At 34.0% G+C, this 72,089-nt stretch overlaps 2 long non-coding RNA genes across 2 annotated transcripts; both read right to left on the bottom strand.

Moving 5' to 3' along the window:
- Window positions 1-3,183: 3,183 nt before the first annotated feature.
- On the bottom strand, window positions 3,184-4,380 carry LOC107963380 (uncharacterized). The gene is made up of 4 exons (XR_001701889.2): window positions 4,241-4,380; window positions 4,068-4,160; window positions 3,890-3,990; window positions 3,184-3,734 (listed from the first exon to the last, which is right to left on the bottom strand). It is a non-coding gene; the product is annotated as an uncharacterized lncRNA (long non-coding RNA).
- Window positions 4,381-4,539: 159 nt separating this feature from the next.
- On the bottom strand, window positions 4,540-12,157 carry LOC107961733 (uncharacterized). The gene is made up of 4 exons (XR_001701397.2): window positions 10,713-12,157; window positions 10,555-10,616; window positions 4,791-4,914; window positions 4,540-4,700 (listed from the first exon to the last, which is right to left on the bottom strand). It is a non-coding gene; the product is annotated as an uncharacterized lncRNA (long non-coding RNA).
- Window positions 12,158-72,089: the final 59,932 nt, after the last annotated feature.

Here is a 72,089-nt window from a genome sequence, read left to right on the forward strand (position 1 = left end):
TCGGTGAATATTTTGAGTTATTCCATTGATGAATATTTCTGTTTTGTGATGTTTGATGATGAAATATTAAAAATATGTTTTAGATTAACATGTTTTATATTGAAGTTTTTGATGATTTTGAGTTATTAGGACTAAATTACAAAAATAATAAATTGAAGGACGGAAATGCAAAATAAATGAAATATATGGACTACTATGAGTATAAGGAAGATTCGGCCTAACTATGATGTGGTGAGATTTTGCGAATTTTGTGTTTTATGCAATTAGGACTAATTTGTAAAATTATGAAATATCAGGGGTAAAATGGTAATTTGCCCATTATTTGTTGTTGGATTAATTTGAATGAAATTGTGTTTAAATGACGTTAATTTGGAATTATATATATCAAGAACAAAAGAAATCGGACTTGGATCGGGGAAAAGCAAAAATAGTCGAATAGCCGATTTATAACGTTTGTTGATATCCGAGGTAAGTCTTTAAGCAATTAAACACCATTTATTTCGAATATAAAATAATTTACGATGATGATTCCAATTTTATAGTTGTATAGTAGGGTAGTCGAATGTGGTTTAACATTGAAGTTATGTGGTTGAGTTTTATTCGATTGAGTTAAAACCTCTGAAAGTTTGTATGAACTGCATGGAATATTTGGATGATTCGATATATGAACTGTTTATTGAATGACTTATAATACAGATATTCGGGCTTTGAGCCTAGCAAGTCTTGTGCTGGTGAATTTGATCAGGCTTTGTGCCTAGCAGGCTTATTGCCGGTGAATAAATAAGAATCAGACCTTGAGTCTAGCAAGCCTTGTGCCGGTGTGTGATTCAGGCTTATGCCTAGTAGGTTTTATGCCGATGATTTATTTTCAAGCCTATGTCTATAAGACTTCACATTGATGTGGAAATTGAACAAGTAAGTTGATCTAAATGACCTTGTATACTTGGCTACATGTGATGTTTTATTGAACTTGTTATTCGGCCATATATGATGATTTAGTGAACTTGTATATTCGGACATATGTGATGATATAATGAACCTTGTGTATTTGGCCATACAAGTAAGTATTTACGAGATGATATGTATTGGATCTTGTATATTCGGTTATATAGGTAAGTATTTATGTGGTGTTATAATTGACCTTGAATATTCGGCCAAATAGGTGCGTATAAATATGTGATATTATATTTGAATGTAAGCATAATTGAAATAGTATTATTTTGGGAATGAAAAGTTGAATAATATTATGCTAAATGAGAAATATCAGCATTCGGCCAAGGTAACTTATTTGTGTTAAAGTATAACATTAATGATACAATTCGACTTATTTGAAAGGTTTTGATTATTCATTTGAGTTGTTTAATTTGCTTAAGGCTTACTAAGCTAAGTTAGCTTACTCTGTGTGTTTTTATTACTCTGTTTTATAGATTTTTGCTGTAAGTTACGAGCTCAGGGATCGTTATCGAAGTCATCTACACTATCGTCAACCTTCAGTACTTTTAAAAGTCTATTTTCGAACTTATGGCATGTATAGGCTAATATGTATGTTGTTCGACCTTGAATATGTAAAACTTAAGCCATATGAAAATGGCTTAATCTATGTATAACTTAAGCCATGAGAAAATAGCTTAATCTCCATGATAATTTCGGTCATACTTTGGTTATGGTTTGAGTTCACTTTTGGTTATGATGTTATATATATTCTGCATGAATGGTCTATGTGATAAATTTTATATGTTTGAAAATGGCTTAATGATATGTTTAGAAAATGCAAATTATAAAATGTTTATACATGTTTCCATGTGCGATTGTATACTTGTTTGTGATGAAATAAAGTTGGGAGGAAAAATGATGATAAGTATGTGCATATTCGTTAATAAGATGAAAATTAACCAAATGAATAGTAACTTTTGTCAATCACTATTATGAACATTATATGTGTTTTATGTGATGTTTAAATGTTTAATTTAATATTAAATGAATACAAAAAATGAAATGATCTTTATCAAATGATTATAAGTATTACATTTCGTGTAATCCATTTGTGTTTGGTTATAGTATGTGACTAAAGTGTAATGAAGTCTGTTTATCTGTATGTATTATGAGTTTAAATTAAAAGTATAATCAGCTATGTGGTAGTAGAGATTAAATTGACCATTGAAATTCATGTACATGTATGTGATCGTTTTAATTTGTGTTCTTGACTGGTAGTACCTCGTAACCCTAATTCAACGACGGATACGGGTTAACTGTGTTACACACTGGACCACTTCATCCGAGACTGTCTCGAAATGGAAGAGAGGGAGAAAAAGTAAGAAGCGAAGGTAAGTAGTGCTCCATTGAGGGGTAGACCACAAAAGAACTCTAGAAGTGGGGCTACTAGCAGAGGTACGCCAAGGGATGTTACAGTGAGGTCGAGGGCAGAGTGCTTGCAAGGACTTACGTTATTTGTGCCAGTGAAGAGGCAGAGTCTCTTGACGTGATCACGGGTACCTTTACTATCCATAATATATCTGGCATTGCTTTAATTATCCCGGGGTCTACCCACTCCTATATTTGTATGGAATTGATACCTCGAATGAGCATGATAGTAGAGTCCACTGAATTTGTGATAAGAGTGTTCAATCCCTTGGGTAGATATGTGTTAGTAGACCAAGTGTGTAGAAATTGTCCATTGACAATTAGAGGTCATTATTTTTCGGCTAACTTGATGTTATTGCCGTTTAATGAATTTGATGTAATCCTTGGGATGGATTGGTTGACTTTTCATAGTGTTGTAGTGGACTGTCACTATAGGAAAACAGACTTAAAAGTGTCACTAAAACTATTTGTGCCGATTTCACAAGCACTGCAAAAAATGCCGCTATAGGAAATGCCGCAAAAATTTACGGCATTTATTTGAAAAAAACGCCATAAAAGATCATGACTTTTAACGGCGTTTGTGGGGGAAGCACCGTTAAAATTCATGGCTTATAGCGGCGTTTGTGGGGGAAGAGCCGCTAAAAGTCATGGATTTTAGCGGCGTTTGTGGTGGAAGCGCCGCTAAAAGTCCTCGTTTTTAGCGGCGTTTGTGGGGGAAGCACCGCTAAAGGCCATGGCTTTTAGCATGAAATCCAACCAAAAACAACAATTGTATCATAAACAATAAAACAAAAAACGTTAAATCTAAATGATACTTCAAATTCAATGAAAGATATGTGATGTAAATTAATAAATGAAGTATAACTCGAAATATTCTTCCAATAATGTTAAATGTGACAATGTTAAAAATATTCTTACAATGAGAAAACAAATGTCTAAGATGGCGGCTTTTGCGACTGCTGAAACATCTTCATCATATGCTGAAGCTGTAGCTGGAGCTCATCGTACTTTCTGCTCTACTCTGCTGCCTCTGCCTCCCTCCCTACTACATCCGCTCTAAGTTGTTGCTGGAGTTCTTCATATTTTCTTTCAACCTCAGCAATTTGCTCAACTGTGCTTGCTTGCATCTGAGCTATCTGGTCTCTTAACCTCTGAACTTCAGCTTGAGCTTGACTCTCGGAAGGCATGTATTACTGGGAGCTAGATCCAAAATATTGGGTCAGGGTAACACCAGATCCTTGAAATCAAACCTGAACATACTTTTCAGGACCCAAAACTTCAGTAATAATTCTGTTATCAATGTTCTCAAGATTAGCAGAACTATCAGTCGAAGCAATCACTTCATACTCTGCCTTCTTCTCCTTTAGTTTCTCCTAATAAATTAATGAAAGAGTTAGAAACGAAATATATAATAAAAATGAATGCAACATAACTTAACATTATTTAAAACTACTAACGACGAATTAAACCATTATAATTAAACATTATAAATATTTATAATAAATTAAATTTTATTAAGTAAATATACCATAATTTCTCCAGCTTCGGATGTCATAGGAGATCCATCTTTCTTCCTATGCGTAATCTTAAAAAGCTGAAGGAGTCCACTTTTTGACCAGACGAGACTTCCTATAATATAATAGTAAAAATATCATTTAATAGTAGAAAGTCATTAATATTTGATAGAATTAATAAATTCATAATACCTCAGCCTCAGCTACAGAAGCAAAACTTCTCGACCCTGCCATGTGCGTGAATTTTTGTTTTTGCCTGCTACTTGTTCCAACTCGTTCACGGTCCTACATAATGAAATTATTATTACGTATATAGTAAACACTATATAATGAAAAATTTATAAGAATTTGGAAGTACGTAATACCTATCTTTTCTTTGAATTCTAGAATCTAACCGCATCTCCCCATTGGTATCTCAGCATTCTCGGTGGGACATTTTGCAATTTTTTACCCAATGCCTTCTTGATATAGTCATCTGAGACCTCTAAATCAAATCTCTCCTAAAAAAATACAAGTTTAGAATGTAAATATAAATGAAACTTAAACCAAAGTATTATAAATTACATTCACGTTTTGTTACCTTAATATTATCGAGAGCTTGATTTTTGTCGCTATCAGGCATGTGATGCCATGATTCGTAGTTGATGGGAAACATATTGGAATTTTGTGCTATAATGCCCAAATAGCCTGCTAAAAGTCGTGCTTTAGATCCAACAGGCTGACCATGACTGTTTCTACTTACTTTGACACGCTCGACAGGATTTAAGTAGTATAAATCTTTAAGTAGCATATGTCCCTGACCTCTGCGTGTCCCACCACTTTCAGCTGAAAAATTATATATTATTATTTATATTAAAATTGAAAAATAAATCAATAATAAAAGTCAACACACATGTAAAATAAACCTAACATTACTCGTTAAGTGTCTCCGGCACATTCGAAGATCCAATAACTGTTTGTTGTTCACTATTTGCTTTTTCCTAATTTGGAGTATTCTAGACAATACTTAAATCTTGTAATCTTCTTCTACGCATTTTTCCTACAATACACATAAAATAGTTGAAATTTTAGTAACAAATTACAACAATAATAGTACATATAAAATAGTTAAATTATATAACATGAGCAAGATTAAAATTATAATATTACATATAACTAAAAAATCGTAAAATCTTACTACATCATAATTTGTAAATATCTTCATTCACATCCTGACGAACCCATTGAAATTGTGTACTAGTACTAGGGATATTTTCATTTAAGTTTTGTTCTGGAAAAGGCAAAGTTTCTGATCTTTCGACGATGTCATCTCTACTTCCATTACCCATGTCAAACAAGTCTCTAGGGGTGTTTCAGAGTACAACGTACCAACCCTCACTAGTTGGATCTTTCAAGTAAAAAACCTGTTTCACATGAGAAGAAAATACATACGGCTCATCTATCAATTGTTCTCCAGTGTGAATCAATCGAGAGAAATTCACCATTGTAAAACCAAATTGATCGTTTTTAATTCCGCGAGCAGTATTAACATCAACCTAATCACATCGAAATAAGACAACTTTCCATTTTCCATAGTAATCTAACTCAATAATATCAGTAAGAAGTCTGTAATACTCCACATTTCCCTCAACGGGATTACTGTCACTAGCACTAGCATAACTTGTAATTGAAGAATTAACAACTATTCCACAATTTTGAGTTCTCCTCAATTTCTCGCGATATTTTGTATGAAATCTGAATTCATTGATGATGAGGGCATTATATCTTTTTACTACTCTATTCAGGCCTTGGGAAAGCCATTTAACTTCGTCATTAACGTCCTTCCCACTCCTAACCTATTGAATCGAAAGTAAATTGAGTAATTATAAATGTTATGAGAAAACATTATTATTTGTCAATAAAAGGTTGAGTTGCATACCGTTTGGCTTAACCATTCATGGAAAGATTCTGTGAATAACTTATTAATCTCTCGTTGTTCTAATCTTCGGGAGCGTGAACGAGATCTCAAGATTTGTTTGTACTCACTATGTTAAAAAGAGGTTTAGTTGGTTAGAAAATAAACAAATCAAAAAGATGAATATTTATCATATTCTAGAACTTACTTGCGTAATGGTTCAATTGAATCGTGGTGAAAAAGAACATATCTATGTGCTTGTACCCAAGATCTTTCATCTAATTCTGCAATTTCAACTTTACCGATTGGTTCTCCATAACTTTGAAATAAATAAGTTTTGGCAAAGCTGGGATCATTGAGCCCAGCATTTCTACTTGGTCTATTCAATCTTGTTTCAACATCTTCTAAATATCTAGAACAGAAGGTCATACACTCCTCCGCCAAGTAGCCTTCAGCAATTGATCCTTCTGGATAACGATTATTTTGACAATAAGACTTCAATTTTCTTAGGAACCTAAACACGATAGACAACATTATCAAAAGTTGTGACTAAATGTATAGAGGTGAATGAATGAATACTTTACAAATAAATTAACACATTTCTATAGGATACATCCATCGATAGAAAGCCGGTCCACCAATTATTGCTTCACGAGGGAGATGGATTACCAAGTGCACCATAATAGTGAAGAATGAAGGTGGAAAGATCTTCTCCAAATTGCATAAAGTCAAAGCAGCTCGATCCTGTACTTTCTTAAGTTCTTCAACATCCAAAACTTTGCCACAAATAGCTTTCATTATATTGGAAAGTTCAATTATACAGGACGTAACCTTTTTTGACATACAGCATCACAAAGCAAGTGGGAGTAAATCTTACATCAAGATGTGATAATCATGTGATTTTAAAGAATATAGTCTTCAATCTTTAAGACTCACACATCGAGATATATTTGATGTATATGCATCTGGGACCTTTATATCCTTCAACACCGTGCAGAATACTTCTTTCTCTTCCTTCGACATTGCAAAAATTGGAGGCGGCAATCGATAGTTCCCATTCGAAAGTACTTTGGGATAAAGATCACACCGAATTCCCATGTCAACTAAATCAAGTTGACTCTGAAGATTGTCTTTTTATTTTCCATCAACATTCAAAATTGTCCCGATGATGTTCTTGCAAACATTCTTCTCAATATGCATGACATCAAGATTGTATCGTAAAATGTGATGCTCCTAATAAGGCAACTAAAAAAAATACTTCTTTTTTTTTCCACAAGTTCACCTCATTAGGATCATCCTCTTCATCAAATTCATCATCAGATTCGTCCCTCGATCTTCTCTTTGTTTGTATGTTGGATGGTTGATTCATATTCCCATAACTGAAATCCATATCTTTTAACATAAACAAGATTTCAAATCTAATGTTCTGCTCAGGAGCTTCTCTAAACTCTTTAATACCGTCAAATAAAGTCCTCTGAAATCTAAATCTATGATTTCCATCCGGCCACCAACGATGCCCCATATAAGAGAACTTTTCCAATTATATAACCATTTTGAACATGTTTGCGCAGCACAACAATGACAAGCATAACGTCTTTTGGTGCTCCAACCAGATAAATAGGCATAAGCTGGGAAATTATTAATTGTCCATAACAAAGCTACACGTAAATTGAAGTTCTCCTTTCTCAATACATTATATGTCTCAACCCTCGACCATAATTGTTTTAACTCTTTAATAAGTGGCTGCAAATAAATGCTAATATCATTTCCGAGACCTTTCTCTCCAGGGATATCATAGATAATATAAAAGAAGATTGCTTCATGCAAATCCATGGAGGCAAATTGTAAGGAACAAGCACTATAGGTCAAGTACTGTACGAAGTACTCATGATTTTAAAAGGATTAAAGTTGTCAGCTGCTAGCCCAAGTCTCACAATCTGAGGATCGCTTGCAAAGCTTAGAAATTTACAGTCAAACAATTTCCAAGCTAAAGAATCAGCAGGATGCCTTAATAATCCATCATCGGTTCGTTCATCATTATGCCACCTCATAGAATCAGCTGTCTTTGACGACATGAAAAGCCTTTGAAGTCTTAGTATTAGAGGAAAATATCGCAAAACCTTGACTGACTTCTTTCTTAACTGTGCCCCACCTTCGTCCGTATTCATATATTCTGTATTCCTATTCATCCAATGAGACTTACCGCAAACATGACAAGACTGTTGGTTTTTCTGATCAACCCAGTACAACATGCAGTCATTTGGGCAACTATGAATTTTATCGTACCCAAGGCCTAAATCTTTTATTAGTTTCTTCATATCTTAACAGGACTGAGGGATTTTTGCAAATGGAAACATCTCTCCCAGAAACTCTAGCAGCATTGTAAAAGAGTTTCTGATCCACCCTCCCAAACATTTTAAATGAAATAGACGAATGCAGAAAGACAATTTTGAATATTTTGATCCCTCGTAAAGTTATTCATTCATTTCATTAAGTAAATTGTAGAACTTCGCCGCTTCTTCATTTGGCTCCTCATCAGGTGCAATTGTTCCCGTTTCGATAAAAACATTTCCACCAATATTACAATCATCGGATGCAATAAAGTCAGGTGGAAACGGTTGCTCACCATGACTGTGCATATTAAATGCATCCCGCAACATACCTTCCATGTTATCTTGTCTAACATACTGATGGTAAGCAGTATCAGGATAAGTCAGATTAATTGTTGAAGAAGTTCCACTAGATGTACACTCTCCATGGAAAATCCATTTTTTATACCCCTGAATAAAGCCATCAACAATTAAATGTTCATAGACAACTTCACGAAAATGCCAATTGATGTTGCCACACCTCTTACACGAGAAAAAAATCAAATTCTCTTGGCTTGCATTTTGAAATGCAAAATTTAGGAAAGTTTGTACTCCATTTCGATAGTCGTTGCTTACCCTTGACAAATTCATCCAACTCCTATCCATTTTGTTGTTCTTGAAGTCTAAAGTTGACAATAAATTGCGTTTACTAAAATAGATAATATATATCAAGTATAAATTATCTAATGGGTGTAAACTAATTCAGCCAAGTTGCGGGATTTTCAAGTGTATATTTATGTATTACGTAAGTTAAGTAAGTTTTGTAAGTTATATAAGTTATGTTATGATATACATTTATGTAAGGTATGTAAGTTATGATATGATATATATTTATGTATTATGTAAGTTATGATATGATATATATTTATGTATTATGTAAGGTATATAAGTTATTATATGATATATATTTATGTATTTTGTAAGGTATATAAGTTATGTAAGTTATGATATGATATATATTTATGTAAGTTATTATATGATATATATTTAACATTAAGATAAATATTATTTCCCTTTAAAAAATTACTTTAATTAAATAAAATTTAAATAAATTAATCCAAAATATGTAATTTAAGAGAAATTGTGTATAAAAAGTTGAAAACCGTATAAGATGAAATGTCAACTTTGTTCCATAAAAAATAAATAATAAAAATAAAATTTGACAATGTGGAAAATCACATGGAAAATAAAATTTATTTTAATTAAATAATATTTAAATAAATTAATCCAAAATATGTAATTTAAAAAATTGTGATTAAAAAGTTGAAAACCGTATAAGATGAAATGTCAACTTTATTCCATAAAAAATAAATAATAAAAATAAAATTTGACGATGTGGAAAATCACATATGGAAAATAAAATTTATTTTAATTAAATAATATTTAAATAAATTAATCCAAAATATGTAATTTAAAAAATTGTGTATAAAAAGTTGAAAATCGTATAAGATGAAATGTTAACTTTGTTCCATAAAAAATAAATAATAAAAATAAAATTTGATGATGTGGAAAATCATATGGAAAAAAATTATTTTAATTAAATAATATTTAAATAAATTATTTTAATTAAATAATATTTAAATAAATTAATCCAAATTATTATAAGATTGAACCTTGTTTTAATATGGTAATGGCATTATCGACTAACACTATCATTCATGACATGTACTATAGTCTTTATATAGACATGTTTCGCTTTTATTTGACAAATCACATGTGCAGTTAAAATATAGATGTATAATAGTCCACACTTAATTTAATTTATATTTTTCAAGTCATCTTTTCTTAAGTACATGTTAAAACATTGTGTGAACATCCGTATTTAACTTAAAGGCTATGATATATTTTGAATAAAAAATTTAACTTAAATGATAAAACGAAAGATAATATTTGTGATAAAACGGACGAGAATATTTCAATAATAATTTTAACTTAATTATAAAAATATATAAAGTATTTTATTAAATAAATGTATAGGAGATGGGACATATTATACTAATAATTAAATTTATTAAAAATCGTCATAGAAATATAGAAATATTAAATCACAAATTACAAAAATAGGGTAGAAAAAATTCATATGGCAAGCATACATGTAGATAGGTATAATATTATTAAAAGGTTGCAAATTGAGCAGAAATGATTCCTTTTATAGTATTAATGTAATTAAGAACATAGGCATTTGAACCAGTAGCAAAGATCCCTAAGCAAAGCGAGGCAAATGAAGTGGAAGTTGGTGTACATGTGCAAACATGTGTGTGATTTCTAGAAAGTGTCGATTTTAATCTCAAGGCTGAGAAAGGTATATATGATAAATTTTGATGAACCAAAGTTTTGTACTTGATGACCTCTAAATTTGGGTATTATTATATCTATGTATTGTAGAGGAAAACAATGACAAATTAAATATACATACCTCTTAGAAATTGTAAACTGGAAGGTAGAGTCGATTAAATTGGATGGCAAATTAAATTACACCTGCAAACAATGAACAACCATGAAATTAAAAAATAATGTAAGGATAAATAAGAATAGTAATTTAAAAAATGAAAAAAAAATAAAAGATTAACTAACCTTTTGGCTATCTAGGCTTTCTGTGTATTGCTTTAGTGTATGAAAGCTACCAAATTTGCCAAATTTTGCCAGCTGAGCAGGAATCCCTCCAGCCAAATTCGAATCTCAATAACTTTATGATTTGTCACAATTTCATCCAAAAATTGCTTCAAACTTCTCAGCTTCCATGATTTTAAAAGAATTTTTGCACTTATATTTTATATAGCCCTTTGTTCTAATATATTCAAAACAAAATTAGAGAATGCAATAGCTTATCATTGTTCTCCTATCTCAATGGGGAACTCCATATCCTTACAAATTAGTGCTACTTTTTCATGTAGGTTGATATCACTGCTATAGCTACATCTCATAGGTGAAACAATGTCAACTTACAGGAGTTGAAGTTTGATTACATTATCATTGAGAGTTTATACTTATCTATGCTTCCAAGAAAATTTTGTATTCAAAGATACAATATAATTATAAATGATCAACATGATGATTTGCAGTCGCTAACATCTAGAACCTTGAAAATTTATAATTTCTCATTCTCATTGAGTACATTTACTTGTCATAGAGAATTACTTGTCATTGAAAGTGTGTTCAAATCAAACCCCAAAGCTTGTCTTGTCGTTGTATCCACTTCATTAGATTCCTCAAAAGGAAATGATGTTTTAAAACCATTTTTAAACATGGGGTTTAATTTAATTACTGTAAGTCCTGATTTTGATTCTATATTCAAGCACACATATGCAGAAACATGGTTTAATCAATTAAAGACAGGTAATATCAATCCAGGTCAGGTTTCTTTAGGACAAAACCTGTCTAATCTACTCATTCGATTGGTCTTGTTATACAAATATGGCGGCGTTTGTATCGACACAGATGTTATTGTTTTAAAAAGTTTCAACAATTTGAGAAATGTGATTGGTGCACAGTCCATGAACATTGAGACCAAAACGTGGAGTAGATTAAACAGTGTTGTGTTGGTTTTTGATAAACATCATCCATTGTTGTACAAATGTAAAAAAACGCAAAAAATGCACATAAACCCAATTCATATTTTTAACAAATTCATCATATTTATTCATTACCTATAGGAAACCAAAACGCACATAAACCCAAACCCAAAACTCACAAAATAAGAGGTTGTGACAGAAATACCTATAGCACTCAAAATTCCAGGGCAGCGGCAGAGAAAAGAGGCTATGACAGAGAGAAAAGTATTTGCCGGAGAGAAAACGAATTTCAGAAATTAGGGATTTCAATCAGTTGGGGTTTGGGAAATTGTGGAAACTAATTTGGGGAAGACACTGTTGGGGAAAATGGGAGAAAATAAATTGGGAAATTGGGAAACTAGAGCTACATGAAATCGAGGTAAAATGATTTTGGGGGAAAATGGTAGAAAATAAATTGGGAAATTGGGAATGAATCAGGGTTATCTGATTTAGGGGAAAATTAAGGAAATTCAGGGCTAAACAAACAACGCCGTTTAAGTGAAATTTAATTGAGCCTTGCGGCATTTATCAAAAGTGCCACCAACACAGATAAAACGACAACGTTTTGGCTACTCATAATCGATATTTGTGGCATTTTATAAAAAATGCCACTAAAAAGTAGACAAAAATGGCAGTGTTTTGAACAGGCTTAAAATATCTTTGCGGCATTTTAGTAAAAATGCTAGTAATTGGCAAACAAAAACAACAGCATTTGCACTCTCTTCAAACATATTAGCGGTGTTTTTTGTAAAAACGCTGCTAAGGACGTCTTTTTTGTGGATTTTTAGTAAGAGTGCCACTAAAAAGAAGAAAAAAATGACAGCGTTTTAAAGACTCTTAAAACATATTTGCGGTGTTTTTTTGTAAAAACGCCACTAAAAGCTATCCTTTTGCGGCGTCTTACCCAAAACGCCACTAAAACAAAGCTTTAAAATGGCAACGTTTTGCAATCATTTTGCCATTTCACTTTTTTATTCATTTTTTATTGTTTGTGTTTTGTTTTTTGCTCTTACATTAATATCTATATATATACTTAATATCCATATGAAATTTATTTTTTAGAATTTAGGGTTTATGGTTTAAGACTTTATGATTTATGGTTTATAATTTAGAGTTTAGAATTTAGGGTCTATAGTTTATGTGTTTAGAGGTTATGATAGGGTTTGGGGTTTAAGGGTTAGGGTTTAGTGTTTGGATTTTTAAGGGTTTATGATTTAAGATTTAGGGTTTACGGTGTAGGGGTTAGGGTTTATTGTTTAGAGTTTTAAGGGTTTATGATTTGAGATTTAGGGTCTGATGTTGAATGGGTTATTAGTTAGTGTTTATAATTTTATGGGTTTATGATTGGGATTTAGGGTTTGGGGTTTAAAGGGTTATTAATTTAAGTGGTTAGGGGTTAGGGACTAAAGAAAGCCATAACATTGATTTTAACAGCCTCGTAACTTAATTAAATGAAAACTTCTAAATAGTTTAGTTATCAAAGTGTAACTTTTCATAATTAAGTAACTAAAATGAAATTAACTTTCCTATAGCTAAGTGAATGGTGTAGTTAATTTATATTGTTTATAAAGTTGGTTTCAGATATGATCAAAATAAAATCGAATTCAAAATAAAAATAAGACCTTATTTAATTTGTTATAATTTGGTCCTATCCAAAATAGATAGTTACCTATCCATATCAATCTGTTACTTTATTTAATTATTTTTCAATAAATAATTTTTTATAATTTTAATAAATTAAAATGAATATTATCTCTTTTACAATTATATAACAGATTATTTAATATATAAATTAAAAAACACTAATTAATCTAAACCCTAAACTCTTAATTACAATCCCCAAAACCCTAAATCATACAACATAACCCATCAACCCTAAACCCCAACCTTTAAACCTATAATCCCTAAACCCATAATCCATAAACCTTAAAATAGTTTATATCTATAGCGACACTTTTTTAAAAAGCGCCACTAATGCCACTGAAGCTCAAAATAAAATGACGTCGTTCTGTTTAATCTTTTAACGGCGTTTATATATCGACCTATAGCGGCACTTTCTTGAAAACGCCGCTAATACTCGACCTATTGCGGCGTTTTTAAGAAAGTGCCGCTAATGCCACTGTAGCTCAAAATAAACCACGTGGCTTAATCTTTTAGCGGCGTTTTTTATAGGTCGACCTATAGCGGCGCTTTTCTAGAAACGCCGCTAATGCTCGATCTTTTGTGGCATTTTTAGGGAAGCACTGCTAATGCCACGGAAGCTCAACTTAAACGACGTCGTTCAGCTTAATCTTTTGGCAGCGCTCTCCTAAAAACCCCGCTAATTCTCGATATATTGTGGCATTTTTAGGAAAGTGCTGCTAATGCCACGGAAGCTCAATATAAATGACGACGTTCGGCTGTATCTTTTAGCTGCATTTTTAAGGAATCGCCGCTATAGGTTGACCTATAGCGGTGCTTTCTTAAAAACGCTATTAATGCTCGATCTATTGCGGCGTTTTGTGGGAAGCACTGCTAATGCGCAATCTTTAGTGGCGTTTTCTATTCAAACGCCGCTAAAAGGGCCGCTAAAAGCCTGTTTTGCTGTAATGTGTGGGAGAAAAGTTATTGAGTTGAAATGTGAAGACGAGAATATTCTTTGAGTTGGACCAGATGAGTCAGACAATTTGCCTGTAATAGTATCATATTTGACGGCTGAGAAATATTTGAGAAAATGATATGAGGCTTATCTCGCTTTTGTGCTGAATACTTAAGTGTTTGAATTGAAGATTGAATCAGTAACAGTGGTTTGTGAGTTTGTAGATGTGTTCCCGGAGGAATTACCCGGATTACCTCCAGTGAGGGAAGTTGAGTTTGGAATCGAGTTGGCCATCGTACGACACCTATCTCGATTGCTCCGTATAGGATGGCTCCTACGGAGTTAAAGGAGTTGAAAGTTCAACTACAAGATTTAACTGACAAGGGTTTTGTGAGACCGAGTTTTTCCTCGTGAGGTACTCCGTTGCTCTTTGTGAAAAAGAAAGATGGGTCGATGAGGTTATGTATCGACTATAGATAGCTCAATAAGGTAATAGTGAAGAACAAGTATCCTTTTCCAATGATCGATGACTATTTAATCAGTTAAAGGGAGCCACTGTATTTTCCAAGATTGACCTAAGGTAAGGATACTACCAGTTAAGGGTAAAAGAACAAGATGTATCAAAGACTGCGTTTCGAACAAGATACGGGCATTATGAGTTCCTGTCATGCCCTTTGGTTTAACTAATGCCCCGATGATGTTTATGGATTTGATGAACCTCATTTTTCAGTTGTATTTGGATAAATTCGTGGTGGTCTTTATTGATGACATACTGATTTACTCGCATGATGAGAGTGAGCACGCTAAGCATTTGAGGAGTGTATTACAGACCCTGAGAGACAAACAATTGTACGCCAAGTTCAGTAAGAGCAAATTCTGGCTTAAGGAGGTTGGATTTCTAGGACATATTTTTTCGGGTGATGGGATTAGAGTTGACTCAAGCAAAATCTCGGCTATTGTTGACTGGAAACTGCCGAAGAATGTGACAGAGGTCCGAAGCTTTTTGGGTTTGGCTAGATACTATAGGCGGTTTGTAAACGGATTCTCTATGATAGCTACCCCGATGACACGAATGTTGCAAAAAGATGTCAAGTTCGAATGGGTAGAAAAGTGCCAACAGAGTTTTGAGCAATTAAAGACTTTATTGACTGAAGCCCTAGTGTTAGTGCAACCAGAGTTGGGCAATGCAATGCTAATGATGAAATGAATGCAAAAAAGAGGCGTTGATTTTGATTCAATTATATTAGAACAACTTTTCCAGAAAACAAATTTCTTTACATAGAATGGATACATATACGACCTTTCCCTCATACTCCAGGCGAAGACATTGATCCTTTCCTTCATATCCAAATGTTAAGATCAAATCTCGCGAACTTTCCAATGGGTGCCTCTACTAGCTTCTTTTTTCTTGATCTAGGCTGTGACCCATTACTCACTCATCCCCGTGAGGCTCGTTAGCTTCTTTAAGAAGTCAGGATGTTGACATCTCTTGAATAATCTTTGTAAGCTTGAATTTTTGGGCAACGAACCAAAGTCATGTACTCCTCGGACTATCACCTTTCTCTCGTGTTTTCTCGGACCATATTCGGACGGCCGTATTGTCTTCTACTTTATCAAAAAATCTAATTTCCATAACAAGCTCTCTATTTAGCAACTGAATGTGAATCAACACCTCTTTTCTTTGATGAAAATGCAATGCAATCATACCCAAAATAAAATGAAATAGGTTAGTACAAAGCAAAAGCAAGTAAGAAAGAAATAAATAGAGCACCTATTCGGGTGACCACTAGGGTTTGGTATGGTTTTACCTAGGGTAGCCTCTTAAGGCTCAATATACGCGGTTTGGTTCTAAAGTAAAGGGTACCTAAACCAGCAGCTTCCTCAATCCTCACCCATTATAGGCTCATACATACCAAATTCAGTTCAGGGGAATACATTTCCCTATGGCTATACGGAGATGAAAATCTCATGAAGACATAGGTGCAGATGTATTCCGAAAGCAATCCACTATCCCATACGGAGGTGAAGGCCTCACGAAGGAATAGTTTCTCACTCCCACTGTAACACCCTATACCCGTAACCTACGCCAGGTCGGAGCATGAGGCATTACCTAACTTTATCTCATGCATACAAATAGTCTCAAGTCACCGAGACTTGGTCCAAATTAAAAAATTTTCAATTTCTACTTTAAACTTCTTATTATGGGCCTACGAGCCTCAAATCGACTGTTGAAAACTATTCGGACCATTTCGGGTCCTTAAACTAACCTTAAGAAATTTGCCTTAAAAATAGGGCACACGCCCGTGTGATCATTTCGACATGGTTGTGCTGATGGTCCTTGTGACTCACACGACCTAAGCACCCTGGGACACGCCTGTGTCCCACACCCATGTGGAATTAAATTTAAATTCACACCTACAAGAGTTTTCACACGACCAGACACACGATCGTGTCAATGGTCTGTGTCCCTCACATGGCCAGGACATGCCCATGTCTTAGCCCATGTGCAAAAACCTGGGTATTCTATTTTTGATGTCAGCATCCCTAAAATGTCACACGGCCATGGCACATGCCCGTGTACTAGGCCGTGTCCTCCACACGGCTGAGACACACGGTCATGTCTCTGCCCGTGTTTTTATTATCATGCATACTGACTTAAAATATTTAGGTGCAGAGGACACACGTCGGGACCATATGCCTATGGGGCTGACCGTGTGTCACACACGGCCTAGACACATGCCCATTCATCTACCCGTATGGACAATATAAGACTATTTACCAAGCCTTATTGCTACCCTTGCATACCTATTTTTATATCAATGCCAAAACAGGCATAATTTTCAAAATCAAATCAACCATAATAGACATTCACTCAACCATGAAGATGCATCTTTTATAAACTCAAAATGAATGTTAGCCATCATTCAAGGCTTAATGCAAAATGTGGGACCTATCCCAAGCCAACACATTTGGCTAATTCTTAAAGACACAAAATAATAAGGTCTAGCCCTATATATACCATCTTCAAAAATATAAATCCACCTATACCGAATGTTTCGGTGGATAGTGTGATCGATATCTCTGACTTCCGGTGATCCTTGAGCTACTTAGGCAGCACTAAAAGGAAATGGAAAGGAAAGGGAGTAAGCATAGAGCTCAGTAAGTCGTATATAAATAAGTATACCACAACATCTATTCATAATCAACATGCTCATAACACCGAAGTAGGCATAAGTGTAACTTACTCATTACCATCCATACAAGTCACATATTATATATATTGAGCTCATATCTCATACATACCAATTAGGTACCTATTCACAACACGGTTATACTTTCCTCATTAGCTCAAGAACATAACATTCACCGTTGAGCCATTTGGAATATCACCGGGTATTCATTAAGCCTCAAACATGGGTAAGGTGCCAATGCCGTGTCCCAGACATGGTCTTACACTGGCTCATATCTCAAGTCGATTCCATGTCCTAGACATGGTCTTACATTGACTATCATCTTGTAGCCCATGCATGTCCCAGACATGTCTTACACTGGCTTATGCCTCGAGGCCGATGCATGTCCCAGACATGTCTTACACTAGCCCTCGTCTCAATATAGATGCCATGTCTCAGACATGGTCTTACACTGGCTCTCATAATGTGGCCGATGCATGTCTCAGACATGTCTTACACTAGCTCACACAAGTAACCCCAATGTCACAACATGAATTTCCAGTTTATTTCCTATGTTCAACGAGAACTCTACTATTTCTATTATCATCATGCTTTCTCAATTCCACAATCAAGAAATTCATGCTATATTAAATTTAAATGCAATTCAACACCTACATTAGCAATTTTGTTGTATTATTTATATACAACTTGCATCGGATTACAAAATACACACAACTAGTCGGTTTAGTCGATTTGCTTGGCTTTCCCCCGATCTAGGTTCAGATTTGGAAAATCTTGATCTATATTAGAAAAATACACTCATTTAGTCACTAAATGAAATCAGGCAATCCAAAAATTCACGTATTAGGTAAAATGACCATTCTGCCTCTAAACCTTGAAAAAATGACCATTTTGCCCCTATGATCAAAAATTGATTTTATCGAATTTATTCGTATTTCAAGCCTAGCCGAACTCTTTTTACTCTTATAGCAACCCCAAATTCTCACTATTTCACACACTTATCACTTATTTTGCAACTAATGCAAAATAGTCCCTTTAGGTGTTTTCAAGCTAACACCTTTCACAAAAGTTGTTTATGACACAACTAGGACTCATTTTCTTCCATAAAAACTTAGAAAACACTACAAATCTATTCATGGGAAAACCCTAAACTCTTAATCATTTTGCAAAATAGACCCCTCATTTGAAAGCTTATGCTTCAAGGAGTCCAAAAATGTAAAAATCATTAAAAGAAACTATCAAAATCACTTACTTGCAAGTGCTTCAAGTTGTTGAAAAATTTAAGCTTTCAAGCCCCCTTTCATAGCTGATATTTTTGGTGGAAAGAGATGAGAAGAAAAGAAATTGACAACTTTTTCTATTTTATTTCTTTTTGGTCAAAAAAGCTACAAAATTTCCATCTAATTTTGAAAATTGTCTCCCCTATGTATCATGGCTGGCTATACTATCAATTAAGGGTCTATTTTCCCATTAAAGACCCCAATTTTGGTTCTCTAACAAAATAACACCTTTAGCTATCAATTTAGGATTTCTATACTTTATGCGATTTAGTCCTTTTTCGTAATTGGGCTAAAAAACGTCAAAATTAACTTACCAAATTTTTCATGTACTAATAGATTAATGCTATAACATCAAAATAATAATAAAATAATATTTTTAACTTTAGATTTGTGGTCTCAAGACCACTGTTCTGACTAGGCCCTAAGTCGGGCTATTACATTTCTACGTTTTAGGGATTTTCGTCCTCGAAAATCTTACCGCGAATAAGTTTGGGTACTGCTCTCTCATAGACTCATCGGGTTACCATGTGGCTTCCTTGACTCCATGTCTATGCCACAAAACTTTCACAAGTGGTATACTCTTACTTCTCAATTGTTTGACTTCCTGGGCTAAAATCTTGACTGGCTCTTCGCCATACGTCATGTCCGGAAGAATCTCAACCTCTGTCGACTCAATCACATGTGAAGGGTCTAATCTATATCGACGTAGCATGGACACATGAAACACATTGTGAATCTTTTCCAATTCCAGTTGTAAATCCAATTAGTAGGCAACTGGCCCCACTCTCTCAGTAACCATATAAGGTCTTATGAAACAAGGACTCAACTTGCCTTTTCTACCAAATCTGAGAACTTTTATCCATGGAGATACTTTCAAAAATACCTTATCACCAACTTGAAATTCAATTTTCTTTTGTTTCAAATCTGCATATGATTTCTATCTATCTGAGGCAACCTTCAAGCAGTTATGAATCACTTTAACTATCTCTTCAATCTCTTTGACTAAATCAACCCCGTGAATCTGACTCTCTCTAAGCTCAGTCCAATATAAGGGCGTTTGACACTTTCGTCCATACAAAGCCTCATAAGGTGCCATTTTCAGACTTGTCTGATAATTGTTATTATAGACGAATTCAACCAACGGTAGATATTTTTCCCAACTACTTTGGAACTCAAGGACGCAACACCGTAACATGTCCTCTAAATCTGTATTACCCTCTCTGACTGTCCGTCGGTTTACGGATGGAAAGCTGTGCTAAAACAGAACTTTGTTCCCAATGCCTCTAGTAACTTTTTCCTAAACCTCGAGGTAAATCTCGGGTCTTTGTCTAAAATAATCGATATGGGCACCCCGTGTAGTCTCACAATCTCAGAGATATACAAGTCAACCAGTCTCTTAAGGGAGTAATCGGTACGCATAAGTATGAAGTGTGCCGACTTTGTTAGCCTATCCACAATAACCCATACTGCATCTGTCTTTTTCGAGGTTACTGGCCCATCACAAAGTCCATAGTAATCCGATCCCACTTCCACTCGAGGACCAAGATAGGCTGAAGTAGACCCGAAGGTACTTGATGTTCAACCTTTACTTGCTGACATACTAGGCACTTGGAGACGAACTCAGAAATGTCTCTTTTCATACCCAACCACCAATACATTTTCTTTAGGTCGTTGTACATTTTCACATTACCTAGGTGAACGGATAAACAACCATTATGCGCCTCTCTCAGAATCTTCTGAATAAGCTCATTCTTCTTGGGTACTCAAACTCTGTCTTTGAACATTATGCATCCATCGGTACTAATACGAAAATCTGATTCAATTCCTGACTCACACTGAATTCTCTTGGCTTGCAATTTCTTATCACCTTTCTAAGCTTTTCGGATCTCTTAAAGAAACATCGGTCTAGCTCTCAACTCTGTTAGAACTGAACCATCATCAGACAAAGCCATATTGGCATTCATTGCTTTCAGCGCAAATAATGATTTTCTACTCAATGCATTGGTGATGACGTTCGCCTTCCCCGGATGGTAGTCAATAATCAACTCGTAATCCTTTAACAGCTCTAACCATCGGCGTTGCTGCAAATTCAACTCCTTTTGAGTTATCAAGTACTTTAAGCTCTTATGGTCGGTAAATACTCGACAGTTCTCTCCATACAAATGGTGTCTCCAAATCTTCAACGCGAACACTACAGCCGCTAGTTCCAAGTCATGGGTCAGGTAATTTCTCTCGTGTGGCTTTAGTTGTCTCGAGGCATAGGCTATAACCTTACCTTCTTGCATGAGTACACACCCCAAACCATTCTAAGAGGCATTGCTATATATCACAAATTCCTTTCCTAACTCCGTTTGCACTAACACTGGTGCTTCAATCAATAAAGCCTTTAGTTTCTCAAAACTTTTTGGCACTTTTCTGTCTATTCAAACTTAACATCTTTTTGCAGTAATCTTGTCATTGGCATAGCTATCATAGAGAATCCGTTTACAAACCATCTGTAGTATCTGGCCAAACCCAAAAAGCTTCGAACTTTAGTTACATTCCTTGGCAATTTCCATTTCACAATAGTCGAGATCTTGCTTGGGTCAACTCGGATCCCGTCACCCGACACAACATGTCCTAGGAACCCGACCTCTTTAAGCTAAAATTCACTCTTGCTAAACTTGGCGTATAACTGCTTGTCTCTCAAGGTTTGTAACACAACCCTCAGATGCTTCGCGTGATCGCTCTCATCACGCAAATAAATCAATATGTCATCGATAAAGACAATGTCAAAGTTATCTAGATACGGTCGAAAAATGCGGTTAATCAAATCCATAAACACTACTGGGACATTAGTCAAACCAAATGGCATGATGATGAACTCATAATGCCCGTATCTTGTCTGAAATGCAGTCTTCAGCACATCTTGCTCTTTCACTCTTAATTGGTAGTAGCCAGACCTCAAATCAATCTTGGAAAATACAGTGGCTCCCTTTAATTGATCGAACAAATCATCTATTCTTGGCAAAGGATATTTGTTCTTCACGGTCACGTTATTGAGCTGTCCATAGTCGATACATAATCTCATCGACCCGTCTTTCTTTTTCATGAAAAGTACCAGAGCACCCCTTGGTGAAATACTCGGTCTTGCAAAGCCCTTATCCATTAGCTCTTGCAACTATGCTTTCAACTCTTTCAACTCTGTTAGAGCCATTCTATATGGAGCAATCGAGATGGGCATTGTACCGGGGACCAATTCAATTCTAAACTCGATTTCCCTCACTGAAGGTAGTCTGGGTAACTCTTCCGGGAACACGTTTGTAAACTCATAGACTACCGGCACTGATTCAATCTTCAACTCAGACACTTGAGTATTCAGCACAGAAGCTAAGTAAGCCTCACATCCTCTTCTCAAATATTTCTCAGCAGTCAAAGACGATACTATTATGGGCAATTTATCCGATTCATCTGGTCCAACCCAAAAAAATTCTTGTCTTCACATTTCAACTCAATAACTTTTCTCCCACAGTCCACTACAACATTATGAGAAGTCAACCAGTCCATCCCAAGGATTACATCAAATTCATTAAATGGAAATAAAATCAAGTTAGCCGAAAAACAATGTCCTTTAACTCTCAAAGGACAATTTTTACACACTTGGTCCACTAGTACATATTTGCCTAAAGGATTAGACACTTTGATCACAAACTCAATGGACTCTACTAGTATGCCTGTACGAGGTATCAATTCTATACAAATGTAAGAGTGGGTAGATCCTGGGTTAATTAAAGTAGCAACAGTTATATCATGGATAGAAAAAGTACCCATAATCACATCGGTAGACTCTGCCTCTTCCTGGGCACATATAGCATAAGTCCTTACAGGTGCTCTGCCCTCAAACCTTACTGCGGTATCTCTTGCCGCATCCCTATTGCTAGCCCCACTTTCGGGGTTCTTTTGTGGTCTACCCTCAATGGTGCACTACTTGCCTTCACTTCTTGCTACCTTTCTCTCTCTTTCATTTTAGGACAATCACGGATAAAATGGTATAGTGACCCACACTTGAAGCAGCCCCTTTCGTTTCTTCTGCACTCACCAAAGTGACGTCTTCCACAATGCGAACACTCCGACTTATTTGGTCGAGCACTGTCGACACTCGTGATCGAAGTGGTCTGGGCTCTAGCTGTTGTGTTTTGCTGATTTCCCCATCTGTCTTTTTTTGAATCCTGCGACTTAAATGCTGCTTTCCTCCTTTCTTTAATCAGCTCTTCGGCCTTACAGGCTCTTTCAACGAGGGCTACAAATTCCCGTAGCTTTAAAATGCCCATAAACACTCGGATGTCTTCATTGAGGCCATTCTCAAACCTCTTACACATGGTGGCTTCTGTAGATACGCACTTTCGTGCATACTTGCTGAGCCTCACAAATTCCTGCTCATATTCCATCACTGACATACGACCTTGCTTTAACTCTAGAAACTCCTTCCTTTTTTATCTATGAATCTTTGAATAATATACTTTTTCTAGAACTCTTCTTGGAAGAATTTCCAAGTGATCCCCTCTCTCAATATGACTGACACGAGAGTATTCACCACTGATAAGCCAAGTCTCATAGGAGCGACACGACACACTTTACGCACTCTTCAGGTGTGCATGACAGTTCATCGAATACCCTTATGGTATTTTCAAGCCAAAACTCTGCCCTCTTCGGGTCATCGTCTATATTAGCCCAAAATTCCTTGGCGCCTTGCTTTCGAATCTTGTCCATTGGAGGTTTCTCCCTCTAGCCATATTTGCACATTGCGGAGCTACCGGGGCATACTGAGGAATCGAAGGAGGTGCGGGAGGTGGAGTGTTTGGGTTTGCACGAATGAATTTTGTGTACCAAGCATCCATCATCCGAAGGTAGGCTTCTTTAGCTCCTACGCCTTGGCCCATAGTCACGGGCTCACTCTCAACCAGTGTGGTCCCTTCGACGGGAGCTGGTGCATTACTTTCCACGTCATCCGCCGTAGCTCTATCAGGATTTAGTTACTATATAAAAACATAATTTATAATCGTTAGAATTTGTCATACTATCAAAATATAGTTATGGCATGTATAACTAGACTCGTACTCTCACTAGGTTAGTCCCAAAACCGACTAAACCATAGTTCTGATACCACTAAATGTAACACCCTATACTTGTAACCTACGCCCGGTCAGAGTATGAGGCATTACCTAACTTTATCTCATGCATACAAACAGTCTCAAGTCACCGAAACTTGGTCTAAATTAAAACTTTTTCAATTTCTACTTTAAACTTCTTATTATGGGCCTACGAGCCCCAAATCGACCGTTGAAAACTATTTAGAACCATTCCGGGTCCTTAAACTACCTTAAGAAATTTGCCTCTAAAATAGGGCACATGCCCATATGGAAGGGCAACACGCCCGTGTGATCATTTCGACATGGTCGTGCTGATGGGCCGTATGAGCACCTTGGGACACGCCTGTGTCCCACACCCGTGTGGAATTAAATTCTAATTCACACCTACAGGGGTTTTCAAACGGCCTGACACACGCCCGTGTCAATGGCCCGTGTCCCTCACATGGCCACCATACGCCCATGTCTTAGCCCGTGTGCAAAAACCTGGGTATTCTGTTTCTAACATCAGCATCCCTAAAATGTCACACGGCCATGGCACATGCCCGTGTACTAGGTCGTGTCCTTTACACAGCTGAGACACACGGTCGTGTCTCTGCCTGTGTGTTTATTATCATGCATACTGACTTGAAATTTTTACGTGCAGGGGACACACAACCAGAACATACTCCCATGGGGCTGACCGTGTGTCACACACAGCCTAGACACATGCCCATGTGTCTACCCATGGACAATATAAGGCTATTTACCAAGCCTTATTTCTACCCTTGCATACCTATTTTTATATCAATACCAAAACAAGCATAATTTCCAAAATCAAATCAACCACAATGGACATTCACTCAACCATGAAGATGCATCTTTTATAAACACAAAATGAATATTAGCCATCATTCAAGGCTTAATGCAAATTGTGGGATCTATCCCAAGCCAACAGATTTGGCCAATTCTCAAAGACACAAAATAATAAGGTCTAGTCCTATACATGCCATATTCAAAAATATAAATCCAACTATACTGAATGTTTCGACTGATAGTGTGATCGATATCTCTGACTTTCAGTGATCCTTGAACTAGTTAGGTGGCATTGAAAGGAAATGGAAAGGAAAGGGAGTAAGCATAGAGCTTAGTAAGTCGCATATAAATAAGTATACCACAACATCAATTCATAATAAACAGGCTCATAACACTAAAGTAGGCATAGGTGTAACTTACTCATTACCATCCATACAAGTCACATATTATATATATTGAGCTCATATCTCATACATACCAAATAGGTACCTATACCATTCAAAACAGGATTATACTTTCTTCATTTGCTCAAGAACATAACATTCAATGTTGAACCATTTGGAATATCACTGGCTATTTAGTAAGCCTAAAACATGGGTAAGGTGCCAATACCATGTCCTAGACATGGTCTTACACTGGCTCATATCTCAAGTCGATGCCATGTCCCAGACATGTCTTACACTGGCTTACGCTTCGAGGCCGATACATGTCCCAGACATGTCTTACACTAGCCCTCGTCTCAATACCGATGCCATGTCCCGAACATGGTCTTACACTGGCTCTCATAATGTGGCCGATGCATGTCCCAAACATGTCTTACCCTAGCTCACACAAATGACCCTAATGTCAAGGCATGACTTTCCAGTTTATTTCCTATGTTCAACGAGAACTCTACTATTTCTATTATCATCACGCTTTCTCAATTCCACAATCAAGCAATTCATGCTATATTAAATTTAAATGCAATTTGACACATACATTTGCAATGTTGTTGTATTATTTATATACAACTTACCTCGGATTACAAAATACACACGACTAGTCGGTTTAGTCGATTTGCTTGGCTTTCTCCTGATCCAGGTTCAGATTTGGAAAATCTTGATCTATATTAGTAAAATACACTCATTTAGTCACTAAATAAAATCAGGCAATCCAAAAATTCACATATTAGGTAAAATGACCATTTTGCCCCTATGCTCAAAAATCAATTTTTATCTAATTTCTTCATATTTCAAGCCTAGTCGGACTCTTTTTTACTCTTATAGAAACCCAAAATTCTCACTATTTCACACACTTATCACTTATTTTGCAACTTATGCAAAATAGTCCCTTTAGGTGTTTTAATGCTAACACCTTTCACAAAAGTTGTTTATGACACAACTACTCATTTTCTTCCATAAAAACTCAGCAAAAACTACAAATCCATTCATTTCAAAACCCTAAAATCTTAATTATTTTGCAAACTAGACCCCTCATTTGAAAGCTTATGCTTCAAGGAGTCCAAAAATGTAAAAATCATTAAGAGAAACTATCAAAATCACTTACTTGAAAGTGCTTCAAGTTACTGAAAAATTTAAGCTTTCAAACCCCCTTTCATAGCTGATATTTATGGTGGAAAGAGATGAGAAGAAAAGAAATTGACAACTTTTTCTATTTTATTTCTTTTTTATCAAAAAAGCTACCAAATTTCCGCCTAATTTTGAAAATTGTCTCCCCTATGTCTCATGGCCGGCTATACTATCAATTAAGGGTCTATTTTCCCATTAAAGACCCACAATTTTGGTTCTCTAACAAAATAACACCTTTAACTATTAATTTAGGACTTTTACACTTTATGCGATTTAGTCCTTTTTCGCAATTGGGCTCACAAACGTTAAAATTAACTTACCAAATTTTTCATATACTAATATATTAATGCTAGAACATTAAAATAATAATAAAATAATCTTTTTAACTTCATATTTGTGGTCCCGAGACCACTGTTCCGACTAGGCCCTAAGTTAGGCTATTACACCCACTTAAAAGGATAAGATCAAACGGTCAAGCAATGCAATATACAGAAATAAACCAAATCACACAGACCAATTAAAGCAAATATGAACAAAGTGATGAAAATTATAACAAATTCAGATGAAATACAATAAAAGGATCGTAAATTTAAAATCGAATCATCAATTTTCGATCAATAAGACAAGAATTAATCAAATCAAGGTTTGACTCTCTTGGTCGTTCCCAGTGGAGTCGCCAAGCTATCGAAACCATTTTCTTTTTTAAATCGACTTTTGTTTTGAAAGCAAAAATGGAAAATGAGAGTCGCCACCAATCCCTTTTTATGATGTGTGATCGGGTCACCTCGTAAAATGGTTATTTTCAATAAACCGTTTTGATTTATTAAAACAATGCTTTTGATCTACAAAATTCAGAAAGACGGGTTCGGGAGTCAGTTACACACAAGGAAAGATTAGCACCCTCGTAACGCCAAAATTGTACCTAGTTGATTAATTAATGTCTTAGTGTCGAGAATTGAAGATTTGAAAAGATTTTACAAATACGATCCTTTGTTAAAATATTATTTAATTTAAAGATTTAGAGAAAAGGGCATATTTCACGTTAATCGAGAAAAAAGAACTATATCCCATAAGTTAGGACACAATGTCTTAAATTTCCGATACGCGAATAAACGCCAAAAAATTTACTTTGGAAGATGTTTGATTATCTCGGTTTTAGAAAGAAATCATATTCCGTAAGTTAGAATACGATCTTTTTGTAATTCCAGAGATTATTTAAAAATTAAAATATTAGTTTGTTTGGATTTATTGAGAAAATCGAAACCCTGTAAGTTAGGGAACGACTTTTCAAATTCCAAAATACGAAAGATTGTTTATTTAAACAATGTTTTATATGTATTGTGTAAAATGTTGCACGACTTTGTAGTAAAATAAATTGCAGTACAATTATACATAATAGAATAATAATAATGAAAAAGATAATAATAACAATAATAATAGTAATGAATAATATGATTTGAAAGTATATATATAAAAAATGAAATAACAATAATAGGAAAAAATAAAGAAAATAAAGCAAGCCGATTAAAAAAAGTAACAATAATAAATAAATAAACAAATAAGAACTGATAAAAATTTAATTAAAAATTGAAATTTAGCAAATAAACAAACAAATAAAGCTATATTAAATAAAATAGTTTTAAAAAAATAATGATATTAATAATAAAATAATAATAAAAATAAATAAAAAAACTAAAGTTTTAAAATCATATAAGAAGACATAAATAAATAAATAAATAACAAAGCGATATAAATAAATAAATGTATTATATTAAAAAAATATGTAAATAAATATAAATATAAATATAGTAATAAAATATTAAATTAATTAATTTAATAATGAAATAGCGAAAATAACAAAAAAGGACTAAATTGAACCTTAAAACAAAATTTTGAGGCAATATTAGAAATAAATAAAAGGAAATGGACCAATTTGAATGCGCGAGTAACAAGGAGGGGCCAAAAGGGAAATAATCCCCGCCCTCCAAAACGCACAGCTTTAGGGAGGACCAAAATGCAATCAAAATAAATCATGAGGTATAAATTATAAATAAGAAAAAATTTAATTGCAAAACTATAAAAAAGCGGAAGGGCTAAAAGTGCAATTAGACCCTTTCGTAAAAACACGCGAATCCTAATGCTGGAGCGGGTCAGTTCTCGAGTCCAATGGCCAAAACGACGTCGTTTTGGTGCCTAAAAGGCCTGTCTAAAACGACGTTGTTTTGGAGGCCTATTTAATGCCAATTTTTTTTAAAAAAAAATCATTTTTACCTCTTCACTAAAAAAATAGAAAAATGTTGTCTTCCCTCCCTCTATCTCAGCCCTCTCTCTAACTAGGGGTCTGGCTATCGGCCGCTGAGCCGGCCACCGGTCACCGATGACACAGCCGCCGTCCACGTGGTCGAAAAAACCCCAAAACCCTGTTTTTACTATTTTGACCCTTCTAAACCTAGATTCGAGCCCAAAATTTTTGAAATCTTCACAAAAATGACCCAAAAGTAGAAAGAGCATTCGATTTCGGCCACTTTTCATCAGAAGTGACTACCTCGGGCGTTCCCGATGACGAAGCACGAAGGTTTGTTTTCTCTAACCCTTTTTTTTCCTTTTTTTTCTATTTACAAAAATGAAACCATACGAAAATAAAAGAAAGAAAAACAATCACCTTTGAAAAACTCTAATCTGATTTCTATTTGATATTTTGTGTCCTCCCAAAAAAATTACATCGATGCTCTTTGGCCTTTATAGCCGAAAGAAAAATAGAGAAAAATATAAAATTTTTGCTATCGTTCTTTTTTTCTCTGTGCTGTTATCCTTTTTGTCTTATTTGCAGGTACGGAGGTCGTAGGTGGCGTGTGGACATAGAGACACGAAGGGGGGAGCAACAGCGGCTAGCAGCTAGGACTCCTGGTTTGCTAAAGATAGGTTTAGGTTTTAGGCCATAAGATTGGGCTTAGGGTTTTTATATTTGGGGCTGTTTGGGCCATTGTAAATGGACTTTGGACTTTTTTTTTTGCATTTGCATTTGGGTTTGGCTTGTTAATTGGGCCAGGGCAGATTTGGGTCTGTAAAAGGTGTATTACATTTAGTGGTATCAGAGCCAGGTTTAGTCAATTCAGCGTGTGAAATGTATAGAATTACATGCCATATAAATCTATGATAGTGTGATGTGTTTGATCCTATCTAACATTTGTTTTTTCTTATAGATTGTAAAGATGTCGTATAGATCTGATCCTCCTGACAATGATGAGGTTAATAGTAATGTACTAACCTCTGGTCATGGGACGAGTAGTAATATTCCGATTCCTCAATTAAAAGAGCATGAACTTAAAAACATGCTATTTGGGTTTATGAACCAGTGGTTCAATGAGTTTATGCAAATGAATACTCAGGCTCAATGACCTCCACCCTCTGTTATACCTCCTGTTGCACCTCCACTTCCTCTTGTGATTGAGTCCAATCGACGTATTCCTATTGGGAAGCTTAGAATGTGTGGTGACGAAGAATTTCGAGGTAAATCAGAAGACAATTTAATTAAAGCTGAGTATTGGCTTCAGAATGTCTTGCGAGATTTTGAAGAAATGACATGCCCTCCTGATGATTTTCTTAGATATGTCATTTCATTATTAAAAGAGAAGTCGTACAGTTGGAAGCGTACTGAGAGAGAAAATTTCTTGGGATTTCTTTCAGATCGAGTTTAAAAATAAGTATGTTAGAAAACAGTGTCTGGACAAGAAAAAGAGAGAATTTCTTGAGTTACAACAAGGAAATAAATTGGTGGCTGAGTACGAGAGAGAGTTTGTGTATCTCAATAAATATGCTCAGGAGATTGTGCCTACTGAAGAAGAGATGTGTATCCAATTTGAAGATGGCCTGAATGATGAAATTAGAATGATGATCGGAGGTAATGAAATCTGAGATTTTGTTGTCTTATCTTATCGTGCACAGAAAATGGAAGAAGTGTATAATCGCAAGATGCAAAGGGACAGATGGATTCAAGAGTTTAAAAAGAGAAGTTCTTCCAATTCATTTTCCGTAGTATCGGCAAAGAAGGCTAGAGAAGACTTTAGTCTAGCTACTTCAGTGTATGAGTATATGAACAAAAATAAATCGATTCAGCATGATTTTAAAGCTCCTACTAAACCAGTTGATAGTGTGGGAAGTGTACAAAATGCTCTGAAGCCCAGTTGTAGGCATTGTGGAAAATATCATCTTGGCGAGTGTAGAGCTAAGTCGGGAGCCTAATATAGATGTGGGTGGACTGACCACTTTTTTCGTCATTGTCCTAAATAGTTAAAAGAAAATGAAGAATAGAATGAAAAACAAATGTCTACATCTTAGAAAAGTAAATGTTCGGGCTAGAACAGTACTACTGGGACTACTCTACGAGAGCTAAAGACACCATTGTTCAGTTTGAGGCTAAAGCACTTGCTTGAGCATATGCCATTCGAGCCAAAGAGGAAGCCACTACACCCGATGTGATTGCTGGTACATTTTATCTCTTCGATGTTACTACGTATGCACTTATTGACCCTCGATCAACTTATTCTTATATTTGCACTGCATTAGCAACAGAAAAGAAATTACCTATTGAATCAACTAAATATGATATTCAAGTTAGTAATCCACTAGGTCAGAGTGTGATAGTTAACTTAGTTTGTTGTAAATGTTCGCTGAAAGTTAGAGGTTATGAATTCCCTACTAATTTGATGTTACTAGCCTTTCGAGAATTTGATGTTATTCTGGGTATGGATTGACTATCGTTACATGATACTACAGTAATTTTTTTATAGAAAAGATTTGATTTGAAATGCGAGACAGGAGAGATGATTTTAATTGAATCTGACGAACCAAATAGTTTTGTTAGAATCATTTCAGCTATTTATGCACAGAGATTGATTCGTAAAGGTAGTGAAGCTTGTCTAGCATACATTCTTGATACTAGAAATCTAGAATAAAAGTTAGATCAATTACAAATTGTTAGTGAATTTACTAATGTATTTCCTGAAGAGTTGGCAGTTTTTCCTCCTAATCTTGAAGTTGAGTTTGTAATTGATATGGTTCCTGGAATTGCATCGATATCGATATCATTGTATCGCATGGCACCAGCTGAATTAAAAGAGTTGAAAGCATAGTTGCAAGAGTTGTTAGACAGAGGGTTTATTCGACCGAGTGTATCTCTCTAGGTGTAACACTCCTTACCCGTGCTTGACACCGGGACAGGATATGAGGCATTACCGAGCTTAATCACAAGCAAACAGACAAAACTAGGCCATAAAATTTTGTTCAAATAAAATTCATTTATACATATGAAAATTGTCCCTTATATGGGCCTACAAAGCCCAAAACATACACCAGGAGTAGTTCAGGACTAAACCGAGAACTTTAGAAAACTTTGGGAAAACTTAGAAAAATTTTCATGAAATAGGGTCACGCGCCCGTGTGGTCACACGTGCCCGTATGGCTTGGAACACGCCCGTGTCCTCAACCTGTGTAACTCTCTGTTTATGACGTCATCGCATAATTAGGGTCACACTGCCAAGTCACACGCCTGTGTGCTTAGGCCGTGTGGCGAATTAAATTCCAAAAATTAAGTGTAGACTTCATACGGCTTGGTCACACGCCCATATCCTGAGGCTATGTCCTTCACACGACTGAGACACACGACCGTGTCTCTGCCCGTGTGTTTACTACAAAGCATTCAGTTTTACCTAATTAGGGTGCAGGGGACACACGATCGGATCACACGGCTATGGGCAGACCGTGTGTCACACACGGCCTAGACACACCCTTGTGTGTCTATTTGTGTGGGAAACTTTGAGGCTATTTTTCAAGGCAATTGCCACCCTTATTTACACAAACACATACATGACTTCGAAGGCAATTAACATGGCATAATTATGCACTTAAACTTGCATAAACAAGACATGATCATGATCATTTCATCTTTACTAAAACATACATAAGACTTCACACTTGGTCAAGCCAAATTTTATAAATTGGTATGCATTAAGAGATGTAGATTACTATTATTTAACATACTCGTGGCTTAGTTTTTATCATGTCATTCACTCACAATTCCATCAAGAAACAATCATAGCTACAACACATCTCATCCTATTCTTACAACAACCAACCACATCACAATTGCATAGACACATGCATGCATATATGAATAGGTTTACAACCCAATAATCAAAATGAGCCACATGTCATGGCCTTATACAAAATGAATCAATATCATTATAAGCCAACACGTTTGGCTAAACCAATATGACATATAAGAAAAAGACCAAGTCTCTATACATGCCATACTCAAAATACTTAAAGTCACTATACCCAAAAGATTAGTTTGATAATGTGAATCAAACTCTGACGTCCTTTGATCCCCGAGCTAGCTTCGCAACACTATAAGGAAATGAAAAAGGAAAGGGAGTAAGCATAAAGCTTAGTAAGTTTGCATGTAAATAATTAACAACATTAGCCATACATTATTATACACATAACATGATAATATTTATCATAATGTCATCAAGTATCATAGCTACATTTTAAGTTATGTCATTTGCATAATGTACAATAAGCCTTATGATCATAATCCATTCATTCACATCTTACCGAGGTCTCATCGATTCATAATCTCAATATTTATGAGCCTTGTGTATGTACCTATACCATTTCAATATGATCATACCTTGTCATCTCATTGACATAGTTTTTGGATTACCCGTTGAACCACACGAAATTACTAAAGGATACTTAGGATTTCTCATACACATGGTAGGATGCCAATGCCATATCCCGGATAAGGTCTTACATGGGATCACTTATCGATGCCAATGCCATGTCCTAGACATGGTCTTGCATGGGATCGTAGATCGATGGCAATGTCATGTCTCAGACATAGTCTTACATGGGATCACATATCGATGCCGATAGCCCAACTATGGTCTTACACGAAATTACATATTGATGCCAAAGCCATGTCCCAGACAGGGTCTTACATGGGACCGTACATAACCCTGATGTCATGACATTTGTATTCTAATTATTCCTAAGGTTCAACCGAGGTTTCGAGATATCAAACTTCATCGAATTGTCACTGAGTCATCATTAATCAAATCCACAAAGAAAATTCCACAATTCATGCAATATTAAAGCATTAAAAACATAATAATGTAATGTTGCATTATTTACATAGGAACTTACCTCAGTGCCCAAAATATGGCTACTATTTGATTTAGTCCACAACCTTATTCTTTCCTCAGTTTAGGTTTGGACTCCATTTTTCTTGATCTATAATAACAAATTTCACTTATTTAATTATCACATTGTTCAAAATAGTATATAAATCATACTTCGAAAAAATTACAATTTTCCCCTTAAACTTTCACATAATTACAAATTAGCCCTTAGGATCGTAAAATGTAATGTGTTCATTTTCTTTGATACCCAAGCCTAGTCGAACTTATATCATACTTATATCAGCCCACATTTTCTTTCAAATCAGATTTTTAACCACCTATTTTACAACTTTTACAAAAAGGTCATTTTTAGGTGTTTTCATGAAAAACCACTTAGTAAAAGATGTTTATCATGCATCAAACTTTCATATTCCTCGATTAAACACAAAAATCCATGCATGTCACACATGGGTAAGTTTTTGAACATGAACCCTAGCTCAAAATAATGGTAGAAATAGCTAGATCATGCTTCAAAGATCTCAAAAACATAAAGAACATTAAAAACGAGGCTAGGACATACTTACAATCGGGCTTGAAAGTTGAAGAAAAACCTTAGCTATGGCTTCTCAATTTTTTGGCACTTAATGGAGAAGATGGACAAGATTTTTACTTCATTTTCCCTTTTAATTCTTTTGTTAACTAAATGAGAAAATTGCCCTTAAGGCATTTCTTTCAAATTTTTCCTATTCATGCCCATTTTTGTCCATAAAATAGAAATTGGGAAAATTTCTATTTAAGGACTTCTAATTAACAATCCATGGCAATTTCATGCTTAAAGCTTCTAGAACTCACATTTTGCAACTTTTGCAATTTAGTCTTAAACGTCAAATTAGACACTTTTCCATAAAATTTCTTCATGAAATTTTCACATAAGCATGCAATTATATCATAGACCTAGTAACAATCATAAATTAATTATTTCTACTTCGAATTTGTAGTCTCAAAACCACTATTCTGACTAGACCCTAATTCGATATGTTACACTAGGGTGCACTTGTATTGTTTGTGAAAAAGAAAGATAGTTATTTGCATGTATTGACACTTTTAACTAGATGTTACACTAGTGCACGTATTTGACTAAGTGCACTAGAATAAAGAATAACTAGATTATTTATTGACTACAGACAGTTGAATAAATTCAAAATAAAGAATAAGTATCCTTTACCACGTATTGATGATTTGTTTGAGCAATTAAAAGGTGCCACAATGTTCTCAAAGAGAGATATCAGATTCAGGTATTATTAGTTGTGGGTTAAAGACTGTGATGTGTCAAAGAATGGCTTTCAGAACTCGTTACAATCATTATGAGTTTCTAGTAATGCCCTTTGGTTTGACTAATGCCCCTACTGCTTTTATGGATTTAATGAATTGGGTCTTTCAGCCTCATTTGGATAGATTTGTGGTTGCGTTTATCGATGATATATTGATCTAGTCCAAGACCAAACCGGAGCATGCTCAACACTTGAGAATTGTCTTATAGACTTTGAGAGAAAAACAGTTGCATGCAAAGTTCAGTAAATGTGAATTCTAGCTTTATAAGGTTGGATTTGTGGGTCACATAGTATCATCTGACGGGATTCAAGTTGATCCGAGTAAAGTTTTTGTTATGATGAATTGGAAAACTCTAAAGAATGTTTCTGAGGTGCAAAGTTTCCTGAGTTTAGTAGATTACTACCGTCATTTTGTTAAAAACTTTTCTATCATTGCTTCACTGATGACCAGATTACTACAAAAAAATGTCGAGTTTGTTTGGTCTGATAAGTGTCAACAGAGTTTTGATTAGTTGAAAAACATGCTGACAGAGGCTCTAGTGTTGACGCAGCCTGAGTCCTAGGTAGCATATGTTGTTTATAGTGATGCGTCTCTCAACGGTTTGGTATGTGTGCTGATGTAGGCAGGGAAAGTAGTAGCTTATGCTTCTCGATAGTTAAAGCCACATGAAAAGAAATATCCTACTCATGTTCTCGAACTAACTGCGATTGTATTCACTTTGAAGATTTGAAAACATTATTTATACGACAAGAAATGTCATATGTTTATGGATCACAAGAGTTTAAAGTATTTAATGACTCTGAAAGAACTGAGTTTAAGATAACAACATTGGTTAGAGCTATTGAAAGATTATGATCTAGTTATTGATTATCATTTAGGAAAGGCTAATGTGGTTACGGATGCATTTAGTCAAAAGTCGTCATTTTTTGCACTTAGAGCGTTGAACACTCATTTAGCTCTAAATGAAGATGGTTCTGTACTGGCAGAGTTGAGAACTAAACCCCTGTTTCTACATTGAATTTTGGACTAACAAAACAACGATTCAAAATTGATGTGTTTAGAATAATTTGAGTACCAAGTACAGTGTTGATAATAATGGTACATTACATTATCGTGATAGGATTTACGTTCCGAATGATTTAGATTTGAAATGTGACATTTTTTCTGAAGCTCATAGTAGTACACACTCCATTTATCCTGGCAGCACGAAGATGTATTGTGATTTGAAACAGATGTACTAGTGGCCGGGTATGAAACATGAAATTTGTAAGTTTGTAGCTACATGTTTGATTTGTCAACAGGTAAAAGTAGAACATCAGGTACCATCAAGTTTACTACAACTTGTTATGATTCTAGAGTGGAAGTGGGAGCGAGTCACGATGGATTTCGTATCTAGTTTACCTATAACTCTAAAAAAGAAAGATTCGATTTGGGTAATTGTTGACAGATTGACTAAATCGGCTCACTTTATTCCAGTCAGAACATATTTCTCACTTAAGAGATTGGTGAAATTATATGTGTATGAGATTGTGAGATTACACGGGGTCCCGATATCTATCATTTCTGATCGTGATCTCTATCATTTCTGATCGTGATCCAAGGTTTACATCGAGATTTTGGAGTGAAATTCATGACGCTTTAGGCAGTCAGAATAGGTGATATGAATTCTAGAAGATATGCTGAGATGTTGTATACTTAAGTTCGAAGGTAGCTGATAAAAGTATCTGTCGTTAGCTAAATTTGCTTTTAATAATAGTTATCAATCCAGTATAAAAATAACACCATTTGATGCTGTAACACCCTTAACCCGTATCTGTCGCCAGATTAGGGTTACAAGGTATTACCAGACATAACACAGTTCTGCATAGTCAATTATCATTTTTTTCATGCACATATGAAACACATGACTGGATATAATCATTCATACTTAATTACCTATAATTCATAAGCAATTTATGCTTTTGTGATTCAATCACATAAATATCCTAGTCTCATCTAAATATTTCAAACCAATTTGCATACATCAAAGCTATATTCACACACTATATAATTTCAATATTCAAAAACATAATCAAGCATATACCATTCAATACATATAACAAATATAAATATCAAGCTGAATATCTAACATATCATTTCCTAGCTTCTGTACAAATGCATAATTAAAACACTCGAGGATATTATATTAATTAATACGCAATCACATGTGCGATCTTAATAATAATACTACATGACCGAACCAAATATTTTATGAACTTTACACATGTTCCTGACACAGTAAAACAAAGCCATTTTTGAATACCATTACCAACATATGGCTATCAAAATTCATTGACAAATTTGCATGTTATCAACTTGCATAATTTAGCTCAGTTTGTACTCTTTCATACAGCATAAAAGACAAAATTATAAACACAAACAAGTATTTCCAAAAGACCAAATTTCATTAATAAAAGTAAATAACCAATTTAATCACTTCTCATTTGATAAAAAAAATAGTCATCTCACAAATACAAATGCCAAAACAAAACATGCCAATTTCACAAAATATACCTCATACCAAAAATGTCAAACACAGACAAGGCCAAATTTGTTTCTTATTAATTTGGGTAGCAAAATTTCCCACAAGAATCATACCAATTTTATATGCTTTGTATTATGCCAAAACATCACTTATAAAGCCAATATATAAAAAACCATATTTAGCATTTCTCATTGCTGAAACATATGATCAAACACCACAAACATATATTCCATGTATTAAGCTTATCAACATGAACTAATTTTATAAGTCATTCGCATCATTACTCAACTAAAACATATATCCAAAACACAATTCATACATGTCATGGAACATACTTAACAAAATGTACTTATCCCATGCCAAATTACTAAACCATCAACTAACTTATAAATCAAGTCGAACCATATAGCCAAATACCACACATATATACACCATGAAATATACTTTCATAATAAGTCTATACCATAACCGAATGCATATAAGCATTAACATCAAGATTAAGCCATTTTCGCATGGCTAAATATATACACATTTCAAGACCAACCGAAACAAATACTAGCCTATACATGCCATTGGTTCAAAGTTCAAACTTTTAAAATAGCGAAACAACGATTGATAGTGTGACGGATTTCCTTGACGATTCTCGAGCTCGTAACTGGCTTCCAAAATCTAGAAAAACAAAGAACATACACACACAGAGTAAGCTTGAATAGCTTAGTAAGTCATAAGCAAATAAATCATTTCAATGAAATTCATAATTCAATTTAATTAAACCAAATCATACTAACCATAACCACATATACAATTATCAAGCTTGAAACTTCATATATTAATACATATACTTTAGCATTATTTTCCACTTGGCCTAATACACATATATTCATTAGCATATTTAACTCTTACTTTCATAATGCATATTTCATATATTCATATAAAGTATATACTTACCTTACTATTCAATCATTTAACTTAGTACATACTTGACCTTTTAACTCGATTTCACATTCGATCTTAACTTGATGTTGCCCATTAAACCATTTGGAATTAATAAGGATACTTGGATACTCGAAAAGCTCGTACAACGCCAACGTCCCAGACGTGGCCTTACATGTAATCACATGTCGATGCCACTGTCCCAGACATGGTCTTATACGTAAATCACAAATCGATGCCAACGTCCCAGATGTGGTCTTACACGAAATCACATATTAGAATCCTATGTCATGACATATGTATCCTAACTATTCTTAAGGTTCGTACGACGCTTTTAGACGTCGTAACTCGATCGATTCAAGCTCGTAAATATTGCTCCCATGCTTAATTCAATTCAGCATATACATATACACAAATAATAATTCAATTCAGCACTATTAATATATATAAAATTGAATTTAACGACATTTATTTACTTATGAACTTACCTCAGACAAAGACGAATGAACCGGGACGACTATTCGACAACTTTAAATTTCCCCCAATCCAAATCCTATTTCCTCTTTTCTTGATCTAATTAATATAAATTAACTTATTTAATCACACATATACTCAAATTCACCCAAAAACACATAAAAGGGAAAATTTCACTTAAGCCCATAACATTTCATATTTTTCACAATTTAGTCCCTATTTCACAAACACAAAATACACAATTTCACTAAACTCTAGTATAGCCGAATTTTACTAAGGTTCATATCTGCACATTTCTTTCATTTATTTCACATTTTGACCCCTCAATTTACAAAATTTACAATTTAATCCCAAATAAGCATTTTTACAAAAAATCACTTAATTAAACATGAAAATCTATTAAAACATACTTATTTTTCATCATCAAACACAAAAATCATCAAGCTATCAATAATGAAAAATCTAAAATTCATCATTAAATTCAAAAATTCAAGCATGGGCTAGCTAGTACTCAAAGTAACGATCTCAAAAACGTAAAAATTATAAAAAATCGAGCTAAACACATACCTTAATCAAGCTTGGACAAGGCTGAACCTAGCTTGTTCTTTTTCTTTCTTTTTCCTTTGTATTTTCAGCCAAAGATGAACTAAAATGCATGGCCATTTCATGTTTATTATATTTAATTACATTATAATATATTAATTACCATTTTAATCTTATAAATTTAATTAGTAAATCATATAATTCAAGCCAAAAACTGTCCATGCTTCCCTTTGATGGCCTAATTTCCTTTTAAGGACCCCACATTATAAAAACAATTGCAATTTGACATTTACAGAATTAGCTAGCCACTTTTACATTTTACGCAATTAAGTCCTTTTAATTAAATCGAACACTCAAACAATAAAATTAAATGAAAAAAATTTCACACATATAAATTAACATGCTTAGACACCAAAAATATTATTAAAATATTTTTTTGACTCGGATTTGTGGTCCCAAAATCACTATTCCAATTAGGGTATAAACCGGGCTGTTACAGAAGCTCTTTATGAAAAAAGTGTAAAACACCATTGTATTGGTCTGAATTGAGTGAATTCAAAATGGTGGGAATTGATTTGATATGAGACACTGAAGATAAAGTTTGAATAATTCGATATTGTTTGAAAGCTGCACTTGATCATCAAAAATCATACGTGGATCTGAAAAGAAAGGATATAGAATTTGCTGTTGGCGATCGTGTATTTCTAAAATTTTATACGTGGAAGAAAGTACTACGTTTTGGCAGAAAAAGAAAGTTTAGTCTGAGATTTATCGGACTATACAAAATTATTGAAAGAATTGGCCTTGTAGCTCACAGTTAGCTTTGCCCTCTGAACTCGAGAAAATTCATAATGTGTTTCATGTTTCAGTTCTGAGACAGTACATATCTAATTCTTCACACGTGATTCCTTATGGTGAGATTGAATTATAGCCAGATTTGATGCATTCTAAGGAACTAGTGAAAATTTTGGCTCAGGAAATTAAAGAGCTGTGGAATAAACTAGTACCGTTTATAAAAGCCTTATGGCATCGCCATGGAATAGAAGAAGCTACTTGGGAAACCGAGGAATCAATGAAACTACAATATTCGAATATATTCTCAGGTAACAATTCTGATGACGAAATTTCCTAAGGGGGGAGAGTTGTAACAGCCCGATTTTCAGTGGTGAAAGAACAGTAGTTTTGGGACCATAAATTTTCATTGTGTCAACTTGTAAACATTATTTACAGAATATTTATGGAGTCATTAGAGTCGTATTAAAATTTGGTTAAGAAATTTTAACGTTTAGATAGTTAATTAAAAAAAGACTAAATTGTAAAAGGTGAAAAAATACTAATTAAAACATTTGGATGATTTAAATGGCCTAATTAATAACGTGGGAGGACCAATAAGGAAATTAATCCTTATTTTAGATAGTGGACGGTAATGGGGCTTGATTTATAGAAAAAAATTGAAAGAAATAATGATAATGGTAATTTTGTAAATTTTACAAAATTAAAACAAAATTAAGTGAAAAATCAAACAGTTTCTTCTCCATTTCTTCATTTTAATGCCGAACAACCATAGCTAGGGTGAAGGAGCTTCGATTTTCTGATTTTCATTGCATGTAAGTGAATTTGATGCTCGTTTCTTGTAATTTTTATATTTTTGAGATTGTTGCAAGTAGGTCTTGAATCTGTTAAAATTTTTAGAAGTTTCTATTGCTAAATCTTGAATTTTTTTTTATGAATACCATGTATTTGAAGCTTTGGTTGTGTTGTTTTATGATTTTGTAAAGTGATTTTTGTTATAATTTGATTTTAGGATTAAATTATGAAAATGTTAAAATTTTAGAGTTTGATAGTGAATTAAATGTTCATTAGGGACTTTTTAAATACCTAGTATATTTGGATGGAATATTGACTTCAGAAAAATGGTTAATTGATGAATTTCAGGTTAAGGGACTAAATTGTAAAAGTTGTAAAAGTTAGGGATAATTGTGTAATTTTTAAAGATAAAAGGGTATAAAATGTAAAGCAAATTGGAAGGGGAAAAGTAAGCTAATAATTGAGAAATTTTACATTTTAGATCAAGATCCAATTGATACTCATGGAAAAGAAAAAAATAGCAGAATAGTCCCTGAACTTCTGCAACTACTATAATTTAGTCCAAGTAAGTTCGTACGGTATAAAATTTAACATTTATATGAACTTTTGGATGATATAAAATGGCAGAATAGATATATTTAATTATTATTGACCAAAGGTTATTTGGAAGATGTTATTGAATTTGATTTTTGGATAGGATTGAACGCGGGGTAGAGTACAATTGATATATGGTGTGTTACGGGGGAATAGAATCGAGATTGTTGTGGAGAATATTTCCTGAGTGGACCGAGGTTCAGCATTTGTAGCAAACTCTTGTGTTTTACTCTCTGTTTTGGTGTGTTTCATATGGATTAGATCTTATGAGCATTGGTGTGTTTTGGATGGTTTAGCTCGTATGAGAATTGGCGTGTTTCGGATGGTTTCATTTATATGAGCATTGGTGTGTTTCGGATGGATTAACTCTTATGAGCATTTGGTGTTTTTTGTTTGGATCGTCGATGTACTCTTATCCATAAGCCGTTCATCAGACTGTAAATCTCGGTAAGGTAACTTGTTTAGTGATTTTGATAGATTTGTCATATGTTTGAGTATTGAATTGAACTTTTATGATTTACTGGTTGAGACCGTGGATGATAGGGAACATTCATGGTTGTAATATTGTACTTACTTTTGTAAGATTTATTATTTTAATACGTCGAACTTACTAAGCTTCTTTGAGCTTACTTGTGTTATTTATTATTCTTGTAGATAGTTGGAAGGTTGGAGGATTAGGTAGGTACTAAATTCACACTATCCATAAATTTTGGAAGTTTTTGGAACATTCATTTCAGATTATATGGCATGCAATAGGATTGTATGATATTACTAATGTTTTGAATATGTAAATTGTTAAGTATGAACATATGTGCAAATTGATAACTTACATGATATATGAGAATGTGGTAAGATGTTTTAATGCAAAATATGTATGGTATGTGTTAATGTGATATTGTGGTTGAGGTGCCTATGATAGGCACATTGGTTAGGGTTAGAAACTTGTGAATTATTAAATTATGGTTGATGATTCAATTTGCTGAATAATTGTATGTTCTTATGGTATCAATGAGGATACATTGGTTAGGTACTTAGGATGGTTGTTTTAACATGGTTTTAGCTTGTTTAATGTCACTTTGAACACATATTTTTGTTGGTAAATGGATTTCTTAGAGTCTACATAAGTTTGAAATGGTAAACTTGTTGTTTAAGGTGACTGGAGTCTTCATCATATATCGATACTGAGCTACTGAGAAATACAATTATTTTATTACCCAGACCCCTATTCGTAATAGAAAAGGATAGTGAGAAGATGATGGTAAATCAGCTTAAGGAGCAGTCTCCACGGAATGAATCAAAGCACATGGAATTTCTTGTCGCTGAAGTGCAAAGGCTAATGGGTCCATACGGCCTAAGACATGGGCGTGTGACTCAGCCGTATGAGACAAATGGCCTGGCGACACGGGTGTTTGTCATGTGTTGAGTGCTTAGGGTGCAAGTCAGTGGGTTACACGGCCTAGCACACAGCATGGCACACGGGCGTGTGGGCCAATTTTGAGTGTTCCACGGCCTGTCATACGGGCGTGTGATATGTGTAACAGCCCATTTTTAGTCAAATCGAAACAGTGGTTTTGGGACCACAAATTTGAGGTCAAAATGTTTATTTTATAATTATTTTTTAATGTGTATAGTATGATATTATGTTAGTGTGAAAATTTTGTTAAGAAATTTTATTATTTGATTAGTCAATTTGATAAAAAGGACTAAATTGCATAAAGTGTAAAACTTGAGTTCTAATAGCTAAAGGTGTCTAATAGCTATAAAACCTTAAAGTTAAGGTGCTTATGTTGTATTTATACCATTTTAATTGTAAGTGGACAATGATGGGCATGTATTATATGGTTTTAATAAATTATAACTAAGGTTAATTTAGTAATTTGGTTAATTAATAAGTTAAAAATAAAATAGCATAATATCATCATCTTCCTTAAGTGATTAGCACCGAAAATTAGGGCTAGAGAAAGCCATTGTCATTCCTTTCATTCGGCCAAGTTAAATCCAAACAATTAGGTGTGTGTTTTGCTCGGTTTTTAATGATTTCTATGTTTTTGTGATCGTTGCAACTAGTACTAGCTAGCCTAGGGACTATTTTGCAAAAATGTTAAAGATTTTGAAAGTTTCCATTGATGATAATATGTGTTCTTTGATGTTTATGATGAAATATGAAATCTTGTGGTTAGATTTACATATTTTGAAAGTGATTTTTGAGTAAAAATGAAAAATAGGGATTTATTTGTGAAAATGTGAAAATGTGTTGTTAAATGTGTGAAAAGTTGATAAATATGGGCTGCTAGGGGCATTATGGTAATTCGGCTGTCATGGGTATTGAAGAAATTTCATGAATTTGTGATTTTGTGTAATAAGGACTAAATTGTAAAAAATGTGAAAGTTTAGGGACAAATGTGTAAAATATCCCTAATACGTGTTTTGTATTAAATTGATTAGATAGATGACTTAATAAGTTAATTTTAAATATATTTAGATCAAGAAAAGCAGAATTTGAATCTAGATTGGGGGAAAACTAAAGTTATCGACTAATCAATTTATTTCGTCGTTTCTACATTCGAGGTAAGTTTGTATGTGATAAATTTCAATACAAATGTATTTCATATGCTTTGATATTGCATAAATTGAGAATACGAGAATGTCGATGTGAACGATAGTGATTCGACGATGATTCGACATTCGAAATTCCGGTTGAACCTTAGGAATAGTTTAGGATACTAGTGACATGTCATTAAGGGATACATTGAGTTGGCTTCGGGCCATGATATAGCACTTCGGGTGCAAGTTATACTGATTTAGCTTTGGGCCATGCATATCAGCTGATTTTTCTTTGGGCCATGCATATCGGCTGACAGCCCTAATTTGACCCTAGTCAGGAAGTGGTTTCGGGACCACAAAACCGAGTCATAAAAATAATTAATTGTTATATTCTATGCTTATTATATGTGTACATGCATATGTGAAAGTTTCATGCTCTAATTTTTGTCATTTGTATGTGAAATTATTAAATAGGACTTATGTGAAATAATTGTGGAAGGTGATAGGTAATTTTAAAAAGGGGTCTATTAATGCATGTCACAAAAAGTTTGGACTTGCATGTCAAAATCCAATTTTTTATTATGGTGGCCGGCTATAATGATTGTTGATGGGCAATATATATGTTTAATTAAAACATAGCGTGTGTGATGATTTCTAACACATTCCATAAAGTGTTAAAATGATAGTGTGATGATTTCTGACAATTAAAACGTGTTTTTCGTATAGTAATGGATTCCAATCCTGATCGAGCAGTAGCTGATGATGTTGAGAGCGTAGCGCGTGCTCCCGCGATAGGGGCAGCACTGATAGGCTCTCAACCGAATGCTAGCAATCAAAATGGTGAGGCTAAACAAGCCTTCTATGTTATGATGAACGATTGGTTTACCCAATATATTCGAACTAATCCGGCTATTACACAACCCCCACCCCGACTAATACAACCCCTACACCTGTGGTAACTCCTATTGTTGACCCGTTGAGGTTGAGCAAACCCCCGGTTGATAGAATTCGAAAGCACGGGGCTACTGAGTTCAAAGCTACTGACAATGATGATACCGAACAGGCTGAGTCTTGGCTTGATAATACCATTCGTGTGTTTGATGAATTATCGTGAACACCCGATGAGTGCTTAAAATGTACTATATCACTGTTACGTGATTCTACCTACTATTGGTGGAATACTTTAGTTTCAGTGGTACCGAGAGAACAGGTTACTTGGGATTTTTTTCAAACCGAATTTCGTAAGAAATATATCAGTCAAAGATTCATCGATCAGAAACAAAAGGAATTTCTTGAGCTCAAACAGGGTTCTATAACAGTTACCGATTATGAGCGAAAGTTTGTCAAACTTAGTAGATATGCTCGGGAATGTGTTTCGTCTGAGGCTATTATGTGTAAACGCTTCGAGGATGGGCTAAATGAAGATATTAAAATGTTTTTTGGCATTCTTGAAATCAGAGAGTTCGTAGTACTTGTCGAGCGAGCTTGTAAAGCCGAGGAGCTTAGTAAGGAAAAAAGGAAAGCTAATGTTGGAGCTGGAGAGTTTCGTAAAAGATATTCGGGAAAGCCTTTTCAGCAATCATCGAAGAAATTTCGAGATGATTCGGGCCGATCTAAGAACACTTCGGGCTTTTTCAGACGAGACCGTGATCGACCTCCTATGAGTACGCGAGCCACATCAGTTGCCAGTGTTGGAAATGATCGTCGGGGTAGGACCGAGTGCAAGTTTTGTGGAAAATGGCATTCGGGGAGTTGTAGATTTCATGATCACTCCTATTATAGATGCGGATCATCCGACCACTTCATCAAAGACTGCCTGAGGTTGTCAGAACAAAATGTGAATCAGAGTGGAAAATCGAGTACTACTATAGCTCGAGGTAGACCACCTAGGAATACGAGAAATGCTAGTGGCGGTCAGAGAGGGTCTAGAGATGCTACGACCAGATCCGAGGCTCATACTCCTGCTAGAGCTTATGCTATACGCGCATGCAAGGATGCTTCTTCGCCTGATGTTGTTACTGGTACTTTCACTCTCTTTAATACTAATGTTATTGCATTGATTGACCCTAGTTCTACTCATTCATATGTATGTGAGATTTTAGCATCCAGTAAGACTCTACTTATTGAGTCTACTGAGTTTGTGATTCGAGTGTCGAATCCCTTGGGTCGATATGTGTTAGTTGACAAAGTGTGCAGGAAATGTCCCCTGATAATCCGAGGTTCCTGTTTTCCGGCCGATTTGATGCTTTTACCATTTGGTGTTATTTTCGGTATGGATTGGTTGATTGTACATGATGCAGTTGTGAATTGCAAATGAAAAACTATTGATTTGAGATGTGCAAATGATGAGATAATGCGAGTTGAGTCTATTAATTTGAACGGATTGCCAGCAATAATATCCTCGATGTTGGCTCGAAAATATGCGAGAAAGGGGTGCACCAGTATTGTTTGTAAAAAAAAGAGACGGAACTATGAGAATGTGCATCGACTACCGTCAATTAAATAAAGTGAAAATAAAGAACAAATATCCGTTACAGCGTATTGATGATTTGTTTGATCAGCTGAAGGTGTTTCGAATGTGGATTCAGAGTTTCAAATTGACAACAATGATTGTTTGAGGTACAGAAGTCGATTGTGTGTTCCACGAAATTCGAAACTTATTTCGATGATTTTGAGCAAGGCTCATAGCAGCCGAATGTCAGTTCACTCGGGTAGTACGAAAGTGTATAACGATCTGAAGTGTTAGTATTGGTGGCACGATATGAAACGAGACATTTCTAACTTTGTCTCAAAGTGTTTGATATGTCAACAAGTGAAAGCAGAACATCAAGTGCCTTTGGGATTACTTCAGCCGATTATGATACCCGAATGGAAAAGGGATCGAGTCACGATGGATTTTGTATCTGGGTTGCCATTGTCACCAAGCAAGAAAGATGCGATCTGGGTTATTATTGATAGATTGATAAAGTCGGCTCATTTTATTCCCGTACGTATGGACTATTCACTTGACAAGTTAACCGAACTGTATGTTTCTCAGATTGTAAGGTTACACGGGGTACCTACTTCTATTGTATCGGATAGAGATCCGAGATTCACATTGCGATTTTGGAAGAAATGGAAAGAAGCACTGGGTACCAAGTTGCATTTTAGCACTGCTTTTCATCCCCAGACCGATGGTCAATCCGAGCGGATAATTTAGATACTCGAGGATATGTTGAGATGTTGCATCCTTGAGTTTAGTGGTTCATGGGAACGGTAATTGCCTTTGATTGAATTCGCTTACAACAATAGTTTTCAATCAAGCATTAAGATGGCACCTTACGAGGCTTTGTACGGTCGTAAATGCCGTACACCGTTGTTTTAGACCGAGCTCAGTGAAAGTAAAATTTTCGAGGTTGATTTAATTAAAGATGCTGAACAGAAAGTAAAAGTGATTCGTGAAAGTCTGGAAACAGCTTCAGATCGTCAGAAGTCATATATGGATTTAAAACAAAAAGACATTGAGTATCAGGTCGGAGACAAAGTATTTCTTAAAGTTTCACCTTGGAAAAAGGTGCTCAGATTTAACCGTAAGGGCAAATTGAGTTCGAGGTTCATCGGGCCGTATGAAATATCCGAACGAATTTGGCCAGTCGCATACAGATTAATTTTGCCCCCTGAACTTGAAAAGATTCACAATATTTGTCATGTCTCGATGCTTCGACATTATAGATCTGATCCATCGCACATAATTAATCCATCCGAGGTTGAAATACAATCTGATTTGAGTTATGAAGAAGAACCGATTCATATCCTAGCTCGCGAGGTGAAAGAGTTGCGAAACAAAAAGGTTCCGTTAGTAAAGGTGTTATGGCTCAAGCACAGGATCGAAGAAGCTACTTGGGAACCCGAGAACTCTACGAAAGAACGATACCCAAATCTATTTACTGGTAAGATTTTCGGGGATGAAAATTCCTTAAGTAGGGGAGAGTTGTGACAACCTTAATTTGACCCTAGTCGAGAAGTGGTTTTGAGACCACAAAACCGAGTCATAAAAATAATTAATTGTTATATTCTATGCTTATTATATGTGTACATGCATATGTGAAAGTTTCATGCTCTAATTTTTGTCATTTGTATGTGAATTATTAAATAGGACTTATGTGAAATAATTGTGGAAGGTGATAGGTAATTTTAAAAAGGGGTCTATTAATGCATGTCACAAAAAGTTTGGACTTGCATGTCAAAATCCAATTTTTTATTATGGTGGCCGGCCATAATGATTGTTGATGGGCAATATATATGTTTAATTAAATATTATAATAAGAATTTGCATTCTTTTGAAATAAAATAATAATTGGTAAAATAAGGTAAAGAAAACAAAATTTAAAGAATGCTCATCTTTCTTCTTCATTGCCGAAATTAAGAAAGAAAAGATTGAAAAAGAAACCAAGGCATTCGGCCATGGCTATTTCAATTGAAAGGTATGCATTGTGATTTTATTCTAATTAATATTGAGATTAAGTTGATAAGTGTATAGTCTAGTTAACCCATTGTGACAGCCCTAGTGTGACCCTAGTCGGAAAGTGGTTTCGGGACCACAAAACCGAGTCATAAAAATAATTAATTGCTATATTCTATGCTTATTATATGTGTACATGAGTATGTGGAAGTTTCATTCTCTAATTTTGCCAATTGCATGAGAAATTATTAAATAGGGATCGATATGAGACATGGTGAAATATGATAGGCTAATTTAAAATGGTCTATTAGTGCATGTACCAAAAAGGGTGGTTTTGCATGTCAATTTACCCAAAAGATGAAGAGTGGCCGGCCAAGGGGTGATGGTGCTCCACTTATTCTAATTTAATATGTTTTGTTTAGTTAACAAATGGCTTAAAATAATTATAATAAAATTGAATAAAAGAGAAAAAGGGAAGAGGAGTGTTCATCTTCTTCTCCATCTTGCCAAGGCCGAAACAAGGAAGAAAAATAAGGGGAACTTACCTAGAGCAAGTCGGCATTCATCTTTAGCTATAGGAGGTAAGCTTTGAATTTGTTGATTTGGATTTATAATATGCTAAGCTAAATTGTGGATGCACTCTTGGTAATGTCAAGAAAGTTGAGATTTTTCATGGTGATTTGGGCTATATGTCGAATGACTAAGTCTTAGAACAGGGTAGAGATTTTGGATGACTAGTTTAGAGGCTCCTTGTACATTCGGTCAAAAGGTGAGTTTATTGAGAATGTAATTTCTTCCTCTATGATTATTTTTCCTAGCATGTTAAATGGTTCTTGATAGGGCCGAATGAGTTATGGAAGTTTTTATAAATGTATGAAGTTCAAGGTGCAAAATTTTAGTCTTGATGTTATGGATAATTCGGTTGAGATATGGGGAGAGGGAGTTGTCATTTAGGTTAAGATCAAAGGGATGAGCAATAGGCATTAAAAGGTGAAATGTGTGAAACTTAAGGTGTAAAAACCTATATGTAATTACATAGGAAATGTTAAAAAAACTAACATGGTATATTCGGCCATGTAGAGTACATCCTAGAGATATTATATTTAATTCCCTACAATCGACTAAATGGTGATTAGTAAGGGTGATTGCCGAATATACTAACATACATATGTATGTGTAATTGGATTGTAAATATTTAGCAAGGCGGTTAAACTAGTTGATTTACTGATTAAGCTCAAGGAGTTAAAGGAGGAGAATCGAGCAAAGGCAAAGAAAAGATCATCGAGTAGCCGAGTTGGAACCGTCTTACCCAACACAAGTAAGTCATTAAGCATATATTTTGTATTAATTTAAATGGTCATAACGTCTATGTAATGATGCTGAATGGAATGATAAATATATATATACATGTATGCATGGGGTGATGAAAGTATTGAATAAAAAAGAAAAGAGGTGAGATGAATTGAGTTGTTGGTTTCGGCACTAAGTGTGCGGGTGTAAACATTTATGATCATGAGATTGGCACTAAGTGTGCGGGTTTAAATTGTACAGCACTAAGTGTGCGAGTTTGATTATATAGCACTAAGTGTGCGAGTTGATTATATAGCACTGAGTGTGCGGACTTAATATATATTTTTGAATCACTATGGACACTAAGTGTGCGACATTATTGAGTTGATCACGGACAGCGGATCGGGTAAGTACCTTGAGTTCATGGCTAATAGGCGCTATGTTTATATTTGGAGTTGAGCTTGGTAAGTTTGAACCTATGTGACAATTATAATTGAAGTCACGTACATAAGATTTATCGTGGAATAGGTGAAAGGTCGTTTAGTTGTATGATTGTAACGAAAATAAAATGATGTATGAAAATGCCTCAAATATCCTATTGATTAGTATATGGGATGTGAATGCATGACTTGGTATGAGATTGAACCGATAGGTCTAAGGAACTATGGTATGGTTCGGTATGGATGGAGTAACTAGCCTCGTTCCATTTTGTTTCCTCTTGTGATAATGTTATTAATGGATGGTAGTGCATTGCTTATGACTTACTGAGTTATATACTCACTCGGTGTTTCCTTGTCACCTATTCTAGGTTTCTTGGACTCGTCTCTTTTTGCGTGATCAGGCCGTCATCGAAGTCATCACACCGGCTAGCAACTTTTGGTATCTTCTTTTTAGTCGGTCTAGGAGAACATTTCGGCATGTATAGGCTAATATGCTTTGTTGAAATTTGGTATGTAAACTTTTAGCCATGCGAAAATGGCATAAATGTTCGGTTGGATTTGGTTCTATAATGTTAGGTCGTAAGTCTTGGTAATTCGATTTTTATGCCATATGTCATGGTTGATTATTTTTGGTGTTAAAATTCATGATATGGCAATAGTGTAGTAGGGAGATGTTTGACAATGATTAGCCTTTGGCATGGCTAGTCATGATCATAATTTGTGATATGTATGATGAGTTACTAGTTAGATCAAGGAGAAATCACGAAATTGGCATAGTTGCTTTAGTAACAGATGCTGGCAGCAGCAGTGACGTGAGATTGAAAAATCACTAAAAACAGTAGGAATGGAATTAATTAATGAATAAATTATGTAATCGAAGCTCGATGAGTCTACTTTCATATAGAAGAAACGAAACGACCATATGAGCTGTGTGTTAGGAGATAATTAAACTCTTGTTAAACAGGGCCAGAGCGATTTCTGGATCCCCTGTCCCGACTTTAGAAATTCACCCTAAATTAATCAGAGACAATTAGAAGTCATGCTTTATATGTATAGATTCCCTTTTGAGTCTAGTTTCATTAGAAACCAACGGCATAAGTATTGGAGCTCTGTAAAGAGAGATATCTAAGTCGTAATGCACAAGGGTCAGAGTAGTCGAACCCAGGAACAGGGACAACTTTAACTAATAAACTGTACCAATTGGCCTGACCAAAAATTCTACAAAAATTCTACCATATAGATATATGAGTCTAGTTCCGGGGAAAATTTACGGAACTGGATTTCGAGTTTCAGAACTCAAGATATGATTTTTAAAGAGACTAGTACGCAGATTGGCAGCTTGTCTGGGAAATTTTTAATAAGTGGTTTGAAGTCTGTTAACACCTCGTGTTTGACTCCGGCGACGGTCTCGGGTTCGGGGTGTTACACCCATAGCTTAGATTCATGAATTCTTGAATAAATAAAACCATTCGGCAAGTAGATAAATTTGTGATAATTTGATGAGTTTTTTTTGGAAGATGTTTTTATATGTTAATGTAGCTTAATTGAATAAGTTGAATTCATTGTTAGGAGGTAAGAATGGAAGTTGTCGTATGTATGTGTATATATGCACTTTGGAAAGGAGATTTTTGTGTTATTTGAGTTCTTTTATATATATGTGTATGAGTATTCGGTCATGTTATAGATTCATGTTGAAAAATGTTTAATGCTTTATATGTTATATAATTGTACTTGTGAATGAACTTGAGAATATCTAAATTATTGTTTGGAGGTGCCGAATGTGGTTTTGGATGTGTTTTAAAGAATAAAAATTTAGGTGACTAGAGTTTTATATTTGATGTCTTGATCAAATGTTGTTTTGATGTGTTGAATTGAGTAAATTAGATGTTGGAACACTTAAGGATTCGACATTGTTCACGATTTTTTTTTGAATGTGATTTTGAATGATATGAGTAATGTTATGCATAGGTTTCGGCTTTGATAGTGTTTATATAAGTATAATTAGTTCATTTTGATAATATGGTATGAAGTGATAAGTTGAGTGAGAAATGATTTCTCAAATGTCTAAAATGATATTCGGCTTAGGCTTGTAAGCATGACTAGTCAGTGTTGAATGTTTTAAAATGATGAAATAGAGATTATGCTTAAGTGAAATTATAGATATGTGATGATAGATTGGTGATATGCATGTTTAAATAACATGCATGCAAAGAATGTGTGAAAGAATGAATTGGTAATAAATCTGCTTGGGACAGCAACAGTAATGTGATTTTGGAAAATCACCATAAATTGTGGGAGTTGAGTTAGAAGCTGAATAAATTATGTAATAAAATCTTAATGAGTCTATTTTCTTATAAAAGAAACTATGAAAGCAAAACAAATTCTAATAATGAGATATTTGAAGTGATGTAGGACAAGGTCAAAATGACTTCTAGATCCCCTGTTCTATTTTTATAAAATCATAATAAATTATACAAAAATGGTTATATGATGGAGTTTATATTCTTAGACTACTTAATTAGTCTAGTTTCAAATGAAATAAATGGGGACATATTTTGAATTCTGTACAATGAGAAATTTGATTCGTAGTGAAGAGTGGTCCGATTAGTCAAACAGTGAAATAGGGGAAACTTTAAGAAAAATATGGTATTCATTGGCCAAGCTAAAAATTCTTAAAATTCTATGGGTAAAATATATATGAGTCTATTTTCAGGGAAATTTTACGGCAATTGATTTGGAGTTTCGTAGCTCCAATTATAAATAATTTAGTGACTGTTGCTCAGGAAGACAGCTTATTGTGAATTTGTGATTATGTGGTAAATATTGATAAAAATTTGTTAACGAGTTGCTTAATGTTTTCTTATAAACTTACTATGATCTATATGTGTGAAAGTCGTACATATATATATATACATATTATATTCTGAAAGTAATGCTTGAATAGTCGAACAATGACTAGTTTAAAATTGTTGAATTTAAGCTCAAGAGCATAGAGAACCAAGGTTGGACAAGGGAAAAGAGAAAGTAGTTGAATAGCCGACCCGAGACTGTTCGAAAATATTCGAGGTAAGTTTTGAGTAGTCACCTTTAGTATATAATTGATGATGCCTTGATATGTGTATATTAGATGAATTGTGACCTTTCGGTTCTACTTGAATTAAGTTGTGTGATAAATAATTTATGTATATGACTTATAGTCGAATGGTCACTATGTGTTAAGCTTGAATGGTGAAATGGATATGTGATATTTATGTATGACTTTCGAATCGAAATGTAAATGATGGTATTCATATAGAGCTTATATCCGAACGTAGCAAATGACTACTAATGTGATATGTTGAATAAGTTGTGTTAATATATGATTAAATATGCATGATATTTGATGTGTACCCGGACTTAGGGTCCGCAGGCTATGTGCTGGAATTATATCCGGACTTAGGGTCCGCAGGCTATGTGCTGGAATTATATCCGGACTTAGGGTCCGCAGGCTATGTGCTGGAATTATATCTGGACTTAAGGTCCGCAGGCTACGTGCTGGAAATATGTCCGGGCTAAAGTCCCGCAGGCTTCGAGCTGGTATTATACTGGGTTTAAATTCCCGCAGGCTTGTGCTGGTAATTGGTTTCAAGTCCTAAGACCTAACAGGCTTAATGCCAGTAAGTTAAGTAAGATTATGATATTGAATGTTCGCAGTAAACCATCGTCGAGTAAGTACTATACGTTAATATGTTCAGGTACGTATTACTTACTCATCGGTGATTGGATTTCGAAGTGAATCATTAGCATCAAAGAAGAATATATATATAAATATGATTGATGGTTATATTTGTGAATATGAGAATGATTTAATCGATCATGGTATATTTGTATATGAATTATACGTTAAAATTTCTTTATGTACTCATGTACATTCAGTCAATGATTTTGTGAATTATTAGTATCAAAGAATGATACTTAAGTGTGAATGATTGTTATATCTACGAGTAAAACAATGACCTATTCGGTCAAATGTTGTTATTATATGAGATTATTTGATTTAAATGCATCGCATGAACTTTTAGTAAAATAAAAATATGTGCTGAGAATCTATGTTTATGTTTATGTGTATTCGGCCATGAAGCAACTTGAATTGAGAATAAGTCTGTTTAAATGAATGATTTGATTTTCGATAAATTTTAATTATTTGTGATGCTTAAAACTTACTAAGATTTGAAAGCTTACTTCGTTTGTTACGTTCTCTGTTTTATAGATTGTTGATTCCAGTTACCTGCTCGGAAAGGGAATCGTCAGCTACTCGTTACACTATCTATCATTTTGGGGTACTACTATATTTTGGAGCTAGTATGGCATGTATGGAATAGACTTAAGCGAATGATATTTTGAGATGTACTTATATATAAGCCATGTGAATATGGCTACCTTTGAATGTCGATACAAGTTTGAATTTCGATCTTTAGCTGAGTTTGGCGATGTATATTTTTATTTTATTTTTATTGTGTATGTTTTTAAAATATTAAATTTTGGATCAGTAACTCTTCATAACCCACCCCGGCGACGGACACGGGTTATAGGGGTGTTACACCATGATATCAGTACTTTGGAGATAAGTTACCTTGATTTGGATTTGGGCCATGGTATAGGTACTTATCATGTGGAAACCTTGAGTATCCGACTTCTATTCCGAATGGTTCAACGGGTATACCAAAGAGGTGGATGAGTATGAGATTGATGTTAAATGATATAGGTACGTACATGATTTATATAAGTTTCAAATCGGAGAAACTTGTGAAGGTAGTGTATAATCTCACAATTGAGAATTTGGAAGGTTTGTTAGCTAATGTAAGCTATATATTGGTGAATTCAAATTATTGAATTATATTTATGTGATTGCATTAAGTTTATTTCATACGAGCCTACTAAGCTTTAAATCTTACTTTGTGTATTTCTCTCTTTTTTTTATAGTTTTCAAAGCTATCTTGGACTCGGGGATCGTCGGAGATCGTATCACACTATCTACCTATCTCTTGGTACCTATGAACTTGGTATTTTAAGTAAATGGCATGTATAGGAACTTTGAGTCATTTTGGTTATGTTTTGGTAATGATTTTGGCCATTTGAATTGGCTTGTAAATGTATATATTTTGGTTTGTATATATAATCATGTGAGTTGGTTTAGGATGGTGAATTTGATGATGTATATAAATGTGCAAATGGCTTTTGTTTTAAGTTGGTAATTAACCGATGTTGTGTGATTGAGGTTGGATTCATGATGCTTATTTATATTAGGTGATTTGAATGTCAATAGGTAATGATTTGTGAATTGGTTTGTTTGTGGAATTAAGCATATTAATGCATATTTGTAAATGGTTATTTTGATGCTTTGAGAAGACAAGGATTGGCATGAATTTAGATGGCAATATGTGGTGTTTATGTTTTGTATTGGTTGGTGTTGGAATTGGTATAAGTCATGCTTGATTGGAATTGAAATATATGCATATTGATGCTATATTGTGTGCTATTTGAGAGGTGTAGGTGTGCCTAAATTTGGGTGGCATATTGACTTAGTAAATAGCCTATTTTTTTTCCACACGGGCATGTGTCTCGGCCGTGTATGACACACGGTTAAGTACATGGCCGTGTGTCCCCTGGTGTTGAATTTGAATTCAAGTCAGTATGCTTCACACGGCCTCACACATGGGCATGTGACTTGGCCGTCTGGCATAAATCAGTATACCCTACAGGTTTGGCATGGCCTAGCACACAGCCTAAACACACGAGCGTGTATGACCATTTTTAGGGCACACGGCTAGCCATGGGCGTGTGTGTTGGCTGTGTGACCCAAGTCAGAGAGTTACACGGGGTCAGACATGGGCTGGGACACAACCATGTGCTCCCATTTCGATTGCCCACGTGGCCTATGACACGGGCGTGTCTGGTGCACGGCCTGACCACGCAGGCGCGTGTCCCCTGTTTTGAGAAAAATTTTCAAAGTTCGTGAAAGTTTCTTAAGTTATCTGTTTAGTCCCGAACCACTCTTAAAGTATGTTTAGGATCTCGTAGGCTTGTATTAGGGACAAATTGTTTGAGATTGAATGATGATTGTATGAAATGGTTAAATGTAGATAGAGTTCATATACTATTTGATTCAGGGTTACCAAAGTATAAATAGTGTCGTATGTACGTTCAGAGGTACCGAAGTACTAATAGGGGCATGTGTGTACATTCAGGGATACCGAATGTGACAACCCGAATTAGGGCCTAATCAGAATAGTGGTTTCGTGACCACAAATCCGAGATAGAAATAATCGTTTTATAATTATTTTGGGGTTTATGATATGATTTCATGATTTCATGAAAATTTCGTGATAAAATTATGTGCATTTCGCACTTAAGTTGAGAATAGGGACTAAATAAAACTCGTGTTTTAGAAGTTTTTAGTATGAAATTGCTTTGGGATATTAATTAGGAGGTCTTAAATAGCAATTTGACCCATTCTTAAGTTATGGACAAAAGTTGGACATGGAGGGAATTTTTTTGAAAGTTTAGTAGTAAGGGCATTTTGGTCATTTGTATATTAAATGAAATAAAATGGGAAAAATAACACAAAATTGGTTATCATCTTCATTAGTTGCTGCTGAAAATTTATCTCCTCCATAGCTAGGGTTTCTTCAACTTTCAAGCTTCATAGTAAGTGAATTCAAGCCCCGTTTTTAATGTTCTTCACATTTTTGAAATCATCGTAGCTCAGTTTACTTATTTCTACCATTAGTTCAAGTTAGGGTTTATGTTTAAAAATTTACCCATGAATGATAGGCATGTATTTTGTTGTTTGATGGTAGAATATGAATGTTTGAAGTTAGGGGAACAATCTTTTCTAAGCAATTTTTAACGAAAACGAGCAAAACGGCATAATCGATAAAAATATCTATTGTTCATAACTATGTGTTAGAGTGAGAATTTGATGTTGCCATAGAAGAGAAAAATGATCAGTAGGTCATTAAACATAAGAATAAGGGCTGAAATTAAATTTCCGAGCCTTGGAGCAAAATCGTAATTTTGTAAAAGTTAGGGGGCAAAAATGTAATTTTTGTATAATGGGATTTTTGGATTAAAATAAATAGTTTGAGTGTTAAATGAGCTAAATATGTTGTTATAGATCAAGAAAGGCGTGGAATCGACCTCGAACGAGGAAAGGAGAAAGTTTTGGACTAAATTGCAAAATTCCCATATTTTGCACCGAGGTAAGTTTGTATATAAATAATACATTAATTTCATTTACATTTTTATATTTCAGCCTATTATATATATTAGCTGATGTTGAAGTATAAATCGACTATTGAAAGAATGGAAATAAATAATAGAGAGAGAGATCCCGGTTGAACATTCGGAAAAATCGAATAAAATAGAGGGAGCGTAGCTAGGTCACATGTATGGTGCCGAGTGCACATCATGTGTACAAGAAGGCTACGATATACTATATAGTATCTAGGTCACATGTGTGATACGGGATGTATCCCATGTAGACAAGAGAACTACGTGAGAGATAAATGTAGCTAGGTCACATGTGTGATACGGGATGTATCCCATGTAGACAAGAGAGCTACGTGAGAGATAAATGCAGCTAGGTCGCATGAGTGATTCCAAGTGAAGGACACCATGTAGACAAGAGAGCTACGAGATAAATAGGCTAGGTCGCATGAGTGGTACTAAGTGTTCACCATGTGTACAAGAGAGCCGAATTAAATGAGATATGATGGTGGGGCTGTGTGCTGAAACTATCAAGTATCGAGGATTATTCCGAATTGTTCAACGGGATGGTTTTGTGGTGACATTGTAGTCATAGACCTACACTTGTGATGTATGAAATGTGATCAAAATGATTTGTAGTATATATATATGTAAGTTAAAATGAGGTTAGAATAAAGAATGTGTGAAAGAATGAAATTAGCATTAAAACTATTTTGGACAGTAGCAGTAACGTGATTTTGAAAATTCACCAAAAATATAAGGAATTTAATTAGAGGTTGAATGAGATGTGAAATTAAATCTTAATGAGTCTATTTTCATATAAAAGAAACAGAGCAAGCAAAGGAATTCTATATTTTGAGATATTTACAATTGTGTGAGACTTGCTCAGGATGACTATGAAATCCCCTGTTTCAACTTTTAAAAATCATTAAAAATTGTACAAAACAAATTAAGAAATATAGTTTATATGCATAAATTCCTTATTGAATCTAGTTTTAAATGAAATAGGTTTCATGGTTATTTGAATTTTGTACTGAGAGAAATTCAATTCGTAATGAACAGAGGTCAGATCAGTTGAGCTGTGTAACAGGGGAAACTTTAACTAATAAAATGTACTAATTTGCTGAACCAAAAATTCTAGAAAAAAATTAATAATAATTTTTATGAGTCTAGATTCAGGGAAATTTTACGGATTTGAATTTCGAGTTTCGTAACTCGAGTTATGATTTATTTAGTGATCATGACGCAGGAGGGACAGCTTGATCAAATTGGAGTAAACGATAAAATTAAAAATATGATATAATTGAGTTATGTTGTAAACATATTAGATTTCTTATTTGTTATTTATATACTTACTTACTAAGCTATAAGCTTACTTTCTTTTCTCTCCTTTGTCTTATAGTGTTGTCCAGCTAGCACAGGAGTCAGAGATCGTAGAAGATCCGCCCGCACTATCAATACTCTTGGTATCTGAACTCAACATTTTGAAATATGGCATGTATAGCAGACTTAGTTATTTTGTTACGTGTCATAATTGTCTAGGTTCAAATTACTACTTATAGTATCAAACTAATCATTTTGTACGAAGCCTTTGAAGTTGGTTTGTATTGTTAATGGCATATGTTATAATGATCAAATTGCACGCCATATTTTTGTTGGGTTTTGTTTAATAGTATATACTATAATTTGTTCATACCTCATACCCTGTTCCGGCGACGGATATGGGTAAGGGGTGTTACACCGAAGTACAAACAGGGGCATGTATGTGCATTCAGGGGTACCAAAGTACAAATATGGGCATGTATGTGCATTCATCAATAATTATATATAAACATATTAAATAAAGAACAATAATATGATATTACAAGTCAAACATTATTTACGTATTGAAATACTATGGACTTACCTAAGATTTAATTCCGATCAATACATAAGGACTATTTGTAATAGCCCGATTTAGACCCTAGTCGGAACAGTGGTTTTGAGACCACAAATCTAAGGTTGTAAAATTATTTTAATATTATTTTTGGTGTTTACAGTATTTGATTTTATATATGTGAAAATTTTGTGAGCTAATTTTATCGTTTAATAGCTCAATTTGAGAAAAAGGACTTAATCGCGTAAAATGCAAAAGTTGCATTCTATATGTTAAAAGTGCCAAATTGTTATGGATTATTAAATGGGAGGTCCTTATATTGTAATTAGACCATTGATAGTGGAATTTGAAAAAAAATGACCATTAAATGAATGATTTTAAATTGTTATAAATAAGGTTAATTTGATAAATAGATTATTAATGTTATATTAAATAAAACTAAAGCCAAAATTAGTCCATTATCATCTTTTTCACACCGAAAATCAAAATAAAAGAAAGCTATTGAAGCATTTTAGGGTTTGGCTCTCATTGTCTTTGATTAAGGTATGTATTGAGCTTAATTTTTGGTGATTTCTATGTTATTGTGATCGTTGCTTTGAGTACTAGCTAGCCCATGCCTTAATTTTGGAAATTTTTGATGATTTTGTGAAATGCCATTGATGAATCCATGAGTTTTATGATCTTTGGTGATGAATTATGCAAGTTTGGTGTTTGATATACATGTTTTGTAAAGTGATTTTTGACAAAAAAATGTCAATTAGGGATTAAATTGAGAAATGTGTAAATTGAGGGGTTAAATTGTGAAATAAATGAAAAATATGGGCTGCTAGGGACCTATAAAGAATTCAGATAAGGCATGATTTTGATGAATTTTGTGTATTTGGTGTTTTGTGTAATAAGGACTAAAATGTCAAAATGTGAAATGTTAGGGGCTAAAGTGAAAAAATGCTCAAATGTATATTTTTGGATGAAATTGAATGAATAGGTAATTAAATGAGCTAATTTTGAATACATATAGATCATGAAAAGAGGAACTCAGACTTAGATCGAGGCAAGAACAAAGTACTCGACTAATCGGCTAGTTTTGTTGTTTCTACAACCAAGGTAAGTTCGTAGATGTTAATTTCATTATAAATGAATGTTATATGCATTAATATTGCATAAAATGTATTTATGAGATTGCAGATAGTGATTTAATTATGAATCCTACTATACGGAAGTGTTCGACAATGAAATCGATAAGCGAAATTTCTTGGTTAAACCTTAAGTACAGATATGATGGTAAAGAAATGTCATTAAGTTAATGTATTAGCTTCGGGCCATGATATCGGCACTTTGGGTGCTAATAATACCTTGATTTGGCCACGGGCCATGATATAGGTATTTTGTGAGGAGTTACCTTGATTTGGCTACAGGCCATGGTATAGGTACTCCGGAATAAGTTACCTTGATTTGGCTATGGGCCATGGTATAGGTACTTATCGATTGTGGTCTTTAAGTATCTTATTTTTTATTCTAAATAATCTAATGGGTAAAAGAATAACTTGTTTGAGAAAGAGGTTAGTACGAGGTGGTACAGGTACGTATGGAATCTATTTGAGCATTACAATGAGTAAGTTAAATGAGATGTTAATGAATCATGTTTTGAGACATGATAGGAAGGTTTGTGTAAATGAGATGTTGTTTTTGGTAATGTGTATATTATAGAATTGTATTTATTTGATGAATTGAATTACTTAACTATGAACTTACTAAGCTATGAAGTTTGCTGTGTGTTATTTGTCTATGTTTTATAGATAGTCAAAGCTAGCGGGAACTCAGGGATCGTCAGGAGCATCATCACACTATCGAACATTTGTTGGTACTTTTGAAGCTTGTATATATGATATATGGCATGTATATGCTAGTGTCATTTTAGTATGTTTTGAGTCATGATATTAGCCATGAGATTTGGCTTGTAGATTTAGTATGTATAGCCATTAAAGTTGGCTTGAATTATGTGTTTGGTAAGTTATATGATGTATATAATGCTTATGTGATGGATTGATTATGGGATGTGAAAATGGTAAGTTTTATGACATGATTTGGTTATGGAATTGAGTAATTGAGATGGTTATGTATAGATGACATGATATGTGCACATATTGGTTGGTTTTTGGTTGCTTATATATGTGTTGAAATGGTACCAAATAGGTTGATTTGTATTCATGGTTGTAGGGTGGCAAATTGACTTTTCGAATGGCCTATTTTTGTCCACATGGGTAGAGACACGGGTGTGTGTCTTGGTCGTGTGCGACACACGGCTATGTTACACGTTCGTGTGTCCTCCGGGGTAGTCCTACAATTTAAAGTCAGTCTCGAGCACGGCCTAGACACACTGGCGTGTCTGGTGGCTGTGTGAGGAATACAGCCGTGGCACATGGGCGTGTGTGGCCATTTTGAAGGGTACACAAGCTAGACATACGAGCGTGTGGTTAGCTATGTGAAATCAAGTCAGTTTCGACCACGGCCAAGGCACACGGGCATGTCTCCAGCCGTGTGGTACAAGTCAATATGTATGCCCTATTTTCACACAGCCTATGTCACGGGCTTGTTTGATAACCGTGTGATTCATACAGCCTGTTCAGGCGGGCATGTGACCTGTGATTGCATAATTTTTTTAAAAGTCCAGAAGCTTTTATATGTGATCGGTTTAGTCCTGAACCACTCTTATACATGTTTTAAGGTCTTTTAGAACCTTATAAGGGACAATGTAAATGTTTGAGAATATTTTAAGATGATGATTGCATAATTGTATGTGATTGATGTGTAATATTCGGTAATGCCTTGAAACCTTATTCTGACAACGGATACGGGTTAGGGGTATTACACTATTCCGTTATTTTCCCTTTTCCTCGGTTATTGTCTCTTTGATTCAAATCTTGATCTATATAATAATTAAACACAATACATTAATCTTATACACATTTCACATTCCATTCAATGCATTGACCCTTAACTTTTCATTAATTACACATTTTCCTTAAACTTTTACAACTTTTTCAATTTAGTCCTCCAACTGAAAATAATCAAATTAACCATTTTCTAAGAATCCAATTATAGCCTAATATACTAGGCCCTTTAACAATCAATATTATACATCAAATTCACTATCAAACCTTGAAATTTTGACATTTTAACAATTCAATCCTTAAACCAAAATCTAACAAAAATCACTTCACAAAATAACCAAATACCACAATCAAAGCTTCAAACACATAGCTATCATAAAAAACATTCAAGATTTATCAATGACAACTTCTAAATTTTTAACATACTAAAAAACGAAGGTTTGGGTTAGCTGGACCTAGTTGCAACGATCTCAAAAACATAAAAATTACAAGAAATATGTTTAAAACGGACATACATGCAATAAATTATTGATGGCCGAACTTCAAACGTTAAAAATGGTGTTCTTCCTCTTTCAAATTCGGCAGCCAAGTCGTTTTAGTAAGATGTTATTTTATTTTCATTTTACTTAAATTTAATTACTAAATTACAATTTTGCCCTTTAGTAAAACATTCAATTAAACCAAAACACAAACCTACAACCGTCCATTAAGATATAACATGGTATAATTACCATATAAGTCCTCCCTTATTTAAGTAATTAAACTAATTGATCACCTAGTACTAAGTTTTGCACCTTTTTCAATTTAGTCCTTTTTCTTTAATTAATTATCTAAACGATAAAATTTCTTAACAAAATTTGAATACGACTCTAATGACTTCGTAAATATTCTATAACTAATATTTACGAGTCAACACAATGTAAATTTTGGTCCCGAATCCACTGTTCCGTCACCACTAAAAAACTTGCTATTACAAAGGATGATGTTTTCAACAGCTTGAAAAGCTCTTCTAGTACCCTTTTTCCTAAATTTCAATCTTCCCTTTGTATTCTTTTTTTTTTTTGCCCATCCTCCCCCTCCAAATTTATGTCCATTCCACTCATCATGTCCAACGTGGCAAATTAATTTGCCACGTCCCCTATTCCGTTAGACCTGTAACCAAAAACTTTAATGGGTGACTAGTTTGTTACTTTTCGATAACGTTAGTGACTGATTTGTTATTTTTCTAAAATTTAGTGACTGAGTTGAAAGTTGGTTAACTGTTGGTGTAGTTTACCCAAAATTTAAATTGGTTGTAGCCTCAACTTCAAAAAGACCATTAAAAATTTTAGTTTATACTAATACTTAAATTTTTCATAAAAAAACATTAAAAGTTTTGATTAGAGAAATTTTTGGTGTGACTTTGAAGCTCAGAGTAAAATTTTTCAACAATTTGATTCAATACAAAAAAATTATAGTCTTAAAAAGCCTAATCTTGAAATAATCTTAGATCGATTACAGCCCAAACCAAAGATAGATTCAAACCAAAACTCGGATTTATATTAAAAAGAGGTTAATAATTAATATAATTATATGATAATATTTAAAATAAAAATAAAATATAAAGGAATAAATTATAATTATTTAATTTTTGATAACACATTTTCTAAATATTATATAAGTAGATTAAAATTTGGTTAAGAATATAAGTAGTTAATAATATATTTTTATTTTAAATTATAAATAAAACTAGATTTAAAAAAAATTAATTGTCAGCATAAAATATTTTTTTATGTAGCTATAAATGTATAATAAATATACAAAATTTAAGTTTAATAATTTAATAATTGTATAATATAGTAATTTAATAATATAATAATCCAAATATAGTAAATTTAACTTTATAATCTTCACAAATGAAAATAATTTATTATATAACACTAATAATATTAAATTATATCTCACCTACTGTTTGAGTGAAAGTCAAATCTTTATATAAAAAATATATTTAAAAAAGTATTTATTGAATGAACTATAGTTGTAGTGGTAAAGGTTGTGGATACAAATTTTCATCAATCTCGAGTTTCACCCTTGAACTCTTGATTTTTATGCAACACTAATAATATAATTAGTGAATTATTCTTTTACTTAATTAAATAATTTTAAACCATATTTATTTTTTTATAATAACATTATTTATAACATAAAATTTGAAATTTGAAAAGTTATTTATAACATAAAGATTGAACAAGATAGTAATTTAATATTTATGAGTCAAGTAAGAATTTAGAAGAATTTGTGAAATGGTGAAATTAGTGAATTAAAAGAATTTATTAGGTTAAACGGGTCAAAAACGAGGTATCGAGACCTCGAATTTGAAAATCAAGCTATAAATATTTTTATAAATATTTATGAAGTTTCATTTAGCTAGTATTAAAGTTTGGTTGAGAAATTTTAACGATTAGGTAGTCAATTAAATAAAAAGGACTAAATTGTAATAAAAATAAATTTTGCTAAAAGGATTAAATAGCTCAAGTGTTAAAAGAAGGAAGATTTAAAGGGAAATTAAGCCTAAAAGTGAATAAGACGGCAAAGGCAAGAAAATCAGCAGAAAAATAAGGGAAATAAGGGCAAAATTGGAAATTTTACAACTTTAACATATAAAATAAGAAACAAAATTGAAGAATCTAGAGATCTCTTCATATTTTATCAGCCAAAACACCGTAGAAGGTGGAGAAAGCTGGTTTTTCATATTTTTACATCATGTAAGTTTAATTCTTGCTTTTACTTGATAATTTTTATGTTTTTGTGACTTTTACAACTAGGTCCATATGTTTAATTCATTAGTTTTTTATTATATGGATAATTTTGAAAGTTTCCATGAACAAGCGCTGAAAGTTTATGATGATTTATCATGGAATTGAGGTTTTAATTTTATTATATGATGATTTTATGAAGAGATTTTTTTTAGAAATAAATATTTAGGACCTAATTGTGAAAGTTGTGAAATTAGGGTTTTGTGATGAAACTTTGAATGTCAAAAGCTGTGAGATAGTTTTTAATGTTTAAATAAAGTGTTATTTGAGAAGAAAAAGTTCAATTGTTGAATAACTTGAGCAGGGACTAAATTGTAAAAATTGAAAAGTTTAGGGTAATTGTGTAATTTCAAAAATTTAAGGGCATAAATTGTGAAATAGAATTGAATTGAAATGGATGCTAATGAAGGAATGATTTTATAATTATAGATCAAGAAAACGAACTGAATCGTGGAAAGGAAAAAATTCAAGAATAGTCCCTAAATTTCTACGACTTTTGTAACTTAGCCCAGGTAAGTTCATATGGCAAAGTTCAATGTTTTGTTATGAAAATCTTATGATTGTTAAAGTATTTTATTGTTGATGAATACTATCAATTTGCATTAACTAATAAATAATGTGTAACTAAAAGTACAAATTAGTAGGAACAATGGATTTGAGTGCTTCTATTCTGTAACCCTGATGAATTGACGAAAAATATGTGATAAGTGCCCCCGTTTAAGACCATAGCTGGGCTATGGCATCGGTGCAATGTGATAATGTGACTCCGTATAAGACCATAGCTGGGCTATGACATCGGTATAATGTGATAATGTGATTCCGTATAAGACCATGTCTAGGATATGGCTTCGGTATGATATGTGAACCGTGTAAGACCATGGCAAGGCTATGGCTTCGGTGTGTGATGCGTAACAATGTGAAATTCCATAGTTTACTATGGCAATGTGATAATGGAGCACTCAATTCCCTTATTGTTCCCTAATTTGACAATGAAGTAAATGAGAAATGGGCCTAAGGGAGTTAAATTGTGAGTAGCCATATGGAAATTATTCAAATGAGTTATTAATGAAATTGTGATTTGGAGGATGAAATAGTTAAACTAATAGATATATGATTGTGTACAATATTTGATAAGATTTGTGTTTTTATGCCTATGAGCTTACTAAGCTTCAATAAGCTTACTTGTGTGTGTTTGATAATTTCTTTTGTAGATTGAATTAAAGAGAAGTTGGTAGATCGGATCAACACAACAAGGCACACTATTCAGATCAATTCCGGTAGTTTTTGTTTTATGTTTAAAGATTTATATGGCATGTATAGAGTTTGAATGAACTGAAGAAAAGATGTTATAAACTAGTTAACAATATTTGTACTAAAACAGTTTTTGGTAAGTAGCAGTAGTTTGACTTTGAAAATTCACCATAAATTGTGGAAATTGAGTTAAGGCCTGAGAAAAAAATGAGATTAAATCCTAATGAGTCTAGTTTGATATAGAGGAAACGGTGCATGCAATTGGATTTTATGTTATGAGATATTTAAATTGTTGTGAGACAGAGTCTGAATGACTTCGAGTTCCCTTGTTCTAATTTGTAAAAATCATTAAAAATTGCACAAAAATAATTATGAGTCATACTGTATATGTATGGATTCCTAATTTGGTCTATTTCTAATAGAAACAAACGGCATGGTTATTTGAATTCTGTACAGGGAGAAATTTGGTTCGTAGTGCACAGGGGTCAAAGTAGCCAAACCCTGAAATAGGGGAGAATTTAACTAATAAACTGTACTAATTGGACCAACCAAAAATTATATAAAAAAATTGGTAAGTATATATATGAGTATAAATTCGGAGAAAATTTACGGATTTGAATTTCGAGTTTTATAACTCAAGATATGATTTTTTTAGCAACTATGACGCAGTTGGACAGCTTGTCTGAAAAGTATGATATAAATTATCTGAATTTGGTTAAGTGCTCAAATAAGTTTAGTAGTGCCTTGTGCTCGACTCCGGCGACGGTCTCGGGTAAGGGGCGTTACACATATTACCACGTGGCATGATGGGCTAGAGAAAAAACGCTAAAAAGCTAAGGAAGAAGGACTTTTATAAAAATTTCTCTTTTCTTTTCTTTTTAAAAATTAAAATTATTAAATAATTTTTTTTATTGTAATAAAATTTAATTACTTTTTTTCTTTTCCCTATCAATTTATTCTAAATTAGAAAACCCAAATTATCATCTCTAATGAGAATGGCGGCTTTTTTTTACACAAATAACTCAAAAAAATATAAATATTTATGAAAATAATCCAGGTTAAAAAATTATAACGAAAATGACCTGAAATCTACAATGTCGCGGGATGCCAACATCCCGATGATTGGCAGCAAAGTTCATCATCATGTAATCGTTACTTTGTTATTGAGTCGAGGATAAATAAAATAATTTTTTGGTGCTGGACTGCCATGGTCCGCACCTGCATGTATTTTTTCAAGTACTTTTTAAAAAATATAGACATTTCCTAGTAAAAAAATATTTTTTAATAGGTGCCAACGTGTAGGTGGCTGACATTGGAAAAGAATTTCAATTTTTTTGTCTGTATTTTTTGATGTCGACGTTCTCATTTTCGGCACCAGTGTGATTTTTGAAAAAAAAATTCAGCGTGCTCTGGTTGTGAAAACCGATGACCATTTTTTAAAAAAGGCCAGAGATACTTTAGAAAATGAAAAGACTTGGGAAGAAGAGAAGAAGAAATAAATTGGGAAAATGAAAAGACTTTTAATGATGATGATAAAATTAAGAGTTGGTAATGTAGCTAATGTGAAATCATATTTTATTTAATTATGACGATAAATATATAGCTGTATCCATATCTCAATTTAAAAGAACACATTAATAAAAAATTTTGAGTTAATTGAGTTGACGAATCTTATTTTATCATGTTAACTCAATTTGAAATTTTCTTGAATTGAGTTGATTGAGATGAAATTCGAATCAAATATATTTTTTCGAGTTAAATTAAAAAAAATAATTTTGGTGTTGTCTATTTTTATGTAATTTCTTTTGAAAATATTTTTCTTTAAAGCTTTTAAACATGATCATACAAAAAAAAATAAAGTGAACAAATAAAACTAACACAACATGAGTCCAAGTAAACAACAACACAACAAAATTATAATAGAAAATATAGGAAGAAGTCATACGTAACGAGATTTCAAAAAACAAAACTTCTGGTTTTGAATCTGACAATAATTAATTGGGAAGTATAAGTCAACAACATTATAAATGCTATTTTGAAAATAAGATACAGATGGTAGGAAATTATTGGCACTATAAATAGTGCCAAATTACTAATCATGGATGAAAAACTGAATACTCTATTATCTTCTTTGGCTTATTTATTAAAAACACATAAAAAATGAAAATCTATAAAAGTGTAGCTTTGCTTTAATTTTTTTGGTCTAATTTTTACCAACTTTTATGGCAGGTAAAATGATGCATCAGATTATAGAGGAAATGATCACAGGGGGTGCCCAAGTGGCAGCATATTTCCAAATGCCAGCTTTGCAATATGAGATTAGCAGATAATAATTTCAGTGGTAACTAAACACGGGTAGCAAGACCTACCATAGCTTTTTTAATTGCAGACAATGGTAACAATATAAACACAAATTGCATATTAACACCCAAATCAATCTCCATCTCATTTTTCTCTTACTATGCTTTTTCATCATCATCATCACAAGTTTTAATTGTCACTAGAGAAGCTTCCCCTCACAAAAGAACCTCGGTAGTGGCCACCAACGATGACTTCTTTGAGATGATATATGGAACCAAACACCTACCAGTCTTCTGTCAAAACACAAAAGATAAAAACGCAAGGTCAATAATATCCCAAGGCATAGTCAAGTCAATGACAGATGAAAAAGAGAAGAGGAATGAAGCAAGTAGAAAGAAAATCAAGAAGGCAGAACGCTCAATATGCACAATACTATAACAGTTTAGCTCTAAGACAGCCGCCTAAAACAAACAACTTAGCTTGGTAGGCATAGGAGCTGGGCGAAGCTCAGATGGATGGCGGTGATGCAAATGGGTGAGGATAGCCGGATGGGAGACAGATTTCAGTGGGTGGGGCAGATGGAGGGGAGGGCACTGATGAAGAAGAAGAAGATGAGGGGAATTGATGAGAAAGAAGATGAGAACTGTCAAACAAAAGAAGAAGAAGATGAGGGGAACGTTTAGGGATATTTTAGGGGACTATTTTGATTTGGGGGTATATGATGGGTGGGGCAGACGGAGGAGGTGGGAAAGTAAAAGGGTTTAGTGTAAAAATGTAAAAATACTAATTAATAATATAAATTTAAAATTTAAAATATTATAGTTTAGTATTTTGTTTATTCGAATTATTTGAGTTATTCAAATTTGAAAACTCAACTCGAACTCGAAATTCAAAAAAATAATTTTACTTGATTCGATTAACTCAATTCAAATAATTTGAAATTTGAAATTTTTTCAATATTTTGAATTGAATTAAATTTTGCTCACCCTTAATTGATACCATACACACACAGAGAGAGATATAGAGAAATTGCCGAAGAAGATTTACCAAAGTCCTAAAAATAAAACCCCATTCATATTCATAGTACCATCACCTTGGACCCTTAATACTCATCATCATCATCTAACCTCATTACCTCCAAACCCCATCACCTTTTACCAACATTGCTTCACCATCATTGTTAAGCTATACCCAAGATAAAGCACGAACTTCCATTTGACCTTAAAGGAAAGAAAAACAAGTTCATATGCCAGCTAGATGGACTTTGAATAGTGAAGAATGCCAAGGGTTCCAACACTTGAAGATTCGAGGAGTGGGGATGTAGAGAAGATGAAGATAGTAAAATATTTCGGGCATATGGAAATCTAACATGACAACAGTGAATCAAGGTTTTGTTTTGGAACTTTGTGTAACACCTCTAACCCGTATCCGTCGCTGGAATAGGATTACGAAACATTACTAGACTTATTTATTAAACAATTATACATTTCACATTCATTTCTCAAATCCAAATAAAAGTCATTCAAATATAGTCATATAGTCCCTAACACGAGCCCTTGGGGCTTAAAACAAGCATTAGAAGTGGTTCGGGACTAAATCGAATACTAAATAAATTTTTAAAAAAACATAGAAAATTTCAAAGTGCAGTGGACACACGTCCGTGTGGACAGGCCCTGTGAGAAGACACGCCTGTGTCACAGGCCGTGTGGACATTCGAAATGGAATCACATAGCCGTGTCCCAGCCCATGTCCAACCTCGTGTAACTCTCTATGTAACACCCCTTACCCGTGTTTGACGCCGGAACAGCGTACGAGGCATTACCGGACTTAATCACTAATCATTGTATAAAAACTGATTCATAATTTCACTCTAATTTAAAACTTTTTCAAACACATTCAAACTATCCCTTAAAAAGAGCTTACAAGGCCCATATCATGCTTTAATTCAATCACACACATAGGCAAGCATGCACATTGATAAATTGCATCATTTAATTAATAACATAATCGAGACTATCTACATTAAATGACTTTATACAATAGAGACCTTCAAATAACATAGGTCAGTATTTTAAGCCAATTCCTAGCAACTTAATAACAATTAAACGAGTCTCCATAGATTCCAAAGACTTAAAATACTTTAAAACCTTTATATATCGATCAATAGTTTGATAGTGTGATTTAACATCCAGCGACCTCCAACTCGAGCTAACATCTACGACACTATAGGAAAACAGAAAGGAAGGGAGTAAGCATTATAGCTTAGTAAGTAATTATGTAAATATTAATAAACAATACATTATCATACTTTAAACAAAGTCACAATATGTTCCCGGAATATTACCATCACAAACACACATACTTTCACTATTACAATCATAAATAGGTTCAAAATAAGCTGTCTAGCAGAGTACCAGAAACTAAATTATTTATTTTTGGAGCTAAAGAACTCCAAATTACAAACCGTTAATTTTCCATGAAACTAGATTCACATATATTCTTACCATAAAATTTTCAAAATTTTTGGTCTAGCCAATTAGTACAGTTTATTCATTGAATTTACCCTTGTTTCACTGCTCAATTGTTCTGACCACTCTTCACTACGAATCAATTTTATCCTTGTACAGAATTCAAAGAATGTTTCAATTTATTTCATTTGAAACTAGGATCATTAAGGATTTCAAGAATATAAATTATATCCCCTAATTATTTTTGTACAATGTTTAATGATTTTTCCAAGTAAGAACAGGGGATCATGCAGTCATTCTGAACCAGTCTCTCAAAAACTTAAATATCTCATAATATAGAATTCCTTTGCTTGCTCTGTTTCTGTTATATGAAAATATACTCATTAAGCTCTAATTTGATATCTCATTCAGTCTCTGATTCAATTTCTACTATTTTTGGTAAATTTTTAGATTCACATCATTGCAACTATCCAGAACAGTTTTATTGTCAATTTTGATCTTTCACACTTCAATTGTATTCATCACTTTCCCATAACAATCTTTCCAATTCCCAATCACATATCGAGCATATTTCTCATAATTTACATACGTATATACTTACACTTATCATCACAAAGTCATACACAATTTCATTTAATCAATTTCCCAATTGAACGCTTCGGAATAATAACAAATACGCGATGGTATCGCACACAGCTCACCTTTAAAATCGAAGCTCTCTTGTACACATAGTGGCCTTCATTCAGCACCACTCATGTGACCTAGCTCGATTGAACACATAATTTTGGCTCTCTTGTACACATGGTGAACACTTGGTACCACCCATGTGACCTAGCCAGTTTATCTCGTATCTCTCTTGTCTACATGGTGTCCTTCACCTAGAACCACGCATGCGACCTAGCTACATATATCCCGTAACTCTCTTGTCTACATGGTGTACACATAGTATCACCCATGTGACCTAGCTACATCATAATGTCTCGTAGCTCTCTTATACACATGATGTGCACTCAACACCATACATGTGACCTAGCTACATACCATCTGTATCATCCAATCTTTCCGAAGGTTCAACTGGGATTTCTCTCTCTTTCTAATACTTGATTCCATACTTCCAATAGTCAATTATGATTCAAAAATCAGCTACAA

Source organism: Gossypium hirsutum, chromosome A06 (assembly GCF_007990345.1).
Source record: "Gossypium hirsutum isolate 1008001.06 chromosome A06, Gossypium_hirsutum_v2.1, whole genome shotgun sequence".
NCBI lineage: Eukaryota > Viridiplantae > Streptophyta > Magnoliopsida > Malvales > Malvaceae > Gossypium > Gossypium hirsutum.